Below are 72089 nucleotides of genomic sequence, written 5' to 3' on the forward strand. Positions count from 1 at the left end.
AGGAATTTAATTTTTTTTATCAAAGCAAATATATATATATAAAAAAAAATGTCCACTGATTTGCAGCACACACAAACGCCCTCTTTCATGTTTTCTCTTGTGTTCTTGTAAAGAAACAGAGGTATCCGTCTGTATGTGGGTGTGTGTGTGTAAAGTATGGAAGTACGTGTGCTTGCATGTGAAATGTTGAGTGTTCTCTGAATATTTGTATTTATTTATATAACTGTTTATGAGAGTTTGATTTTATAGTATTTTTTACTTTGAGTATCTGTAGAGGCAGATGTAGTGCCACATGCAGGGTGATTTTTTTTTTTTGCTGTATCATTGTTGACCTGATGTTCAATTTTTGGTGACTTGGTAGCAGTAACTGAATATAGCATCAAAAAGAGGCGAAAGTCAAAACTCAATGGATTTTAAAAACAATGTGTTGTAACGTTTGACGGGAAGCAAAAACCATGGATATCCCATTAGGACAACTCGTCCAACTTGCTACATTTTACCAAGCACAAGTATCATGGAAAAATGGTTTAATTACCAGATATTTAAGCAAAAAAAAATGTTTAAAGACAAAACCCACTCGGCTGGAAGCTATATTTCAGCCATGTTCCTTTTAAACACAGCCAGCGCTTACACAACAACAGTTTTTAGTGTCATTCAACATTCTTTACTGCCATTTTGTAGGATAGCAGCCATATTATGTGCTCAGAGTAGACAACCAACAACCAATTTTTAGATTTAACAATCACCAAAGTGGTTACCAAACACAAACTATTTATTTTAGGCACAAATGTAACTTTTAAGCACTTAAAATGTTTCTTAAAGCGCTTAAATTGGCATTGCGCGGTGCCACGCATCACATAATTTTAAAACGAACTGTCGTAGAAACTGCCACCCCTGCCGTGACCTTTGGTCACCAGTAGTGTCACAGATGCTGTAGTGACAATCTGTATGTGTGCCATGTGTGACCGTGCGCATCTTTAATTGCCAAATCTTTTCTACTTCCTCAGTTTGTACTGGCAGATCTCTCATCACGGCAGACTAAACATGATTTGTAATAAATTGACGTTCTAGCAGGGTGTGGTGATATAAGTAAGCGAATAAAGACAGAATATGAAAAACAAAACAAGGCTTAGAGGTGGGCGATATGACCAAAACGTTACATCATGTTACGAGTTATTTTATTTCGCGATAACGATATCACAATATAGCCTTGATTGAAATTTCATAATTCTTGTCGCCATTCATTAAAAAAATGTATACTAGCCTAAGTAAAAAAAAAAAAACAGCAACTCTCAAGCTTACTAAAGACAAGTTAACAGTGACAAAGAAACTAATTACAGGCATATAGGAAAACAAACTAGCTGAAAAACGTCAAGCACTAGAAATAAAAAATTGTAAATAAATTGTATTATTGTAAAAGTAATCAAACGTTAAAAAAAATCAGTGCACAGTCTTCACTGTGTAAATTAGTGCTGGCAAATGATTAAAATATTTAATTGTGATTAATCGCATTAATGTCATACTTAACTCGCGATTAATCGCAATTAATCATTAAAATGGGTTTGAATGGGCCGTTAAAATGGGTTTGCATTAACGCCGTTAATAGCGCGTTTAACTGACAGCCCTAAATTAAATATATATTTTTTTCTTATTAAACTTACAAAAGTTATTCAGCCTTTTTTGTTGTTTGATTAACAATAATAACGACTATAATTATATAGTATAACAATTATAACGATAATAATACTCGTGCGTTTTCTTTCTCAACTGTTCACGTTCACTTAAGACAATGAATAAATGACTGTTTACTTGCAAAGACATCGTCACTTTGACACATAAATATGTGTATTTAACCGTCCAAGCCCAGTTAGTCGGCAAACATCACTTTTTGTCGGGAAAAAACGGCTTTATGTGAGGAACAGCACGCGCATATAGCGAAATGAGTTGTCTTTCGCTGCTCACTGCGCTTTAACGGTTTAACATCACTAGTTTTTAAACAGCAATACTTAAGAATGCATGCAAATGACTGCATAGCACAGCAACGTCACAACCGCGATAGACGACGATAGCCCAAAATCTCCGGTTGACAAATTTCTACCGGTCTACCGGTGTATCGCCCACCCCTAACAAGGCTTATATCTCTCAATCAGGTGTTTTACGCACTTAATGCTCGTGCAAACGGTCAAAATAAGCCGGAAGCTGGTTACAATTAGAGAATGCTTGAAAAATATAACTATTAAAGATTTTGTTTGTCAGTGAACTGTATGTACGCACAACCAATCGTTTGTTAATATAGAACTTATTTGATGTCACCATTTCCAAACAGTCCTGCAGTTTGTAGCCCTCCATATGGTCACATCTCTTAATGTGTCGCTGTTGTTCCCTTCATTGAATAACGTCATATTTGCTGTCGTATGCTGTGAATTACAGTAACTAATCTCAGTGAAGCAGTGACTTATCTCTGTGTACAAGCAGTCCTGGATTTGGTGCACATCATCACTTAGGATTGTGTACTGGTTGCAAGACATATGGGTTTTGTTACAGGGTCTTTTGTATTTCTAAACGTGCTCAATTAGCAACAACCAATCTTGTGTGCAAAAAGAAATCAAAGCAATAAGTGGTAAACATGTTCGCTCTGCCCCCAAATTTTGGGCAAGAAAGCACACTAACCCCCGGTTTCACAGACGAGGCTTAAGCTAGTCACAGACTAAAATGCTGATCTGAAAGCAACTGCTCTCAAAATATGTCAGTGCCACTGTTTTGACTCAAGATGCACTCCAGTAAAGTTCGTTTCCCCAAAGGCTCATTTATAAAAGCTGTCCTAACTGAACTAAGACCTAATCCTGGCTTAATTTAAGCCATGTCTGTGAAACCGGGCCTAAAATGTCCGCTGGCCATATTTGATGAAACAGCAGCTGAAAGAAAACAGGCCAACATCCGTGTACTCTACAAATATACCATAGGTCTTCTGATGCTTTTGTCAGTTTCAGTGTATTACCATAATTTAAATGTGACAGAGAGTTTATCACCTTATCATTGTACTGTGCTGTAGAGATTGTAGATGTTTGTATGTAAATGAATAAATATGTGGAATAATAAAAACAAAAAAGATAAAAAATGTTGAACATGAGAAATAGAGTACTACTGTATGTTGTTCATTTTGTGATTTGTTTTTTTGTACATGAGAATGGAAATGTTGACATTATCGCTGAATATAGATTCCATCCTTACCAAAATGGTTCTGTATTACAGTTTGTGAGAGATTTGCTTTTGTTTTTTTGTTTTGTTTTTTGACTCGTATTCAGGGGGTTGGACTGCGCTTGTGCAGTTAAAACTGTCCCTCGGTGGATTTAAAACGTACATACGAATAATAAACAAATGGTATATTGCTTGAATAGATTATTTGAGTTCTTGATGCACCACATAGACAAACTTTATTTTCTAAACTAAAAATCTGTATTACTCACCCTCATGTCTTTCCAGCCTCGTACAGTAGAACACAAACCTATATGCTTTGCAGAAGTCCATATGAATGAAAATGGACCCTTTTCACTGACTGATGACGTTTTGATAGTCCTCAGCATCGTAAATCCTGCAAAGTTAAAAAAAAATGTATGTACATTTATAACACTATACTTTGTTTTATAGTAAATTTGCAGAAAATTTTTAAAAACGAGTTAACGCTGCTGTTAGGGTGTTTCGATTACTGTACAGTATCTATGAGTGATGGTGAAATTGACATCTTTCTCTTTTCTGACTGCAATTAACAATCTCTTTCTCTCTTTTTGAAAATAGTCAAAACACCATTGTGGAGTTTTTCTTTTGCTATTTGAACAACAACAAAAAATAATAAAAAATGATGTAGCCTAGTCTCTCATTCACCACCAAATAGGTTTACCTCCGCTTTGGAGAAACACGGAAATGTGAAAAAGGTCAATACTTTATTGCCATGCTCAAGTGTGGGAAAGCCACATAAAAGTATGACGTGTCTGTCTTCTAAAAGGTAAATAAACAAAATAATCTGTGTGCATCTGAGACCATTTCACAAGATGTAAACAACACTGGTCCAGAAGCACTTCCTGTTTCAGTTTGTAACTGTTTTCTTTATTTCACATGTAAAGAAAACATCTTAAAGACGTTTGTTTAACTTTTTGATTAAGTTTTAAATGTTCTGTTGGTTGTATTTTATCCCAGCTTTTATGTAGTGTTAAAAAACTGAAACAGGAAGTGCTTCTGGACAGTTCAAACAGTGTTATGTAAACTCAAATTAAAAAAAGATTTTTTCAAGCCAAGCAATTACGTTTTTGTAAATGTAGGCCTACTTCTGAATGGTAAATCTACAATACAGTGATAAGTAATTAGGCTATTTATTTTACGTTTTGCTTATGTGGTTCTGGATGTGGCTCTTTCCGCATCCAGCTTATGTGGTTACTAATATAAACATAAAACTAAAACGGTTTAGTGTGTATACACAGTATATGGATTTTTTTAAAAAAATACAATGGCGTATTTCGTGTGACGTATTGTTAGGCCAGTAGCGCGCTTAACAGCAACAGCCTACATGCATTAAGCTTTGATTGTAACCGTCCGATCCACATTTAACGGAAGCGTTTATGAAAACGGTGTAATGTATGTAAGATTAAACCAAACCTGACCACTTGTTAGTATGACCAAAGACTGGATCTAAAAATATAAATGAGAACAGTGCCATCAAGCGCATGTATTTGACGTAACTCTCTTTATGGCCGCTATGTGGCGGTAGAGTACTTTCTGCCCCCCGCATTCTAAACAAACAGTGAAGGAAGATCTGCATCAGTCGCTTCCGGTCGCTTCCTGTGTGTGGATGTTATGCAAAAACAACACGCAGAACACGAAAGGTGAGTGAAATGATTTTGACCGCGTAATATCTCGGCCACTTGTTACTTGCTTAAATAAACCTGTGCTAGAAAATTCATTTTAAAGAGCAACTGTGTAGGTAAATCTAGAACATATACATGTAACCCATTTCGGCTGGGTGTCTGTGTAATATGAAGCTGCGTGAATTTGCGACATCAGAAACTTTAAACTTTTTCAGAGAGCATGACATTTATTTATGAGATTTGAACGATCAAGAGATTTCAACCACATGCAAATGAGCATAGACATGCAGTGTTTCTCAGTTCTGCTGTTATAATTACAGGTGTTTAAAGAGTTTCAGTTCCCTTTTGTACATAGGTTGACAGCGTTTCAGCAAGTTAGTCCGTTTAGGCACGTGCAAGATTAGGTTACCACATCCACATCAACAGATGGAGTGGTATGACAACTTTAATTTTATTAATTATTAGGTCCCGCTTTATATTAAGTTGACGTACTTGCATCGAAAAATAAGTATAATGTACATGTTGTATTGTAAAACACATTGCTGCTATCGTGGTGTGAAACGGGTAAGGTTAGGGTCAGGTGTGTGTGGTATGGGTAGGTTTAAAGGTGGCAAATTGTGCTTATGTCTCATTGATCCTTCATGTTTTCCTGCAGGTGATCTCCTGTGCCTGATGCTGTCCTGTGCTCTCCGCTGCCTGCGTCCCTCATCCTGCACCCTAGCCTCATCCAGACAGCTGGCCCATCACATGGATCCCAGTTTTCCCCGTCCTGTAGAGACCACCATACGGACCAAACTGACCCAGAACCTCAAACCTGAGCACCTAGAGGTTATAAATGAGAGCCACATGCATGCTGTGCCCCCTGGTTCAGAGTCCCACTTCAGAGTTCTGGTGGTGAGTCCTCAGTTCGAGGGTCTTTCCCTCTTGCAGCGTCATCGGCTTGTGAACGAGTCTCTGCGAGAGGAGCTCAGCACGTGTGTTCATGCCCTCGCCATCCAGGCTAAGACGCCCCAGCAGTGGAGCAGCAACTCCAGCCTGGCCAAAAGCCCCCCCTGCATGGGAGGATCCAAGCATGATGACACCATGACTGAGAAACTGAAGGCAGGGAGAGACTGACTGTGACATGGCATTTCAGAAACAAACACTGTTTGTGGGGTATTATGATATAATCCCATATGAAGTGAGTTATGCATATCTTTCATGAGGAGCTGACAGACACTAATACTCAGTAATACTTCAATACAAATATTAATAAATTCCATTTGTTCTTATCGGCTTGGACTGGTTAAGGACTATAATAAAAAGATAATTTATAATTTACATCAAAAGAAAATGCTTATTTCGTTTTATCACTTTGTTTTTAATTAAAAAAAAAACTCTTATTAAGGATGGTTTCTTATCGAGTTGATACATTATCGGTCAAAAGTTTGAAATATATATACGTATATATATTATGTTTTTGAAAAGTCTGTCTTTCTTTGATCAAAACCGTGAAATATTACATTTTAAAATAACAGTTTTCTATTTGAATGTGTTTTAAAAATGTAGTTTAATCCTGTGACGGGAAAACTTAATTTTCAGCATCATTACTCCAGTCTTCAGTGTCACATGATCCTTCAGAAATCAACAAAAAATCCTCAAAAATGTATCACGGTTTCCAACATTCCAACATGTTATCAACATACTAGCATATTGGAATGATGTTTGAAGGATCATGTGATGCTGAAGACTGCAGTAATGATGCTGAAAATTCAGCTTTGACATCACAGGAATAAATAATATTTTAAAATAGAAAAAACAGTTATTTTTATTTGTTTTTACTGTATTTTGATCAAATAAATGAAGAATTCTTTCAAAAACATAAAAAAATAATGATTCCAAACCTACTGAAATTTGTATTATCTTACTTATAGAGAAGACAGAAACAGAAGACTGGCACTGCTGTGAAAGAAACTGATTGCCTGGATGAGTGGCTCATTATTCAGACATATTTGACTGCTGAACAGTGCTATTGACCAATTAGAATCGAAACTAGAGATTTGCCTAACAAGAGCAGGTCATTTTACCCTTCTGGCTTCTAAAACCACTGAATGATCTCAGATCCATACTTAGCTGGCAGATTTTGTACCAGCAGAGGGCAACAGCAGATCAGACAGCAGCAGTGTACGGATAACGTGATATCTGTGGAGTCAGTGGTGCCTCTTCCACTTGAAAATGATTTCTGGTTATGTAATTGAATATAAGCAAAGCTTAATTGGAAGCACAACAAGCTCGATCTGTCTGACACCTCCAGAATTGGATCTGGCATCTATTTTTGTGGATCCCCCAAGCCACCTTAAACACATCTAAAGAAGTTTATTTCTTTAGGTAAGCAGTGTTAAAATGATTCATTATAGCAACAAATATACTATGTAGGCTCACCATACATATGTCAACTTTCATAATCTAATACTTAATACAAATATCAACTAGTTATGAAGGTGATGGAAATGTGTTAGACACTAATCTGCTTGTAACAGGAAAAAATAAATAAATATAAATATCTAAAGGCAATATGTTTTATATATAGAGTACAGAATCCATATATATACATATATATATATATATTTGGCAAATAACTTTTCCTTCTTTGTTTAATATGTCAACTAATTATTACAGGACTCTTTAGAAAATTCCTGTTGGTCACTTGTGGCATTTCTTTCCTTCCTGTTTTTTTTTATTTATTTATTTATTTATTTGGTAAGTATACATTTAAGTAAGCTCACCCGGTCATTCATTATGGCAAAAATGACTGCTTGGTTTGTAATAATAATGGGCATCCCATAAGTCAATTTTGACAATGAGGGGATTTTTTTTATTTTTTATTAATGTGCATAAAGCAACACCTACAGAATAATCTACAGTACATGTTGGGGAACCAGTATAGTACTAGTTTTTCTCTGCTTTTCAAAATATTGTCGGTACAATTTTTGCTGAGTTTTTGAAAGTTTTGGATGTTTGTCAAGTCGGATTATATTTGAGCAACAATACAGTAAAATCAGTGATATTGTAAATATATATATATACATAAAATAACAGTTCTATTCAAAACAGTGAAATATTATGTTTTAAAATAACAGTTTTCTATTGTAATATATTTTAGAATATAATTTATTCCTGCAATGTAAAGCTGAATTTTCAGCATCATTACTCCAGTCTTCAGTGTCACATGATCCTTCAGAAATCATTCTAATATGCTGATTTGCTGCTCAAGAAACGTTTCTGATTATTATTATCAATGTTGAAAGCATTGTTAATTTTTTTCTTTTTTTTTCTTTTAATTGATTCAATAGGAAGTTCAATAGAACGGCATTTCATTTGAAATACAAACCATTTTAGTATAATAAAGGTCTTGACTATCACTTTTGATCAATTGAATGCATCCTTGCTGAATAAAAATATTAATTTAAAACTTTGTTTTAATTAAAACCCAAACTTTAGCACTGTTTGTAGTTGTTCGCTGAAAATGCTAAAGTAATCTATTACTGAATACAAATTACATGATGAAAATTGCAACATAATCTATTGTTACTCTTTTTTTTTTGTATAATCTGAGCACGTTTGAGCTTCTGCAAGAACCAATGAGGTTCATTCTCGTGTTACACAGCACGTTTTAGCTTCAGCAAGTGGTTCGTTCTCGCATATCAAGCAGTTTTGGTTGAGTGTCTGTTTATCTAATCAATGTTCGCTAATCAACGTTTAAACATGAATAAAAGACTAAATTCAATCTGTTCATCATATAAATCGATCGTGTTTCTTCAGAAGATTCAGACTAAACCGTAACTAGTTTTACGATCTCTTCATGAACTTTTTGAAGTAGTAGCTGTCAATGGAGGGACAGAAAGCTCTCAGATATCATTAAAAAGATCTTCATTTGCGTTCTGAAGATCAACGAAAGTCTTACAGGTTTGGAACGACACGAGGGTGAGTAATGACAGATTTTTCATTTTTGGGGGAAGTATCCCTTTAAGTAATCCCGTAATCAATAAAAAGTAACTACAATTACAAGTATTTTAAAATTGAATACTATATATGTAATCCAGATTACACCCCAGCACTATTCACTAAATTGATTCTGTATTGTATTGTATTATTGACAGTATGGCTTTGCTGTCAGTGTCTGCTGCGTACAGTGGAGGAGGAGTGGACAGATCTGGGCTTCATCACTGGAGTATGAAGTCAGCGGAAGGTAAAATAGGCGTTCCTCCATGCGGAACAGATCACAAAGCCAGTGAGGAATCACAACAACTGGTGTCGTCGTTTGCCTGGAAAAAAAACTGCAACATGATCATTTTATGGCTCTGTCCATTAGAGTCAGCCCTGGGGTGATCCCACACAGGTCAAACCAAAGCGTGTTTAACGTTCGCCGTCTCAGGAGTGCACGGACGTTCCTGAAAGCGTGATTTGTGTGCTTGAGTTCCAGGTGCGGCGGTGCCTGAAAGATACATGATGGTGATGCAAGCCAGAACAGGATGCCCTGAAACGCAGGTGGGGCCCGGGAGGGTTATATGGCCAGCCACAGAATGGCTGAAGGCTGATGTATCCTGAACGGGGTCACGAGGCCTGCCAGGGTGGCATGGTTCAGTGGGAACCGGCCTGGTAGTGCGTCACAGCGGGGAGAGTGATGGTGCCAGGCCTGGCTGGGACCCGGGACGGTGCGCCGTTCCCGCCAGCGCTTGATTTACAGGCTTGTGCTGGATCTGGGCTCCCTGACACAGCTGACCTCTCTAGGTTGAGGGTCAATAGGTTAGGGATGGGAGCACCAAATGGTCGTCTGAAAAAACTCCTATAGGGGCTGGCCGTCTCTATGGAATAGTCGTCTGTGCCATTCCTCGTCTGATGCACTGTTTGTGTACTGTGGGGGGTGACGCGTACACCATTTGCTGGGAAATGTTCACATTTAATGTGAAAACTCTGGTGCTCAAGGTATAATAGATCACCCAACAATTCAAAATTTCATGCTTATGTAGTTCCAACCCAGAAATGAAAAAAAGCACAATAAAACAATTTTAAAAGTAGTCCATATTTGTGCTATATACTCAGAAATTATATATTTAAAAAAATAATAATAATAATAATGGTTCTTTGGTGATAATCTTCACCCTAATCTCAGCATGCATTATACAGCAAATTTCATATATATATATATATACACACACAATGTCTTACTGACCTGAAAAAGTCAAATGCTTTTATTCAGAAAGAACACAGTAAATTAATCAAAAGTGATAATAAGACGTTTATAATATTTAAAATATTTAAAATAAACGATTGTCTTTTGAACTTTCGGTATCCTGAAAAAATGTCCACAAAAAGTATGAAGCAGCACAACTGTTTTCAACAGTTTTCATAATTTTTTTTTTCATTAATTATTTTTTTTTCCATTAATTATATTAATAGTAAGTAATGTTTCTTGAGCAGCAAATCAGCATATTAGAATTATTTCTGAGGGATCATTTGACACTGAAGACTGGAGTAATGATGCTAAAAATTCAGCTTTAATATATATAATTCAGCTTAAAATATATTACAATAGAAAACAGTTTTTTTTTTAAATTGCATTAGCCCTATTATTTCGAAGCATTACTGATTTTTGATTAAATATATTACCAAAATTTTTAACTGTTGTGTATACACACAGGTGTGATATGTACTATATTTTTTTTTGATGTTTTTCTCTCTCTTCATTTTAGAGCTGGACTGTTTAAATCATCATCCACCTTCATTGCATGGCAAATAACAGTTGGGACATCTGCATAACATATAATTTTGTGCTTTACTGAAGAAAGAAATGAGGGTGAGTAAATCATGACAATTTTCATGTTTGGGTGAAATGTTCCTTTAAAAAGAATGCTTAGATCCCATTTTCCCATCATAATCATGTGTATCTTTGCTCAAAGCAAAGCGCGCATAGTTTTCAGATTTCAAACAAAGAGTTGAAACAGTGCATTCAGAGAGGATATACTCTGCAATGACTGTTTATCCGTTTTGGAGGCAAAGTAGACAATTAGATTTAAGATGAGGGTAATAGCTCATTAAGTCTTTTTAATTTGGAGGATCTTTCTTTTTTTTTGTCCGGCTGCTCGGCAAACGAATGAAACTAGTGAAAGAGAGGAAAGACAAAGCTGAAATGGGGAGGACAATATCCTTGTGTGGGAGAATTAGTTACACTCAGTAGTCCAAGTATTCAAAGCAGAGAGGAGATCAGCAGGGATTAAGACAAAGTCTACACAGGTGGGTGATGGGGGTCACATGACAGGACATTACCTCGTTTGGGACATTAGCGAGTAAGACAGGATGATATTTGAGTGTTATTTAATGACATGGCTCATGGTGAAACTCAATCTGAAGCATACCACACTAATAAAAACAACAAAAGACTTGTAAATCTTTCCCTAAAATAGTTAAAATACAATACCTATTTTAAAGCCTACACAATCCATAGGAAGAGTTCATAAAAATGTAAATATGTCTGGAAAAGTAGCTCTCATTTTACTTATTTTATAAATGTGAGTGGTGCTTGCTTCCCACACTTTAAAAAATAATTACGGTAAAAAAAATGCTACAGAAAAACTGTTAATTTGTTAACAGAAAGTTTCTTTTCTATATACGGTAAATAACTGTGATAGATCTAATGGTACATTTACCGTTAAAATACCATTAAATTTACAGTTTTTGAAAGTGAAAAAGAACAACTGTCTAATTTAAAGAAGAAAAAAAATTCCCACAATTCCCTGCATGACACTTCATAGTTTATTTTGAATCAGTTTTATGTTACATTTAATGTTGTTAAATTGTTGTTTATTTCATTTTTTTATTTATTTCATGTGTGTTACCATGATGGTGTTTAATGTTTGTGTGAATGACAGTGTGCCGCTTCTATTTGATTTTTTTTTTTTGTGTGGAAAAGCTGCTTGTGCTGAGCTTTAATTGATCATGTGACTCATCAATACTTGTCAGTATATTATAATGGTACAAATCAGATATAAATACTTCAGTAGTTCAGTAAATTAACAGTATATCAGATAATGAAATACGGTTTATTACTGTAAATTTAAATTTAAGTTTGTAAAATCGTATTTTTGACAGTTCTGACAACCACAGCTGCTGTTTTTTTTTTACCGTAAAAATTACATTTTATTATTTACAGTGCATGCAAAAGTCACATCAGTTAGGGGTAACTTGTTTATTCACTAACCTTAAGTATGAGAAATAGTTTATTAGTTTAATTAGTTAGAACTCTCCACATTGTACGGAGATCCATCTATTTGAACTCTGGGTCAAAGTAACACAGCCTAGTCAAATGCCCTTTAAATACCACCATTTTAACGAAATCCCGTCATACAAGAACACTCGATAAGAACACAAAAGCTAAGCGATGACCCCTATTTGAATAAAGAGCACACAAAACGTGCCCGTCCAGAACCGGCGAAAGAAGAAATTGCAACACGGTAGTGATGGTTTCTAATTCCCCTCATTAACTTTGACCCTAAAGAGCCCGGGATAATGTTCTTCACCTGGAAATCTCCCACTCAGGGTCTAATTGTGTGGACGCAGTCAGCAAAAGACGGACGCCGAGGTCATCTGTGGAAAACAGGCCAGTGAATGGAGGGTTAATCTGCGGCGGTCCAGATGCGTGGCCCGCTGAAAAGAGTCAAAAGCGCCTCGCACCAGCTCAGACAAAAAACGTGATCTATTGTTGTCGTGTCAGCCCCGCGTGATATATTTTATCCTACACGCATGGACAAAACGGATCTGTGATTATACAAGCGCCGCGTTCTCTTCCCCGACAGCGTCCGCTGAAGAAGTTCTGGACACCAGGCCGTTTGACCTCTGGGTCTTCTGGTCTTTGTTCCAGATGCCCTCTGTTTTTCACCCCGCTCTGAACCCAAGGCTCCAGTGTTCCCTCTCAAAATAAAGAGACGGGGGCCCTGCGGTTTATTTTCATTAGTGCTCTAAAACGAGGCCTTTGAGAGCGTAAAAGGCCAAATGAAAGATAGCCTTAATGTGGTGATTAGGGGTTAAATAAAACATTTGAGCAAACAAACCTTGAGGTTGGCCGAGGGTTTACTGCATTTCCTCTCAACCCTTTAAGTTTAACACATGATCTGCTTCTCCGTGCTGGCAGCTGATCTGATGTAGAGATTGCCAAAGTGTTCAATGAGTTTGTGAAGGTGAATAGAGAAGTATAGCACACACACACACATCTCCTGTTTCTCACTTGCCATGCATTAGCGCTGGTTTGGTTGGGAAGAGGTCCGCTCTGGTTACAGCCCTGAGGTGGTTCACACCGAGCTACAACCCCTGACCCTAAGCATTAAACTTTGCCGCAACATTTGTGAATGATACCTCAAATCAAGTAGCCAATTGAGGGTAAGTGTATTTGTACAATTTTCACCATATAGCGTACTTGAGGAAGTAGTTACCTGAGCCATATCTAAAAATAAAGAGATCCTGATATCGTAGAGATTTGAGGATATCAAGCACATAGCAACAATCTAAAGCATCTTAACAACTACATATCTCATGCAACCACAACCCTCTCTATGGTTAAAAAAAAGGGATGTCATACATTCTTAAAAATAAAGTTTCTTTATTGGATTCTGGTTATTTGAAGAACCTTTAACATCCATGCAACAACATGTTCTTCAGTGGAAAAAAAGGTTCTTTGGGTTTTTTTTAAGTGTTAAAAACTCAAAAGGTTCCTAAAGGGGGTTTTCACAACAATGCCATTGAAGAACTATGTTGGGTTCCCCAGTTAACCCTTCAGTGGACAGTGTGAAGAATATAAAAAAAACCTAAAGAACTTTTTTTTCCACTACAAAGAACCTTAATGGAAAGGCTCCATTGATGTTAAAGGAGCTGTTCAATTAAAAAAAAAAAAAAAAAAAACTTTTGCTGATAATTTACTCACCCTCATGTCATCTAAGATGTCCACGTCTCTCTTTCTTTAGAAAAATAAATTAATGTTTTAGATGAAAACTTTCCAGGATTTTCTCCATATAATGGACTTCATTGGGAACCAAACGGTTCAAGGTCCAAATGAGAGTTTCAGTGCAGCTTCAAAGGGCTTTAAACGACACCAGATGTAGAATAAGGGTCTTATCTAGAACCCTTCGAGTCATGACTCGAAAAAAGATTTATTCATTTTGAAGGACGAGTTTGAACAGGAGAGTCACGAACACTCATCACAGAACAGAGCAAGACGAGCATTTGTGCTTATAAAACTTAAACTTTTTAATTAATTTTTTTAAACCCTTATTCATCATCTGGTGTCGTTTAAAGCGCTTTGAAGCTGCACTGAAACTCTCATTTGGACCTTGAACCGTTTGGTTCCCAATGAAGTCCATTAACGTTATATGGAGAAAAATCCTGGAATGTTTTCATCTAAAACCTTAATTTCTTTTCGACTGGAGAAAGAAGGTCATGGATGACATGGGGTGAATAAATTATCAGCAAAAGTTTTTTTTTTAAAAGTGAACTACTCCTTTAAAGCATCTTTATGGAACCATGATGCCAATAAAGAATCTTTATTTGTAAGAAAATATGGTTCTTTTAGGATGTGTTTGCTAAAAGGTTCGTTGGGGCCCTAAAATGGTCCTTCAAGCATCACTGTGAAAATCCCCCTTTTTAACTTTTATTTTTAAGAGTGTAACAGAACCATTTTAGGTCCCCCAAAGAACCTTTCAGTGAACAGTTCTTAAAATAACAATTTTTCTTAACGTGTGAAGAAATGTTTTCCACTATGAAGAACCTTTTGTCCAGTGGAAAGGTTAAAGGTTCTTCATGAAATTTTAGCCTTAGATTTTAGAGTGTGGCAAAAGTAGCATGCGCAAGAACATCAGAAAATGTAATATAGTTTAGTTATCTGTTGCTTTTGTGTTCAGATCACAACTGTGAAGGTTATTGACCGTTTGCAAAACTGACAAACAGCCCTTCTCGGAAACCCTCCACCTCACCCTTTACACAACCTCCCCACATTCATGGCTTTTTGTTTGGACTCGTTTGACCATAAAATATCCTGCATCTACCAGCAGAAATGCATCTTGCTCTTTGACTTGCTCTTAAGTGCATTATCTGTGCAGCTTTCTGACAGCCAGCAATCTTCTGGCCTTATACCTGAGGCTCAACAGCTCAGCAGTCAGCAGTCATGTCTAGGAGCGGTTGAGTTGTTTATTCCAGGTCAGTGATGACGGTATAGAGGACGATGAGACAGATGTTTGGAGGTATTTATTGTTACGGCCCTAGAGACCATATTTGGCGTGAATGAAAATTAAGCTGTTTGGAAAACATACAGATAATGTCTGTCTACTGTTATGATATAAAGTTATTTTTGGAATGTAAACATTCTGAAATTGTTTGAAAATTAAAATGTGAAACTAAACAAAAAGAGTTTATAATGAAAGTTTTATGTATTTCTGAAATGAATGTTCATCCCCATCCCTCCTGCACTTTGATGAGCGCAATAACAAACAGTTGCTTCTTTTTTTTCGCTCAAATTTTTTCAAAAGCAAGAATCAGAAAATAAAGTATTATTCGCTCGCTGACAACACGAAACATATGTGAGCGTGTCCTACAGAATTTCATCTCGCTCTTTTAAGTGGCTTGCTCCGGGGCGACCAAGTAGGTCAAGAGAATTGACATGAGGTGAAGAAGTTCACAAAAGCGTGAGGAGAAGGTCAACCGTAAAAAATCCCCCCCACTTTGGTGTGGAAAAGGGTGGGACAGAGAGACAGGAGACATGGAGGCTGAGTTAGAGCGAACACTCTTGTCAATGTTCTCTGTCGACCCCCAGTCAAAACTACTCACCCCTGTCGCACCCCTGCTCAGCGCCGGCAGCAGTGGGCAGCTTTCTCGCACTTTACTCGCGTCTGCACCCGCTTTCAGAGCGAGTAACTGTGTGAGCCCAGACAACAGGAAGCGTGTCTTCTCATCCCAGCAGAACAGTGGGAAGAACTGACCCATGCTAAATGTCAAATATCAATGGGTGGAATTTACAGAATTATTTTACGGTAAATTACCGTAGTCAGAAATTTACAGTGAAATTAATTACTGTTAATCAACAGCAAAATGATGCGGACATCACAGTAATTTACTGCTCTTTTTTTACTGTGAAGTCTCATTGTAAAGTTGTCTTTAACAATGCCACTGTGAGAAATGATTTTGTTTAGTACTGTAATTGTTAAAGGTGAATAGTGTTCCATTAGCTTGGGATATTATTTATATTTTCTGTGAATGTATGAGACCCACTATTTGTTCAAAATGCCCTCGCCCACTATACACTCTTAGAAGAAATGGTTCTATTTAGAACCAGAAGTGGTTCCATCCCCCGCTATATATATGGAACTCCAAAAATGTTCTATATAGAACCATTTTTTTTTGGTAAAAGGTTCTATTGGCCAAGTATGGAACCCCCGGGTTGTATATAGAACCCAGAGGAACCCTTTTTTTTAAGACTGTATAGAACCTTTTAGGGGTTCCAAATACGTAGCGCTGATAGAACCTTTTAAGGTTCTATATAGAAGAGTGTACGTTCAAAATAAAGTGGATATAATACTATTAAATTTGATATAAATGGATAAATATAATATTAATATAACATGCATTACCCATTGCTTTAATCTAATTATACTTAAAGTTTAAAAATATTTAAATGGTTAAATGCAATTTTGACCAAATTTCTAAATCCATTTTTTCATATTTTCGTTATTATGCCTAAAATCACATGTGGCATTTAAACTAATTGAATACGGAAAACCAAATGGAATTTTTATATGAGCCATTTATTGATTATTGGCCATAACATGAAACCAGCCATAATTTAATATTGGTGCATTTGTAGTAAAGTGTGTAAATCATGCAAATTATTGTTTTCAAACAGGTTTCCCGGACACTCCCCCTATTGGTCGGACAGACAGAAACCCACACCACTGGTCAAGGTAGGTTGCCATTTTTCTCTGCCCAAACAAACAGACTTTTCAGGTGAAGCAACCTACGAATTGCTCATTTATAGATGTGTCTACATATCATAAGTACTGCTCTGAGTTTGGTCATTGCGTTTACAGGACCTCCAGTGAAAACTTGAAATGCCTCGATAGCCCAAAACTGTCACCCAAAGCGATGACAGTGTCATTTACTGTAACGAGCTGTCACATCAGACCCTAAAGTGAGAGCCAGCACTTTTGGGAGGTGTGGAAAGGGGAGGAGATGTGAAAGGAGGTAAAAGAGAAAGGTGGTGGGTTAGCTCCTGCTCCTCCTTTTTGTCAGGGGAAAGAGGATGAAACCTGTCATTAGGAAGGTTAAATGAAGAAAGCCCTCAATGGGGTGGCCATTGTGTTGGAGCAGTGAGGAGGGTTAACTCTTTAGTGCCTCAAATAACGTGGCTTGCAGCTTTGTGGAGGGCTGAAAGAGACAGAGGGGGGCCAAACGGAGGCCCCGGCGCTAGAGAAAAGCCCCGTAGGCCGGGCCACAGTGGGGGTTGATGGGGAGGACAGGGACCTTTGGGGATTTTTTCATCTCTTGTTTTTCTTTCTTTCTTAGCAGCTCATCCAGAACCTGCCGTTTTAGAAACTCCCTGAGATGGTTCATTCTCGGGAGATTCCGCTCCCTTGTGTTGAAAAAAACGCTGCGTGAATGAATGCATAGTTCGCATTTAAGCCTTCCTTCAATGCACGGCTTAGAGATTTGCTCATCCCAGTGTTTAATGCTGTTTGGGGTCAAAAATCTGTTGGATTGTAGAGTGGCGCTATAATGACCTCCTTCACAAACGGCCGAAATCAGACTGAGCTAACGAACGTAAAAATAAATATGCACGCATGCAATTCCGTGGGGTTCGGTGTGCCACGGGTCCATTGTAGTCGCTGTGTGTGTTGTTCTTGAGTGGAATTATGCGACTGACAAGTGGACTGATTTCAGAGGTTAAAAGGAGGAGGTGGCTGTCCATTTTAGCAGAAATAATTATTGATTTGGAAGATGCAATCATGCCAAAAAAAAAAAAAATCACTGTAAAAAAAAAATATTTTCAAGATTTGTTATCACAACATTTTTTTTCTTTTGTCAAGTCAACTTAAATAATTTATTTAGTTCAGATAACTTATTATTTTGAGTTTCTGATGATTAAATCAATCCCCTTCATTGTATTAACACACTTTTTCAAGTTCAATCAACTTAAAATTTTAAGGCAACCAGGTTACTTTTTTTTAAGTTAAACCAACAATATTTTTTTTACAGTGTAGCTTTAGCAGTGGGAAATAAACCATTATCTTAACCTTAGGATTGCTATTACTGTAGCTATTAATTTTATTTTATTAGTAGGCCCACACAGAATCTGCTTTTTTTTTTCTTCGGTTCATGTATTTTTATTGATTTTTGCATACATTTCTTCACACACTTTTCTTTTGTTTGTTAAATGAGTAAATGAAGAGTTCAGATGCAAAAGCCTCTAAATGCCATTTGAAATTTTCTTCTTTAATGATGATTTTTATGAAACATGTATATTTAAGTTCAGTAATTTCACTTAAATAACAATTAATAGGTAATTATCATTGCCATTTAAGTGAAATTACTGAACTTAAATATACAAGTTTGATAAAAATCATCATTAAAGAAGAAAATTTCAAATGGCATTTAGAGGTTTTTGCATCTGAACTCTTCAAATGTAAATGCAAGCCTTTTCTCTACAAGGCTTCATTTAGTTTCCCCTCTTGGCTTCTCAAAGATTTGATTCGCACCCCCTTTTGAAAGACATACTCCGTGATATTTTGGCATATCCACTTTATAACTTGATCCTCTTTCTGACTAAAGTGTTTCATTTTTTCTTTTGTCAAATCAACTTAAATAATTTATTTAGTTCAGATAACATAATTTTGAGTTTCTGATGATTAAATCATTCTCCTTCATTTTATTAACTAACTTTTTCCATTTCAATGAACTTAAAATTTTAAGGCAACCAGGATACTTACTTTTTTAAGTTAAACCAAAAACATTTTTTACAGTGCATAATCTATAATAATGATAAGGCTAAACACAGGTGTGTTTGGCACAAAAGATGGGATTTTTTTCCCTCCAAATCTAATGAGGAGTTGTAAAGGATAATGGTTTTGAGTGTCACACATCAATTGACAGGAGAATAGTTCTGTCCAAACTTTAATTTGCAATGTCTTTCATGCCTCTCAAAGCAGCTGAAACTTGCATTTAGAAGTAAAACTAAGGTAAAAACCTGTCTGTTTACTCGCTCGGACGAGTTTTATTGTTCTGAACGACGTTTGAGTTACATGTGTTAAGTGGTCATTATTAACAGTTTTTGCGATCGGACTCTCCTTATCCTTATTTTACCCTGAGATATATTAATAAAGATGCATCAGGCAGCGCAACAAGAAACGTATCTTTAGTTATAGTACGGTAAGATCCAAAAAATAAACAAAGATAAGTGCTGTTGAAAATTTGCACTAATTTGCAACCACTGATATTTCTTTCGAGTTGAGAATGCACAAGTTAGCCGAAGGGGTTTGATTCGGACTGAAACAAACTTTCGTTAACTTCCTTAACTAGTGCCCGTCTGCTTTGGTTTAACATCTAGGGTCACACTTGCTTATCCTCCCTCTGTACCTATTTGCCTTATAAACCTATTTGGCCAATTAGTGACTCCATTGAATGGCGCTCATTCAGTGCTAGTGCAATCAGTGCTTTAGTAGCTCAATAAAAGCCCAGTTTAGCTTGATCGGGATTTGCTCCTACAGAGAGCAGAAGCTGAGGTCATCAAAAGCCCATTTAAACCATCATGCAGTGCCAGCATTCTCATCATACAAAATAAAGACAGCCGAGTCTTGCAATGCTCTGGTGTTTCTTGTTAATGGCAACCTTTGTGCTCTGTAGATGAATTACCAGAGACAAATTGAGGATCAAGTGGATGCTGGTTAATGAATACTCACTGCAAGACTATGGTGCTTTCCTAGTTAGTCGACACGCCGAAAATGTGAAATGTCAAGTCAAATGTGTTTGATAGGATAGTTTACATTTTATGATGATGCTAGCAAACAAACTATTGAGAGATGCTGTGGTACATATATATTGTCCTACACAAGTACACTGAAGTTGGAAATACTTATATATCCAACTTTATATAAAGAGCCGGGCAATAATAGTTACATTTTGCAACAAAATAAAAAATCAGGTTGTTGAGATTTGCTATATTTTAAATATGGCTTAGCTTTTCATGACTGTACTGTATGTGTATAAAGTTGAATAGGTCTATATCCAACTTCATAGAGCTGTGCGATAATACAGTTTACATATCATACATAGTATATATTGCTTTATGTGAGTATACTATTAGGTAAAGGAGGATATACTACAGTATATATCCAACTTTCATTATACAGTATCTCCTGGTTATAATATGGTTTAAAGTTTTCAGTATGACAATGAAGCACTTGAACTTTTGCTATAAATTACTGACCACTGTATCCAGTAAAAGTTGGATATACTTTTTTATATAATTTATTTATTTCATTAAATCGACCTTAATTTGTCATGTGATATTGAAAATTACGAAACTATTTGATGTGTGACAGGCCTAATTACTATTTGGCAATGTGTATCACTAACATAGTCAAATAACGCATATTTAATGACGGGAAAAAATTCAATTATCACCCGTGCTTACAAATTAAACTAATTAAATAAATTTAAAAACTAAAACTAACCAATTAAATAAATTAAACTACTTTTATGCGAGTACGTTTTACAAGAAAACACTATTTCAGTCTTTCTTGGTCAAAATAAACAAATTTTATTCAAAATTGCAAAAGAGTTTACATCTCTTTCTTTGTAATTAATTGTGTACTATCCGTTCCTGAGTCTGTTTTGTTTCGGTGTGAGCAGTTTAACTGAGGAGTTCATTGAAAGACTCATAGGCTACCTAACACATGTGACAGCACTCTTAGAAGAAATGGTTCTTTTTAGAACCAGAAGTGGTTCCATCCCCCGCTTCACATATGGAACTTTTTTTTTTTTTTTGGTAAAAGGTTCTATTGGCCAAGTATGGAACCCCAGGGTTCTATATAGAACCCAGAGGAACCCTTTTTTTAAGAGTGTACCTTTTAGGGGTTCCAAATCTGCGCTGATAGAACCTTATAAGGTTCTATATAGAACCTTTTCTTCTAAGAGTGAGTATAAGATATCACACTTGTGTATTGTAAGGTGTGTCGTATCTCCATTAATAAGCTTGTACCTTTCCTCGGTGTAGGTTGTTGTTAGTGGCTGGCTGTGAGAGGAGGGTAGCTAATCACTTTCCCTTCTGCCTCTTCAGTGGCTGGAGTGAAAGATCACAGCGCTGGCGGGCCGTCCGGCCCACTGAAGCCCACAGCTCCTCCTCGCCCTATTCTCTGGCTCCTGGGGAGGCTGGTTGAGGCCGCTGAGCTATTGATCGGGTGAATGATGGCTTCATAAGGCAGCCTGTCGCGGGTGGGACTGTCGTGAAGGAATGTCATCCCACTCTCCCTTTAGGCAGGAGACAGATGCGGCGGCTGAGCCGCTTTCCCATGATTCCCTGGGGAGAGCGTTAGGACAGGTTCTGATGCTCCTATTGTGAGTCGTAGTGTTTGTTTCTGTGTTCTTGTGACGCACAGGCGTGTGTAGCCATGTGTCGTTTTGAGTCCGGCTATGGAAAAGATGGGGCGGCTCAAGGGGAAATGCCCTCTGTGATCAGGGATGACCGTAATAAGCATTTTGCGGGATCCTTCTCTTTCTGCCTCCGGGGCTTTTGGGCCGACGCCACACACTGGTTTCCCTCTGGCTCTCCATTCAGGCTGTGGCTCTCTAAGAACAGGCGTAGAAATCGGCTACATTTAATCAGACACGGTGTGGAGGATCAAGAGAGCTTTTCCTTCATTGATTTTCCACAGTTAAGGATCCACCACACTTGGTTACAGGGGTTGAAAGGATTCCTCAAATAACAGAATAAATGAAACCACATGCTGTCTTTACAGATGTTCTACTTCTATTAATCCAAACAGCATAATTAATAGTACATTTTATTTCTCAGCGGTTGCTCTTTCATAGCAGGAGACTTAATGGAGTTCTTACTTATGTTTTATTTAGCGGTCAACTTGGTGTCGGAGATGTTTCTCGTAGGATTCCAAAAAAACACTTGAGAATTCATAAAAGACATGAAATCAAAATATACGTTTTTTTGTTTGTTTTTTTTTTTTTTTTGCTTTTAGTATATGTTAGTCTTACTGTTATCTAAAATCTAGGGTGCTCCAAAACTATAACAAAATTCAAACTTAGAAGACATAAGCATTAAAAACTTAAAGTCTCTCACGTCCGACAATATGGATCAATGATTTTGATGACATCACTCTGCACTTCTCATTAGATTTTGTGTCCAATCAAACGCTCTTTAGAATCCACAGCATCCCGCCCCCTACATTATAAATAGATGGCCGCTCAAGCTGCGGCTAAAATTAGTAATTTGTTCACACATTTATTACTTTCTAAATGGTGAATGGCACTTAGTGCTCTAAATAGGGGATAGGGAACAATTCAGACAGTGTGCTTTCCATTGAGGGAAATGAAGTCTGGTTTCACGTTAGTGCGCAGCGCTCACAGTCTGCTCAGGTTAAACACAATAGTACAGAGCGGATCATTTGTGCGAGTCGGTGAAGAACAGAAAACGTATCGGACCCATATGAATTCTGCACAAAATGCTATATTTTAAAGGAAAATGGAGGAGATTAAAAGGAGTAATGGTTCGAGATTAGGAGGAGATTCTGGCCGAGCTGTGTTGTAAACACTATATTTGCTATTGGCTATTTTTAAAAAGGGGGAGGAGCTAATCAGTGTGTCCCACTCTGTCTTCCTGATTCAGTTGAATTTTTATCAAAACATTGTGTTTCAAGGCACTTTAGTGGGTCTTTAAAGATGAAACCAGTTAAGGATCATCCTATATTAGGTGTACAGTTGACAGGCCATTTTAGTCAAAGAGGACGTGTTAATTGCTCAGAGGTTGCTCGTTCATATAGCTCAAGAAATTTTATGTTCTCAGTTTTGTTTTAATTATATCAACTTCATTAATAAATAAAAATAAACACAATGAGAAGTACAATGAGAGCTATAAGTGAATGTGGATTTTAATTGCCATGGCAATTCTGACTGTTTCCCCATCCTTAAGAGGAAGAGTTTATTACTCAGGTGTTGCCCGTTCTTAGCTCAGGAGATTTATCAGTTATATTTTATGGTTTAATTGCTGACTTTGCCTAATCTGAGCACAGTTTGCTTGACAATGTTGAGACATGATAGTTGATAGTTGTCTCAAACAATGCTCAGATTCAGATTGCACTGTATTTAAAATATCTCATTGGAATCTCAAATATTTTGTATTCAAAATGTATTGATCTGAGCTGCTGTCCAAATTAATTTATTGCTCTATACTTTAACTGTATGAGAACATTGCTCATTTAAGAAGAAACGTCTCACATGACCTAAAACAACTTCAAAAACTGACAACACTATTAAAGGGATAGTTCACCCCCCAAAAAATCTGTCCCTTAATTACTCACCCTCATTTCATTCCAAACCCTTAAAGGGTTAGTTCACCCAAAAATGAAAATTAAGTCATTAATTACTCACCCCCATGCTGTACCAACCCCGTAAGACCTTCGTTCGTCTTCGGAACACAAATAAAGATATTTTTGATTAAATTTGAGAGCTGTATAACTACCACATTGGCTCCTAAGGGACTGCCTCTTGACGGCCCAGAAAGTCAATGAAGAAAATGTTTAAATATCCCAAGTGACTACCGTGGCTCAACTATATGTTTATCAAGCGACGCGAATACTTTTTGTGCGAAAAAACAAACAAAAATAACGAGTTTATTCGACTATTTCTTTTCTTCCTTGTAGGCCAGAACGAGACTTCCTTAGATTTCCACGACGCATGCGCGAGAATTGCGATCTGAAGTAGTGTAAGCTGGTGGTGTGAGCAGATCGCAAATCTTGCGCATGCGTCGTGGAAATCTAAGGAAGTCTCGTTCTGGCCTACAAGGAAGAAAAGAAATAGTCGAATAAACTCGTTATTTTTGTTTGTTTTTTCGCACAAAAAGTATTTGCGTCGCTTGATAAACATATAGTTGAGCCACGGTAGTCACTTGGGATATTTAAACATTTTCTTCATTGACTTTCTGGGCCGTCAAGAGGCAGTCCCTTAGGAGCCAATGTGGTAGTTATACAGCTCTCAAATTTAATCAAAAATATCTTCATTTGTGTTCCGAAGACGAACGAAGGTCTTACGGGGTTGGTACAGCATGGGGGTGAGTAATTAATGACTTAATTTTCATTTTTGGGTGAACTAACCCTTTAAGACTTTCATTCGTCTTCAGAACACACATGAAGATCTTTTTGATGAAACCTGAGAGCTTTCCGTCCCTCCATTGTCCCCTCAAAACGTTCATAAAGAGATCGTAAAACTAATCCATATCAATTAAATTTTCTCAAGAGAAACGATTGCTTTATATGATGAATAGATTCTTGTGTTACGCAGCACGCAGAACCAATGAGGTTTGTTCTCGCACGTCAATCAGGTTCGGTTGAGCTTCGGTTTATGTCCGCTGGTCAATGTTTAAATGTGAACATTCATCACACGAAGTGATCAAGTCTCTTTAGAAAATTTGAAGTAAACTGCTCAATTCATATGGATTAGTTTTCCGACTTCAAAATGGTAGTTGCGTAGCTGTCAGTGGAGGGACAGAAAACTTTTGATTGCATATTTTGGTCCAAAGTTTTAAACATTTAAGCTCTTAAATACAGGTGAAAATATGGGAAACTGGAGATATAATGCTTGTATGTTTTGTTTTGTATTAACTTTGTCTCAGATGTTTCTCCTAAAATAAAAAGAGAAATAAAGATTGAATTGCTGTAGAAGTAAATATGAATAGACCATGTTTCTCAGATAGTAGAATTTAATGAGAGAGTTTAATTTGCACGCTTTGTAATCTAAACTGAACACATTTTGAGATATTGTTAAGATACTCTAATAAAGGTGACACATTATTGTTAGATTTTTTCAGACAAAAGTCTAAGCAGAAGACCAAAAGTCCATTCTCCATCTCAACGCTAGAAGACTGAACTGAGATACCCGATATCTTTTTTTTCCTGTTTTTGACTGCTGACTTGAGTCCCAAAAAGGTTCTATATAAGGAGAAATGTTTGCATTTCATGTTTAACAGGTTATTTCATAGTTTTAAAGTATGTTTACAAGCTGCTTAACACATAAAATGTAACCAAAATAAAACATTTAAATTAAATTCATTACCAATAAATTCATAAAGTGGTACTATGAGGGTATCCCTTCAAAGATTCCCAATATAAGCACCTCCCAGAACCCTTCAAGGTTCAATATATAACCTGTTCCTCAAAGAGTGTACGTGTTTGTCTGTTAGGTATCGACCGCCCAAATTTCAAGTAAAAGGGAAAAGTAACAAAGCGAGATAACCGCTTGACAAAGTGAGGCAGTGTATCAAATGGCACGACACTCACTCAACAGTCAGTTTGTTGTCGTGCACATGAATGGAACTGAAGCTGTGCGCACACACTCGCAAGGCAAGAATTACTCAGACGCAGTAGTACAAGAAGCCTTTTCAGTCAGGCTCAAACACTGATTACATTGTAATGGTGCAATCAAAGAGGAAAATGACAGAGGAGCTCCATAATACACCACTCATAATGGTCAGATGGTCCAGAAAGCATTGTGCAAAGCTTTTAAGTTGCTCTAGTCTGTGGGCAGTTGAACAGGAGAGGGGGAAATCGCACTTTAAAAACGCTCCCTTGAAGTCACAGACTATTAGCCAGATATTATACGTAATTGTGCTCCGTGGATCACAGGAACAAGGGTAGGAGTCCTCCCGAAAGTGTTTCTGTGTGTGTGTGTGTGTGCGAGTGTGTGGGAGGGTTGCAAGAACAGGAGATTTTTTGTGTTGGAGAAAAAGAGCCTTGGACACTTCATCTTCTCTTCTGTGCGCTGCCAAAAAGGCCAGAGGTCAAATGTCAGGGTGAATGAAGAATTCCGAGCTGCATGCCGACAGATCAGGTTTCAGGGCCGGGGGAGGGGAGGGAACAGCCCTAGAGCAATAGGTGCCAGTATATGTGTGAACTTTTCTGAGCAACTTTTATTTAAAACATCTCCAAACCGCCCTTTAGCGCTGAGGCTTTATGATGTTTCACTCAAGGTTGCGCATATTTTCTCCAGACAAGAACATTTTTGCCTCTGAACGCATGATTTCCCAATAACCACTGACCGCTGTGTTACGTGGCGAACTCTGTTAAAACAGCAGAAGTAATTAGTTTAAATGCATGTTTCAGTTTAGCGTTTCATTGAGGGCTAAAAATAGATTTAGAAGTTAAAGTGTAGTTCTTGTATGCGTTTTTATTATTTTCAGAGAGAATGCTGAACATCAGTTTGAAAAAGAATATTATTTTCAATTACTCTGCAAACGCTGTGATTATTTTCTCAAGACATTTAAATGAATGCTAAATGATTATTATTTTTTCTTTCTTCAAATTACGTTTCTGGTTTAGTGGGTTAATTTTTTACCTTTCTGCTTTAAAACATCAAACGGAGGCAAACAAAATCAATCTTGTAACTCAACCTGTCTTTTTGTTTGTCCGAAAGCTTAGTCTTGGGCTCTATAAAGGATAAACAGCTTCAGTCTTCTTTACTAGTTTCTCTATTGTGAACTCTGTAAATGATCATCATCCAACATGTGCTCTGTGTCTCAGGAGTGAGTCCTGTGCCAGAGTACGAGTCTTTTTTTAATGCATATTTGCTACATATTTCTTTGCAATATATGTAATCCATCTATGTGTGTGTGTGCGTCTGTACAAATCATTTTCGGTCAGACTCATTATTTCTGACTATTTATTGATTAATTATTTCATTTAAATTGGTTAACAATAAATAATATTCCATATTGTATTTTCAATTCGCCTTTCACTTTACATATTGTTTCAAAGCAGCTTTATAAAAAAAATGCATGTTTCTACATTACAATTTAGAGTGATCTTTTATCTGAGGTGACTGTGTCCAAGTATTTCAGAAATGTACATATACAAATCATGCCGTTAGCTAACAATCTATTCGTTTAAACAATCTATTAATTGAAGGCAGAAACAATAAGCTCATTGACGTAATGAATACATGTTGTTAACAAATAGAACATTTTGCATTGAAGCATGTTGATTCAGAGTTTGCTTCATCTGAAGTCCTTGCAGGAGTTTGTGTTCTCTCTTTTCAGGTGTTGGTCATCTGAAGTCTTCACAAGCACCGTCCTAAACCATTTAGGGCCTTAAAGGTCAGTAGCAATATTTGATTGATTGATTTAATTGATACAAAACTTAATAGATACACCCTAAAAAACGATTTGTTGGCTGAACAACCATTACTTATAGAAGTAAACACAAAAAAATTAAGTATTCATAACTTTTCCAATATTTGAGTTCACGCAACATATTTTACTTAAAAATATATGCATCACATTACATATATTTTTAACAATGTTGCATGAACTCAAATATTTTAGTACATATAACAAAGGTTTTCTTATTAATTTTAAGTAAAATTATTCTAAGTTTGGATTACTTAAAGTATGATGCAAAAATGGTGCATATATATTTTAAATAAATCCAAAACTTAATTTTTTAGAGTGTAGCCCAGTGAGATGATAAAATTGGGGTTATATGATTTTTTTCTTGACCCAGTAAAAACTCTAGCAGCTGCATTTTGGACTAATTGTAGCTTGTAGCTATCTTATTGAGGATGCATTAAAGTAATAATCTAGAGGTCATGAATGCATGAACTAGCTTTTCTGCGTCAGGAACCGATAACATGTTTAGTGATGTTTCTGAAGTGGAAGGCGGCTGTTTTTTGAACACTCAGGAACACTCAGGTAACACTCAGGTCTTTAACAGTAGAAGATGAAGTGATAGTACATCAGCACAAGAGATTCTGTGTATTTTGGTCCAATAAGTAATACCTCAGTCTTATCAGAATTTAGTAGAAGAAAATTGACCATAATATTCCCAGAATAAATTAGTCATGAACCATTTCATCATCTTTGACTGTTCTTAACCCCACTGCTGTGAGTCATTGCCCTGTATAATGTTTTTTTTTTCTCAACCCCTCTACACTAGAGAGTGTAATGTTATCGTAGAGAGTGACATCGGCTGTGTTCCATAAAACGAGTGAGCTGCCTTGCTGTCTACTGTCTATATACCTTAGTGGAACCTTATAAGTGACTGATTGAGGTAGATTTTTGGATTTGGTTTTTAGTGTGGCAGTATTAGCTACAAAATGCACACATATAAGGTAAAATAGTAGTATATAGATTTTTACACAACAGGTTTCAGGGCAAAAGCAAGCTGATGCCTCAACATGCTGCCTACATAGGGCGCTCACTAGGTTTTGGAACAGGACCGTCCTCTCCACCCCTCGGAGCATTGCATCCTCCACTACTAGTACAAACTGCCAGAATGAATCGCCTATAATGGGGCGTTTTACAGTATCGCATATTTGACCTCTTTCATGGACCACCTGCTCTGCAAATGGCCGTGGATCATGAAGGACCCAAACAAGTTGTTGACGATTCAGACCGAAGTCCAAACAACAGAGACTTGGCTTGACACCCAGCCCTCGAGGGCTTTGAGTTCCATCCCTTCGAAGTCCAGATCTTGGACTAATGGGGCAGTTTGTGGAGTGGAAAAGCTTTGATGCTAGCCTTTTTAACAACATGTCCTTTCTGTGATTGGGGTGAGAATTGGCCAGCAGGGTTCCAGGAGGAAAATGTAAACCATGGATTAGCTGGACTAATGACCCCTTGCCTGTCGTTGATGTTAATTAGCGTTAATTGGGCGCTTTTAGAGGGTTTCGGAAAGAGGAGAGGGGCCATCCTGCACATGGTGGAGCTTTGAAAGGTGAAAGCCGCCCCTTTCGCTTCTAACACCAGGGCAGGAGAACTTGTGCTCTGACGGCGTCTCTCTGTTTGCTCTCGACTCATTGTCAGAGACGATTTGTTTTCGCCACAATGAATCCCATTCACTTTGCTTGATCTTCACGGTTATTCAAGAGGTCAGCTTTTTTTGGGCGGTGGTGGTCGTGAGCTTTGATGCCCCCCATTCCAAATCCAAATCTGAGCTAAGATGCCTAAATTTGCATACTCAATCCTCAATGGATTAGGCAGTAGCAAACTGTTGTTTTGGCTCTGGTTGTCGCACTGCCATGCCTCACGCACCCGGACTGGGTTTCTTCTTAGTGTGAAATGAGGCCCCAATTTGGTTTTTTTTTTTTTTTTTTAAAGGGGGCTAGCTAACACCTGGTATCACTTTATTTACCCTTGTCCATCTCAGGTCTTGAAGGCTCAGGAACAGCGGGGCCTTCGGGGCGGCCCCCGTGGACGTCAGGACTGCCTTTGAAGGGGGGAAATGATGCCCCATATTGGAGCCTCGCCGATGACTTTACCAGTACCGTGACCTTCGTGACCTCATATCCCCCTCCTCACAGCTGCTGGCCCTCATTGGCCTCCGCTGGACTGCAGTGGTGGAGTGAACGGAGAGCATTGGATGGGGGAAGAACGGCGAAAGGTCAACCGGTGGTCAGAAGGTTTTTATTGGGATTGGGAGGCAGAGGGAGAGGGAGAGAGAATGTGTTAAAGACCACCGTCTGAGATTTTAACTGCGGGGAATTTGGCCTCCCTTCTACGTGAAAACCAGGCTGCTTGGACACCGTGTCTGAAGCAAGCGCGGATCCTTTTGGTTTCAATCTGGGATTGCATTTACGTGACATAAATGAAGGCTATGCATTTAATCAGTATGAATTTTCCCTGAATCAAACCCATGACCTTGGCATTGCTAGTGTGCCATGTTGAGCAACAGTATATTTGCATTTATGCATTTGGAAGACACTTACATTGCATTCAAGGGATACATTTGATGCGTTCCCTCGGAACAGAACCCATGACCATGTTTTGCATGTTGAGCTACAATAGATTTACATGTATGCATTGTACATTGCAATATACGTACATTAGATGCATTCCAATTCATTCAGACCCATTGCTACTAAATATAAATGCAAAATTATTATTAAGCTATACTGAAGATGAATCGCACCTCTAACTCTCTTCCACTTCAATCGTAGTCCTACAAGTCTTCGACTCTAATAAGATAGACCAACTGAGTTTGAACTTTTAATCTGCTCCAAGATCAGCAGTGTAATTTTTCACGATTCGGCACACTTCCGCTTATTTCCTGTTTTCGGGGCTCTTTATCTGCTGCTGGACACAAAAATGACACGAACAAAAATGCTCCGCTAAAGATGTATTGACGCTACGTGTCAGCGCTGTTCCACCCAGAGCAGATTTCCAACCTCCATGGGTGGGTAATGTGTGCTTTCCAGGCGGCCGCCATGTCGGAGAAAAACATTGAGAAAACACAAGGTTATCTGCAGATGTGACCCTCCATGTCACGCTCTCTCCGCTAGAGCCGCAGCACAGAGTCACAAGGACTTTCCCTCCAGCGGGCCTGCTTGAGTAATTTATTGCTCCATCGCATGACTGAAGTCCGGGGGTAAAAATGGCCATAAACATCACATTATGGCAGAGAGGTTGGTGGGGGTGTTCAGCAAATCTGCTACAGCCCAGTATTCTGCCTTGTTAAGCTCATTGGTCACAGTCTTCCAGCCTGATAATTTATAATCAAATATCTTTCTCCGGTGACGCGCTTGCCCATGAGCGCCAAGTTTTGTGTTTCAGTGAGTGTAACGTGGTAAGGTCCGAAAGTTCAAAACAAAGTGCAATGAATTTCCCACCATGCATGTTCTCATCTCTCTCTGCAGCCAGTGAATTCAGTTTCTAGACTCTCAATACTTTTATCTAGACTTTACAGAGGAAGCCAAGGCTAGTTGTCACACTTTTACACCATTAAAACAACAAAACTACAAAAAAAAGCCATTTCCACCATTACAGTTCATTTACACAACACAAAATTGGTAAAGTAAGACACAAAAACATTGGTTACACTTAGTTAACGCATTAATGTATCATGCAATAAAAGAAAATTGCAACATTTATTATTCTTGGTTGATACTTTTCATATTAGTTCATAATGTATCAACTAATATGTTAACACGTTACCATAGAAATGGTAGTGTTTTGTTTAATTTGTTACATTTAGCAATACATTCTTACAGAATTTATTAATCTTTGTTAATAAAAATGTTCAAATTAGTTCAGTTCATCTATTAAAGTTAAACAAAACGCTTAATCTTATAAATATATTAATAAATGTTGAGATTAAGATTAATAAATGGTGCAGAAAAATTTAGTTAACCAATGTTAACAAATGAAACCTTATTGTAAAGTGACATCACTAATATTGTTTCCACTTTTAATGTTAAAATATATCATAAATGTAAAAGATTACCAATATTACATAAGTGTTGTTCATTCAAAGATATTTATTTTGTATTTTGCATGATTTGTAATCACAACATTTTTTTCTTTTGTCAAATCAACTTAGATAATTTATGTAGTTCAGATAACATAATTATTTGAGTTTCTGGTGATTAAATTAATCTCCTTCATTGTATTAACTCAATTTTTCCATTTCAATGAACTTAAATTTTAAGGCAACCAGGTTACTTATTTGTTTTAAGTTAAACCAACAATATTTTTTACAGTGTAGAAAAACTTGACCTGACCTATGAATATATGAAAAATACCCTTGTCTTGAGAACAGTTTAACCTTTTAATTAAAATGTATTTCTTTCTAGGCTACCTTTATTGTGTTGTCTTGTTCACTCCAACAACTAGTTTGGAAGACAGAATTCAAAACAACTAAGAAACACGTCTGAACAAACTCTCATTACTGAAACAGCACTTATGCAAATCTCCCTGTGTGACAACTAGCCCCGGTCTCCCGTCCTCACAGTCCACAAACACTCTTTTATATCTCCATTATCTCTCTGTTCACTTTTGGCTGCTTTTTCCTTCTCTATAGGCATCTTTTTATGGAAGTGACATTCCAGTCTAAAACAGAAGCTCTTGTTTAAGGAGTCACCCTCCTAACCAATCCCTTTTTTCATCTTCCTAGGTTTGAAGCCGGGGAGCAAAGGTCAAGACCCCTTCCAGCTTCAGAGGCATGTCAGGTCATGCTAGCCACATACTGTTGCTCTCCCCGTTCAGCCCAGAAAACTCCAACAAGAAATGTGTGAGTAGACAAGTGCCTGTTTTGGTGTTGCTAAAATGAATTTTTTGAAAGACAGAACCGCTTTTTGCTCATTAAACCCAGAAATTAAGAACTAATAAACCTTCTCAAGACCTTCTTGAATGGAAATATAGTTTAGTATCATGCTTAAAGGAAAATAGCTAAAATATTTTGGTTTAAATGCTGGAGGTTACGTCTTAGTATAGAGTCGGTACAATGCAGAAGGTTGTGCTTCAGGCGGGTGTCCGGGTCATGAGGGTCATCAGTGCCTTTGCCCGTATTTTTGACTGTATCAGCACATGGCAAGAGCTTCATATTGCTTCCACTGTGAAAAATGAGACTTGGATGCATAAACAGGAAAAAAAAAATTAGGGAGACATGCAAGACTCCTCAGAATAGATAAACAAATAACCAAATAAATCTAGAGGACATTGGGGTGAGGGCAGGCAACCCCATAAGGGTCAGTACAGGAACAGATAAATCTCAGTTAAAGACGCCATGCTTCACAAAGTCTAACCTCTTAATCAACTCTAATCGGACAGAGGAAGGAGGGCACTGTCCGAACAAAACGCAATATGAAGCACAAATGTAAAGGCACTCATCCAAAATGTATTTTCATAAATTGGACGTTTTCATAGACAATACTTTCTTATTTTTATAGACAAATGCCTATGTATGCTAAAAATATATATATGAACAGAAATTTTTTTTTTGTAACAATATACACCACTGTTCAAAAGTTTGGGGTCATTATTATTATTATTATTTTTTGAAAGACGTTCAGTTAATTTGATAAAAAGTGATTGAAAATATTTACACTTTTAGAAAAGATTTCTATTTTGAATAAATGCTGCCCTTTTTAACTTTTTATTCATTAATGAATCCTGAAAAAAGTATTGCAGGTTCAGGATCATGTGACACTGAAGGATCTGAGGATCATGTGACACTGGAGACTAAAGTAACAGTTGATGAAAATGTAGGTTTGCATTACATTTTCTGAAATAAATAAGTTATATTTTAAGTATATTAAAATAGAAAAAAACATTATTTTAATTTGTAATAATATTTCACAAATTTTACAATGTTTTCTGTATTTTTATCTATATATATATATATATATATATATATATATATATCAACATTATGGTTGATGCTTTCAAGTTTCAAAACATTTATTTTTGTCGTTGTCTGAGGTTATAATTGATCTATGAATAGGTGAATAGATGACGACTGATGATTCACTACTTGGGAAAGTGGACGTTCAGACCATATTTTGCTTCACACTCATGTTACTTAAGCGATTGTTCATGGGTACATTTTTGGACTGGGCTGTCTTTCACGTCAGAAACAGGGGCACTGAATCATCACAAACTGCCAGAGCTTCCATAAATTAACCTGCAAACCAGTGGCCTTTGCATTTCCTAGGCCATGCGATGTGGTCATGTTTACTCCCTGACCTCAAACTGGGAGTCACTGTGCCAGTTGCTGCAGTCATCAGTCACCTTAGACCAGTGCATTCATCTTCACAATCCATCAGAGCCAGAGATGCATCTGACACATGGATGATTGTTCTCGGGATGAGCATATAGCTCCATTCAATTCAAGAGATACCTTATCTGGTGGCACTTTACAGATTCAGTATTGCTCAATAAAGGGATTTTTCTATTCACTATTTATTCTCCCCCATGTTGTTTCAAACCCATATGTTGTTATTTATTCACAATCAGATTCAAGTGTTCACTTATGTCAAGTCAAGATCGCGATTTTTACACTCTAAAAATTGCTGGGTTGTTTGTTTTTACCCAACTTTGGGTCAAATATGGACAAACCCAGCCATTGGGTTAATTTTTTTAATTACATTTTTAACCCAACATTTGGGTTTGTCCATATTTGACCCAAAGTTGGGTTAAAACAACCCAGCCATTTTTAGAGTGTAACTTTTGGTTCCTCATACAAAGCAATTTTATGACCACTAAAGACACAAGTTGATTAAATGTGGAGTATGTTTTTGTTCTTTTGGAGCTTGACAGAAATGTTGACTATAAACTACACTCTAAAAAATGCTGGGTTGTTTCAACCCAAATTTGGGTCAAATATGGACAAACCCAAATGTTGGGTTAAAAATGCAATAAAAAAAAATTCAAAAGATGAAAGTGAAAGTTGAAGTTGGATTAAAATTTTAAATTACATTTTTAAACCAACATTTGGGTTTGTCCATATTTGACCCAAATTTGGGTTGAAACAACCCAGCATTGCTTAATGATGATCCTTCAAAAATCCCCTTTTTTGTTCCACAGAAAAAAAACAGCATACGCGTTTGAAACAACATGAGGGCGAGTAAATATTGAAATTATTTTTGCTTTAGAAGTTCTTCAATTGAACCTCTAATTTAATTGAAAGATATTAGAAAACCATTCATTTTTAAATGCCATCACTGTATAGAATTACACATAATCACCATCCCCACCGAATAACGCCCTTGGTCAGTATGCCACAGAATGATCTAATAGCCAGTCAAAAGGCTAATTGGGGGACAGGTAGGGTTACATGTGACAACAATTAAGCTAAGCTAAAGGCCAACTTTATGGCCTCTAGCGCTAGAAGTGCTGTGCTAAACAGGGACAACAATAACATTGAGCTCTTTCATTTGCATGCTGCTAAATTGGGGACCATATGTTTCGTGAGCATATCTAAATAATTCATTTTCGTTCATTTACATTTATTTACTATACGTTTCATATTTAAACATGTTTTAATTCATTGTAAATAATGCTGGCAGTGTTTTGATTGTTTTATTGCTATTGTTTTGCTAAGGCATCAACACAAAGAGGAATGTTTACTTTGCATGTAGCGTTGGACAGAGAGGGAGGCATAAGTGTTTAAACTGGTTAATGGAGTACTGCACTTACTCAATGGAGGAAATGTCCCACAGTGACTTTGGAAGATTTTGACGGAGGTGAGAATGCTCTTACGTATTCAGTGTGGGGGAAAGTTATAATGGGCTAATATTGCGTTACTCCCTAAAAATTGCATTACTTTGTTACTTTTTATGGAAAGTAATGCGTTGCATCATGCGTATAACCTTTGCCATTCTGGACTTTAGAAGAATAGGAAGTTCAACACTCTTTGAAGTTTACATTTTTGCTTATTTTAACACTTGAACATGGATCATCGAAGGTCAACAGCAAAGACATTGGTTAATAAAGTGAGATTAAAGCGTTAGTTCACCCAAAAATTAAAATTATGTCATTTCATCCCAAGCCCGTATAAGACCTCCATTCATATTCTGAAAACAGTTTAAGATATTTTAGATTTAGTCCGAGAGCTTTCTGTCCCTCCATTGAAAATGTTTGTACGGTATACTGTCCTTGTCCAGAAAGGAAATAAAGACATCATCAAAGTAGTCCATGTGACATCAGTGGGTTAGTTACAATGTTTTGAAGCATTAAAAATACATTTTGGTCCAAAAATAACAAAAACTACGACTTTAATCAGCATTGTATTGTCTTCCGGTTGTGTTGTGGATCCGCGTTCAGTGACGCTGCTGACGTGTATTCGGGTTCAAATAAATATGGCTGGGCAAAAAAATACAAGTCTTCTTCTGTGTGGAAATCCTTAGACATGTTTGTGAAGATTGCTTTGGTTACGGCGAAGGTCAGACACACGACAGCAGCGTCACTGAATGTGGATCCACAACAGAACCAGAAGACAATGCAGAATAAAGTCATAGTTTTGTTATTTTTGGTTATTCTTACGGGCTTGAAACGACATGAGGAGGAGTCATAATGACATAATGTTCATTTTTGGGTGAACTAACCCTTTAAGTACATAAAGTATATTTTGTGTTATTTTACATATTTAATTATTGCAGGTTTGCGTAATATTCTGAGTTTGCATTTCACTGTTTTTATTTTTTTGAGGAATACTGAATCTGTTTTTTTTGCAAGTGAGATGAGTAAATGCCTGTTTAGTAAATGTCGGTCCCGGAGAGCCACTGTCTTGCAGAGTTCAGCTCCAACTCTCCTGCCTGGAGGTCTATAGTGTACTTAAGACCTTGATTATCTGCCTCAGGTGTGTTTATTCAGGGTTGATGCTGAACTATGCAGGATATTGACCTTTCAGGAGCAGGATTGGACACCCCTGTGCTATAACTACAATAACCATAACCATACCAACGCCTCTGCACTCACGACTTCTTTCAACAGGGTCAGTCAATAAATGGGAAATCAAAGTAACATGTGTTACTTATTTGAAAAAATAACTCAAGTTACTTAAAAAGTAATCTGATTACTTGCGTTACTTGTAATGCACTAACCAACAATGGACATATTAAAACAAAATATCCTACTAACAAAGCAGTCGTATTAGTACTTGTTGCTTTGTGATTACTTTAAACATTTACGTTACCTCTATTTGACCTCTTAATTTGCTTATCCAAATCATGTCCTGTATTAGGAATGACTCAAAAAAAAAAAAAAAAAATCTGTTGAACGAACTTAATCAAATTAAGGAAAGGTTTTCCACGAAATTGAATTACATTTTTCCAACAAATTCAAATTAGTTTGAAATAATTTGTTGTAATCTTGTTGTATGAATTTAAATTAAGTTAGTCATTCCTACTAGATAAAGTTTTGTCAAGTTAACTACATTTAGTTTTTGTCCTGCCTTAATTCACCAACATTATAATTTTAGTTATTTTGACTCTATGGCCACTTCTAATGACTGACACCTCAAGTGTTCAATTGACATTACACCATTTTTACATACCGTAATAATATGATATTACTTTTACAGAACTACTAGTGAAGTTTACACATAGTGCCCACAGCCTGAACAGGAGGTTTAAAGCACATATAGTATAATATTGAGTCTGAACACAATACTGACCTAAACACAGTCACCACTCTTCTGCATAATGGTAACCACAAAATTCAAAAACATTACAGAAAGTACTCTAAGTTTCTAACATAACTAAACATTAAACTCTAACATTAACTTACAACATCTTTGCATTTACTGAAAAACTAATAAATAACTAATAAATAAAATAACACCGTTTCCATAAAGTGACCCTCTTAATGCAGTCCCTTGCAAAGCATGCTGGGAACTACAGATCAACTGCCCAGTTAGATGTCAACAACAATGATTCATGTAGATTTCACACAAATGAATTAGGTTGATTGGACACAATTAAATTAAGTTGCTGCAATATTAAACAATTATGTTACTTTTGCTTATTTTAATTAATTATTTTAACAAGAGTCCAAAATTCATTTTTTGAGTGACATCCATTTAAGACGAACGAAAAATATTCATGTTGACTCAATTAAAAAAAAGATTACATTGATTACGTTTAATGAAATTAAGCTGGAATCATTTCTATGAAGGATTGTGTCGTATGTGCTCATTTTAATTAATGAAATTGAACAAAGAGCTAAAATCATTTTTTTGAGTTTACAGTTAAATGTTTTTCCTAGCTACACTTAAAAAGAAAGTTTATTTATTGGCATCTGTGGTTCCTTTAAGAACTTTTAAGATCCATGAAACCTTTCCATTAAACAAAATATTTTTTTATATATTATTAAAATGTTCTTCACACTAAAAAAAGAAAGGGTTGGTTCTTTGGGGAACCTGTGAAGGTCTCTCTTTTGGAAGCGTATTCGTAAGAGAGAATGAGTTTCCTCATAAATATAATTCCCATGATATGACAAAGTGCTGGCAAAAAGAAGAGCATTTAACCTTCTCTGTCTGAAAATAGTTGGATTCATTACAAACACTAATAAAAAGGTTGTACGTTGTAAAAAGCAAATGCAATGTTTTAATTAATTAAGCAGGAAAGTCAGGCCAAACTTTATTTAACACAACCACAGCTGATCCAAAGTGCATTGCAATAAGGAGGAATTACAGATGCCTAAAATAATTCTAATCCAGTCCACATTTCAGTCACGTCTAATTTTTAAGACAATCCTAATTTATTCTTGTTGAAGTAACGCTGACCATCTACAACAGATGCACATTTTACGTGCATATAAACAAGGCTTAAAATAGTAATCATGACATCAGTTAGTTCAATGTCTTTAACTTTTCCACTTCCTCAGCTTTAAGGTGTAATGGTAAAAACCCAGTGCATGTCACTGTAATTTACACTGACCTTTTGTGCTTTAACAGAATCCCAATATGCTCATTACAAGACTAAACTAACAGAAGTGAAGTGTCCTGCGAGGAGCCTTTGTCAAATGGTGTAAACCCCAACACCTCAACGAGACGCTTATAAAAACAAGAGCTAACAAATAATCCCATCATTTCTTTTCTCTCTTTAAGGTAAACATCAATGTACAATTATTTTTGCTCGAATTTATTTGCTTGTTTAGCATTACACTCTAGAAAATGCTGGGTTGTTTTAACCCAATTTTGGGTAAAATATGGACAAACCCAGCCATTCGGTTAAAAATTTAATTTAAAAATGTAACCCAATGGCTGGGTTTGTCCATATTTTACCCAAAATTGGGTTAAAATAACCCAGCATTTTTTAGAGTGTATATGTCATGACTGACAGTGTTTATAAATTAAAAGTGCACAAAGCAAACATGTATTGGATTGAAATCAAATGAAATCTGAATCTGTTATGAAGTATCAAACTGAATGCACACAATTTGTTAATATTATTAGGCTATTTAATTGTAACATACAGTAAATGATGCTTGCTAACAATATTTTTTGGGTGATGGACTGTTTTGATGAAAGTAATTGTGCAAATGGGCATATTTTTTTGAAAATATCAAAACAGTTTATTTACATAAAGGCCTATCTAAATGAATCGTTTAATGCAAATATATATAATTCATTGGTAGATATAAGAATAAAACTGAGGAATTCCGGTACCTCTTTTTGTCCCGGCAAATGTTGATAATGAAAAATAATCAGTGTTAATGTCTTTTTGTCAAGATCTCTTGAGTTTCTCTCTGCTTGAGATTGTTAAACAATCCACATTAATTGTGCAAGAGCAGCGCCTTTGTCCAATTGGACAAAGACTTTTTTTCTAGCACCTCCACTGACCAGTTGAGGAGCTTAGCGTATCCAAGCCCCGCCCCATGTGAAGACGTCACGCACGAATATGGTCACTATGTCCTTATATGCACCGTGGTGGGCGGAGCTTCAGGAACCACGGCTGTTTAGTGTCACTTTCACCGAATTCTTAACTACGCTTCTCAGAGATGAATCGGACAGCTGGCGGGTCAAACGCAGTGAATCTCCTCCTCTAAACAACATACAAGTTTTGACGGATTATTTAGGGACTTTCCTGCTACAAAAAAATTGTGTCATACGGAAAGAACTCACAGCGTTTATTCATTTTCATTTTATTTACACGTTTTTTCACAATAGTATTTCGCATGCTGTCTTGTTCAGACGAAGATTACGACTAGGTATGGTGTCAGTATGAGTATTGGAAAACGCTTTCTTTTATAGTTTAAATAGCCTACCTAATAATAATAGGGCCTAATTGTCACAATCTCACATTAAACTTCACTCGTGGGATTTCGAGAAGATCGTGAAGTTTCAAACACGGATGGTCCGTGACGCGACGTACGCGCTCGGACATTCTCGCGCAAAACTGACCGTATTCGGAGCGACTGAAACTTGAACATGTTTTGGGGATTTCTCACGCAATAATTATGCCACCCTCTCGTTTACCTTGTCAATATTCCAAGAACTGTTGTGAGTAGAGAAGTTAAGTTTTTGTCGCAGAAAGATCTCTGCGGTGGAAAGCGCCGCGCGCCTCGTCTAGACCTCCTCCTCCCCGCTTGAAAGGAGACGTATTGTATCGGTCGTTACCACAGAAAGTGTTGCGGGATAGCATGGCAATGGTAGTAAATCAGTGGCAAGAGAACATTTCGACTGATCCCGGGTCCCAGCTGCAAATGTGCAGTCAGGAGCCCGGTGGGACACCGGGAACTCCCTCAGGTTCGACCCCGGGCAACGACGCGCTCTCCGGGGACAAAATTCCCAATGTGGACTGCATGGTGTGCGGGGACAAGTCCAGCGGCAAACACTACGGCCAGTTTACGTGCGAGGGGTGCAAGAGCTTCTTCAAGCGCTCGGTGAGACGGAACCTGAGTTACACCTGCCGGGGAAACCGCGACTGTCCCATTGACCAGCACCATCGGAACCAGTGCCAGTATTGTCGGCTGAAGAAGTGCTTGAAAGTCGGAATGAGGAGAGAGGGTAAGATAATCTCACAGTGTTTAAATGCGGCGTGCAATTGACAAATACGAATGTGAAAGATGTAGTTGATTCAAATGCTATAGTTAAAACTGGGAGACTTCCAGTATCAGACCAATCCTTTGTACTTCGAAATAATGGTTATAGTGGTTCTTATGTTCAGCTCTTCCAATCAAGATTGATTTGGCTGTATAGGGTTCTTGAGTTGTTGCTCAAGATTAAAAAAGTTCGTGATTACAGAAAGTTGATATTGACATTAGATTCTTCCAATCAGTTTTGTTATAATTAAGCACCAGTGGTTTTCCAAAGAACAAGAAAAAAAACAAACAAACAAAAAACAACAACCACCATCGTATTATACATTTTCGTTCTAATTAGAAATCATAAAAAAATGTGAATGTCATTTTAACAGAAGTGGTGATGACTTCATTGCACCTTTTTTTTTTTTAACTTACCACTGAGGAAGGGTTAGAAACCCTAACTCTAAAATCTGATCAAAACTTAAAGTTCCTCAAATAACTTTTTATTCCACAGTAAATATCTATTTCTGTTTTAAGAACCCAAAAACATATTCTAACCTGAATAACCTGCAATGTAACATCAAACACTTTTTTAATCTCCAAAGAACAAAATAGCAGCTCAAGAAAAGGATCTTATAAGAATGATGAACATAAGTGTAGAATTTACTAATGGATGGATTTGTTTTTTTCTTTCAGTCACTGTTTTTAAAAGCTCATTGCAGCACCAATTTAATTTAATTATATTTAATAATGTGTGTGTTTTTTTTAGATATAAAACAGACTAATCTTGACTATTTAGATGTTTAATTGTGCAAATAACATTCAACTGCAAGATATTTTTTTTCATACAAATCAAACAACAAATTTCCTTGTTTGCGGATTAAGATGAGACTTCTGGAGTCTAAATAGTAATTTGTGGCATGATCAGTTTGTAAAGTCAGGTTTAATTCAATTGTAGTTAGTGTTTTTATGTATAATTGTGGTGGATAAGTCGCCCACTCTGCAGATGATTGTGAAAACTCCTAATTAGTTTGGGTTATGAAAATCACTGCAGGGAAAATTCATCTCATGCCTTCATAGTTCAGACTGAAAGAACATTTTCAGTCTCCTGATTCTCTTGTCTGTTGACCTTTGATGTGACGTATAAGAAGACTGTTTCAATGATGAATATGCCAATTATTCTGTAGCATCTTATAATATTGCATTTCTGTCAAAGTAGACACTAGCCATCTCTAACACCTCAACTCAGTCATTATTGTATTGGCTCTTTCATAGATTTCCCGATCATTCTGTTGAGTTTTCTAACGCATAGAGGAGACTGGGTCTATTTGTCACAAAGGAAAGTTGTGAAAATTACCCAGTGGTTTTGTTTGTTGGTTTAAGTATTTGTATAATGCTTATTGTCTCTCATAATTGTTTTACTCTTTAATGTTAATGAACTGCCTATGATAGCAGATTCCACAGTGACAACTTACCCCCAAGAGTGTGATGAATCTATTTGAAACTAAAATGTCTAAAAACATGAAAGCATTGAAATCATTTGAGTGACAGTGCCTTAGTTTGTGTAGCTCTGAAAACATCACTTAAAACATGTTAAGACATTGGTTAGTTTTACCTGTCTGCATGCATTCTTTTAAATCAACAATATGCATTTTTTTTCTTCCCTTGCCTGTTAGATTGCACTTTTTTAAATCTAAAAAAACAAACAAAATTTGACTCAAATCTTTATAGTAGAAAAACTGAAATAGTATTTTTTTTATTCTCTAATAATCTTTGGTTTATTTACAACTTGAAGATACTTTATACAGTGTGTGTTGCATTTGTACAGACAAAATAGATGTAGACTGGAACACATGCAGCCTCGCTTCTTTTCATTCATAAATGATATCTCCTCTGAATTATGCAATTCAGTCACTCACGAAGAGAAGCACCTTGTACTGAGCCATTGCAGTCATAACACAATTTGACCCAAACAAACAAAACACTTGGCTCATATACTGTGGTCATTGTGCATGAGATTTATGATTAACATTCACATTTCTATATGACCTTACAGATTCCAATCCAGATTCAAACTAGATCTTTAGATGCTCAGTCTTTGTTAAATACATATTTAGATAAATGAATAAACTATACAGTGTGACACAACTTCCACTTTAGTGTCGCCTCTTGGATTCTCAACATTGTATTTTACGTGAAAACGTCTTTTAGCAGTTTCTGTAACTCACAGAACCGTCTTTTCTTCTAGTTGAATCCTGGGAATTACAGGTTGATGTAATCCTTCTAATAGTCTCTCACAAATTCATGTAATCTATGAGTGTGATTTTGCGTGCTGTCTATGATGGACAGGCTCAAGCACAGGACTTGAGATCTTAGAATATGTTCACACTTTTCATGTTTGGTTTGATTAAAACGAACCTTGGTCGATTGCTCAGTTAGTGCGGATAAGTGTGAACGCTGCCATCTGAACCCTGGTGCACCAAACAAGAGGAGCGAGAGGCTGTAAAGATGGGTCTCGCTCCGCTTCCAAATGAACTCTGGTGCGGTTCGACTGAAATATGAATGCAACACGGACCAAAGGCATGTAAACGAATAAATAACGGGACATAATTTAACAAGATGTGACCCTAAAAAAAGGACGGAATGCTCAAGCACACCCGTTTTTTTTCTCGTCATAAATGCAATGTTTCCCATCGCAGCAGATCATTTGTGTGTGAGAGGGATTCCTGATGCTGTTTTGACTCCTTTACACATTTTAGAAACTCTTCATGACTTCTCAGCTGGTCAAAATACCATCATATGTCAACCGAATCACACTAAATGCGTCTTTATAGCACGCGTGTGTGTTGTCGTGTAATTTATACGCTAAAGTGAGTTTTTACGTGCATATGATACGTATTGGTTGGTTAGGGTAGGTTTAGGTGTGGGGTGCGTGTGTATTATACGTTTGGGTAGAATTAGTGGTGTGGTGTGCGTGTGTATTACACGCAAATGAACTGCGTACCAAATGCACGCCAAAAACTGCGTCTCATATGCACGTAAAAACCTACCCTATCTCATGACCAATTCGTACGAATTCGACGAATGGTTAAAAAGTGGCTAATTCGTACGACCTCACTCGTACGACCTCGACCTCTGTCTAAACCCACGTGATGGTTAGGTTTAGGGGCGGTGTAAGGGGTAGGTCATTCGTACGAATTCATACGAATTGGCCAATTCGTAAAATATGTACGATTTAGCAAAATCATACTAATTCGTACGAGTGAGGTCGTATGAATTGTTACGAATTAGCCAACCTCGTAAAATTCGTACGAGATCGGGCTGTAAAAACTCATTTTCGCGTATAAATTACACAACAATACACGATGCATAGGGCTTTCAAACGATTAATCGTGATTAATCGCATCCAAAATAAAAGTTTGTGTTTAAATAATATATGTGAATGCACTGTGTATAATTATTTTATATATATATATATATATATATATATATATACACTCTTGTATATATTTAATAAATAAATATATATATATATATATATATGAATATTTTAGATATAAATAATGTTTTTTTCTTAAATATACATGCATGTGTGTGTATTTATATATATATATATATATATATATATATATATATATATACAAAATAATTATACACAGTGCACCCACATATATTATGTAAACACAAACTTTTATTTTAGATACTATTAATCGTTTGACAGCCCTAACGATGCATGTTATAGAGACGCATTTACGTGAGAACAGGCTGCATATGTAGGCTATGCACAAACAACGAGTGCATTCAGCTCAGCACACGGCATTGTTTTGGATGTTCTGTAAGTTCCATCTCGAAATATAGCCTATGTTATAAAAGCCGACCAATCAGGTTGTGAACATATCCATATGACTTGAGGTTCTGTGTTAAAATGTGGACGCTGAGTGGATCAGGTCTACTTTACAAGTGTGAACACATCCTAAGATACAGTACTGCACTAGTTGATTAAAGAAAGATAGCAGTAATAATGCTTAGAGAAGTTAACAGATTATATATGTATTAGGATTAAGAATAAATGTGGAGTTGGGAAAGAAGAAAGAATAGAATTGAGGAAAGCAGATGCTTATATATCCTTGGAATATAATCGAAAGGATTAGATGAACAAGCCAGACTGAACTTATGTTTAGAACTTTTCAAAAAAAAGTAAATGGTTCAGGTATCCGTCAGATAATGTCTTTGATATAGAGTATAGATCATTTGTAGCCTTGAAACTCTTGAACTTTTGCATAGCTTATACTCGTTATGGATGAGGTCATACGCATTTCGCTCTAAGGTTCTTTGTTTTCCGCAGCACTCAGAAATCCCACTCTCTCCTCCTACGAGTTCATCACATGCGTTTACTAATGAATGGGTCAGAATCACGCTGGTGTTTCCACTCGCATGCACATGTACTTTTTCGCGGATATTTCAGACAACAGAATGTGACGACGTCTCTTATGAAAAAAAATAGATGGTTTTGCCGCCTGATTAAACATGAGACATCCTTCTGGGGATGTTCTGTGGAAAATTCAAAGAACCCAGAAGTGCATCAATTTTGATGTGAAACATCTGTCATAGTTATTTACTCATCTTCAGGTTGTTCCAAACCCATTTCTTGCAACACAAAGGAACACTTCTGAAACACCTTCATGGAGCGTGAATGTGAATAACAGAATCGGTTATCAACACATACTGTAAATCTGAAGAACCTGTAATGTAGCAGCTCAAAACCTAGCGCGCGTTCAGAGATGATCTTCCTCCTAGCACTGCTCATCTTCGATCGCTCTACCTGTTTTTACACCTTACGGCTGCTCTTGACATGACTGACATTCCAGCCTGACAAAGGGCGCCTCTGATTGAAAGAAAGCAGCTTGATTGCCTTGTCAGTTCCACAGGCTTCTGCAAGTACGTGCATCTGCTGGAATGTTCCTTGTGCAAGGCCGTGACCTTTGTCAAAACTAGAAAACGGCCACAGACTTAAAGTCTGACATTCACATGCAAAAAAAATCTCACAGACTTGCATTGAAAGAGGAATTTGAGCAATGTATTCGAATATTACATTTCTTGTGTAATATAGCTGTGTGTGAAAAATGTTTGCAATGTTTTAAAGATCAGAGTGCATGGCAAATAAATTTATCATCTCCTACTAAAAGAAATAATCGATTCTGAACTCCTGAAATGAGTCGTAAGCATTTCCAGGCTTACTTCCTGTTACGTAGGTTGGAATCAAATTTGCATAATACTAGCCTATGGTCTTCATTGGGCGCCCGCAAACAATGTTTACTTTGCCCCACACTCAAACACTGTAGTTTTCGCTGAGGCCTGGAAGAGTTTGGTTCGTGTTGTCAACATGTCAAGAACATGCGGTTTTCTGCAATGCAAATCCACTTTAAAGGAGTAGTTCACTTTTTCAAAAGCTTTTGCTGATAATTTACTCACCCCCATGTCATCCAAGATGTCCACGACTTTCTGAAATTAAGGTTTTTGATGAAAACTTTCCAGGAATTTTCTCCATATAATGGACTTCATTGGGAACCAAACGGTTCAAGGTCCAAAAGACAGTTTCAGTGCAAACTGTTCAAAGTGCTTTAAACGATTCCAGGGTCTTATCGAGCGAAACGATCGCTCATTAAAAAAAAATAATAATAACAAAGTTGAAGTTTTATAAGCTCAAATGGTCGCGTTGCTCTGTTCTGTGATGCGCGTTCGTGACTCTCCTGTTTAAACTCGTTCATCAAAATGAACAAATCCTTTTTGAGTCATGACTCAAAGGGTCCTAGATAAGACCCTCATTCATCGTCTGGTGTCGTTTAAAGCCCTTTGAACAGTTTGCACTGAAACTCTCTTTTGGACCGTTTGGTTCCCATTGAAGTCCATTATATGGAGAAAAACCTTAATTTCTTTTCGACTGGAGAAAGAAAGACATGGATATCTTGGATGACATGGGGGTGAGTAAATTATCAGCAAAAGTTTTTTTTAAAAGTGAACTACTCCTTTAAAAGCACTTCCAAAGGCACTGAAATTGATATGGTAAAACATTGTTACTGTTCGTATCACTGTATTAAGCCCTAAAGCATCCAGAGCTGAAATTCAGATATGGATTTAGTGCATTTAGTTTCTGACGCACGTTCTAAGTGGTCGACCAATCAAACTGAGCCATCTCACTAATCAGAGCACAGTACGCTGTCGGAAAGGAGGGGTTTAGAGAGACAGAATCTTCGAATTAACTGCAATATGAGAATATGAGAAAATTAAAGCTTTTTTGACCTTGGGTGAATGTTAACCTGTTGTAGGCGTCCTCCAAAACAAAACTAAGAACTTTCAAAATAGCATAATATGGTGTACATTAAAAACACTAAAACACAACACAATTACAAGACTTAACTAAAATTAAAATGAAATATTTATACTATTAATAATAAATAATAACAAATATTGTTGGTTTAACTTAAAAGATATAAGTAACCTGGTTGCCTTAAAATTTTAATTTCATTGAAATGGAAAAAAATGAGTTAACACAATGAAGAAGATTAATTTAATCACCAGAAACTCAAAATATTATGTTATCTGAACTACATATATAGTTGATTTAACAAAAGTCTAAATCTTTAGACTGATCAAAAGTAAAAAATCTAAGTTGATTTGACAAAAGAAAAAATGTTGTGATTACAAATCATGAAAATATATATTTTTTTACAGTAAAATAACACTTGTAAGCAGCCACCTAGTAACCAATTTCATGCAGAATAGCCTGAGAAATGTCACATTGTAAGAGGCTTGGATGTTGGCTGCAGGCATGCAGATGTACAGTAGTTAACAGTGCATGTCCGCCATGTGCTGCCGTTGCCGAGCATTTCAGGAAACATGCTGAAACTGTGACTTCATCCCATGACCTGTAAGTCACTCGCTTCCCATGTGCAGGGTGAAATATAGGTCAATGGAAAGTAAACATTAATAATAGACAGGATCATCGCAAAGTCCAAATGTGACGGCTCTCTGTGGGGTTTGGGTAAATATCACCCTGCCACCTGGTCGATTGGCTAATCCTGCTGTTCAACCCATTTGAACAGGTGACCTCCGCCAGAGGAGACTCTGATTTGCCGTGTAACACATAATGCTTTATGAGTCTTCAAATACAGCAGTGGCAAAGAGTCTGAGAGGCTTAGATTTTCTTTTCTTTTTTGAATGAATTTTAAGTTTTAGGGTTTTGAAAAAGACGCTTAAATTTAGCATTTTGTGTCCAACTCAAAAAACTGAGGTATAACAAAAATAGTTTTATTCTATTGTTATGCTGATGACTTGTTGTTATACTAAAACTATATAATTTTTAAAAAAGAAATGTACTATACAAAATGACAAACAAAAATTAAATATTAATTTAAAAAAGTAAATTGAAGCTATTAAAGTATGTAAAAAATCAAGAAATAATAAGAAAAGTAATGAAACATGAAAATATAAAAATAAAGGCTAATTCAAAATATGAATAAAACATAATAAACATGGCGATGCACTGATAACGCTGATAAATGAAATGTAAGTTTAAGAATGCTGTAAAATTCAGACATTTACTTTTCATATTCTGTCACACTTCAAGTGTGACTTGCTCCTAATTCAAAATGATTCAAGCAATGGATTCGCACACCTGAGTGACGTTAAATGTTTGTGCAGAAATGTGGTCGAACACCTCAATGTCACACATTTTTGCTCCGCAAATATTGTGCACCTGCCCCCGCCCTCCTCGTCTTATGGCATGCCGGAGCTCCATCACAGTTTCAGGAGAGAACGACAAACAGTGAGAGAACGCAAACGAGGAACTGGAAAGTCCAGCTTTGCTAACTTTTGACCTCTAAGTTTAAGTGGTGTGTTAATTCCATTATACAAGTGAAGCACGTTCATGATTCATAAGAATGCAGATCAACTGTGGCTCTGACTAAATAATGCTGCTAGCGGGCCTGAGTTTGCTCTTAAAAATATATATAAATGCAGAGAGAGATAATGCGAGATTTAAATTCCCAACCCTTCAAAATCCGGTCCTTGATTTTCTTTTGGACTAACAGGTAGTCCTGTCCTCAAACTCAAAGTTCTTATATCAAACTCAGTCTGGCTGCTCAAACAAACTGATTGCAAGTCTGTTTGATGTCAATACTGGTGTAGAAATGACCCACCTCAACTTTAATTTAACATGCCATTGTTTGGCTTTTATCTGAACTGGAACACTGCTGTTTAAAATCCGGGGGTCAGGAAGAAATTTCTTGAAAGATATTATGTTTATTCAGCAAGGATGCTTTCAATTACTCAAAAGTGACTAAAGACATTTTTTTTTAATTAAAAATTTGAATTTTTTTAAAATTAAAATTTAAAAAAAAAATGTTTTAATTAAAAAAAATCTATTTAAAATAAATGCTGTTCTTTTGAATGTCCTATTCATCAGGGTTTCCAAAAAATATTCATTACTTGGTAAATTATACACATTATTATATAAGCGTTAGGTTTCTAAGCATTAGGTAAATGTAGTTTCTATGACAAAACTCTCTGAATCCTTACCATTCTGTTCCTCCACTTTCTCTTCCTTCCTAAAGGAAACTCTGATTGTATTTCATATCATAATGAGAGCATTGTTTGCTACGGTTCCTTCCTTTTATGTCTATTGTGATATATATATATATATATATATATATATATATACTAATAACAATTATAATTGTACAGGCATTTCAAAATATATCAGAAAATATATGAAGAGTTCAGATGCAAAAGCCTCTAAATGCCATTTTAAATTTTCTTCTAAAATGATCATTTTTATCAAGCGTGTATATTTAAGTTCAGTAATTTCACTTAAATGGCAATGAAGATTACCTATTAATTGTCATTTAAGTGAAATCACTGAACTTAAATATACAAGCTTGATAAAAATGGTCATTTTAGAAGAAAATTTCAAATGGCATTTAGAGGCTTTTGCATCTGAACTCTTCATATTCTACTCAAATTATAATAAACCTATAATGATACATCCAGGTCCAGTTCTATCATTTATGAGAAACAACTAAGATAAAGTTGGTACTTACATGAAACTCTATTATGTCTAAGAAACATAAAGCAATAACATTTTCCTATGGGTTTTTGTCACTCTTTCATTCCGTGTTCATTTCATGCTCCCTCTGGTTTGTAGTAAATGGAGTTATTGGCCAGACAGCAGGAGAGTTAAACAGGTGTTTCCCAAATGGGCACTGAGCTGCGCCGTTGCAGGAATGGCCTCTGTTTTGCCCTTCGCCTCTGGCTGAACCATTTGTTTGAGGAAGTGTAAAAAAACCCCATTCCACCCATTGTTACTCATTACTGATATATAGGAAAGGGGTCGGCATCTCTCTGATGGGTTTCACAGATGCATTCACTTAGACATTAGAAAGCAGAAGGAGACTTGGCTTGATCTATTCTTGTGAATGGATCTGGTTGTGTTTGCAAGTAAACACATTAATATCCACTTCTAATGGCTCTTTGCTTTTTATTTTCATTTCCTCAGCTGTCCAAAGGGGTCGTATGTCCAACTCGCAGTCCAGTCCAGGACAGTACCTGAGCAACGGGAGTGACCCATATAACGGGCAGCCGTACCTTTCGGGCTTCATCTCTCTGCTTCTACGGGCCGAGCCGTACCCCACCTCACGCTATGGAGCCCAGTGTATGCAATCCAACAATCTAATGGGCATCGAGAACATCTGTGAACTGGCCGCCCGTTTACTCTTCAGTGCCGTGGAGTGGGCAAAGAACATCCCTTTCTTTCCTGACCTACAGCTCATGGACCAGGTAAAGCAAATTTGGCAGCATATTCAAGCTTGGTTCATATATACAGGTGGAAATCATGTACTGGGGGTTAGTGGGCTGGTTTATTGCTATAACAATGGTGAGAGCAATGTCAACATGACATCATGACTTTGGGTAAACATACGAAGAGTTCAGATGCAAAAGCCTCCAAGTGCAATTGGAAATTTTCTTCTAAAATGATCATTTTTATCAAGCTTATATATTCAAGTTCAGTAATTTCACTTAAATGACAATTAATAGGTAATCCTCATTGCAATTTAAGTGAAATTACTGAACTTAAATATACAAGCTTGATAAAAATGATCATTCTAGAAGAAAATTTCAAATGGCACTTGGAGGCTTTTGCATCTGAACTCTTCATACACACCTTTTTCAAGTCAAGTGGTGGGTTATCTATACGTATTTTGAGCTATCCACGTGTATGTCTACACGGTTAAATGTCCGAGTGGTTCCGCTTGTATGTACACCGTTAAATGTCCGAGTGAAACAAAGCAAAATGTAGATCTACATCTGGGGAGTGATATTTTTTTCCCTAGGATGGCAGGGTAAGACTCATAAATGGTATTAACCCCAGTGACAGGTAGGTTTAGGGATGGGGTTGGGGTAGGTTATATATTTTTATATACAGTAATGTAACGTTAACTCAACAGTGTTCATAAACACGCTGAAAAGCCATTATGGGTGTTGATAGCACGCCAAAAATGGAAATATGAATTGTCGTGTCATACATGCGCCATTTCATGAGATTAGTCTGTCAATGTAATAAAAGACAGCAACGTTCAATTTAAAATGTAATTATATAATTAATAATTGTATTATATTCTTGTTTAGGTGGCGCTCTTACGCATGTCGTGGAGTGAGCTGTTTGTCCTGAATGCTGCTCAGTGCTCTATGCCGCTACATGTTGCGCCCCTGCTGGCCGCTGCTGGTCTACACGCCTCTCCCATGTCAGCTGAGCGAGTGGTGGCCTTCATGGACCACATACGCGTCTTCCAAGAGCAGGTGGAGAAACTAAAAGCCCTTCAGGTAGACACGGCCGAGTACTCCTGCCTGAAGTCCATCGTACTCTTCACCTCTGGTAAGAATAACTTAACTTTAGACTACGTTTGATTATTTACTATAAGTCAATTGTGAGTCCATTTTAGGAGCACAGAGTAAACCTCAATAATACCATTTAAGAGGGTTAGGGGTGTAACAATATATCGTAGATCGTATATACGTATCGTAGATAGTGACAATATGTATCGTGGATGGTTCTCCCAAAATAAAAATTACTGTGTGAGAAAAAAATTCAGAGTTTTAGTGTAAGTACTACATTAAACTACTATAATGTTGATTATAATGTATAATAATGCAATGGGGGCATATTTGTGGGTCCTGATAATGCCAAATGTCTGATGTTACCAGTAAAAAGTGTCTGACATTATTTTAAATATTTCTAGACGGTGAAAGCGTGCAAGCATATTCATCTACAATAAGTAATTTCAGCTTCAGAATCATGTCCATTGTCCTTGGGTTACAATCACCAAGTCCAAGCCTATTCATTTAAACCTGTAATGCATTAGCATTTCGATCAACATTACATTTTTTGTTAACCTTTTACCACATATATAATATCGTATCGTGAGTTCAGTGTCGTGATATGTATCGAATCGTGACATGAGGGTATTGTTACACCCCTACTGTTTGTCTAGTTGTCTATTGTCAGGTTTTTCGTGAGTTGTGTTTTTTGGTAAATTAATGAAATAAATCAAAAAGAAACAAAGAAAAGTTACCTGGTTATAAAGTGTTAAAAACAACAAAAAAAGTGGCAAACACCAATCGCTTTGGCACATAGCTTCAGATTCAGAGATGTCTTGCCCACTGGCTTAGATTATTTCTGATTCCCTGCTCTACCTGTCAGAAATCCTTTTCCTGCCCAGACCTACACTTTTCCAAATGGATGGCTGAACCCACCGCTCTCGATTCTTTTTTTTTTTTTTTTTTTTTTAATCACTCAATCCTTCATGCTTCCATCTATTATTGAAACCAGGCAAGGAGCCCCCCCACCCCAACTCAACTTCCACCAACATGGCTGAATTATGCATGCTGAGTTGCGGAAAGAAAGATTCGCTTCAGTCTGGTTGTGACCTACATAACCTCTGTAGCCCAGGGCATCAATGTGATCCATCCTGCAATTCCAGCCAAAGCCCCCTCCACCCCCTGCCGAGACCTGCCGGCATGAGCTAACAGGGACAGACAAACTCTTGTGGCCCGTAACCTCAGCCCAATCCTCCTATCACCTCACATAGCTCGACAGGCCTCTAATGCCAGCCAGTCGCCCCGATTGCCCGACGCGGTGCGGTGGCAGCTCCCAGCGTGTGTTCACACTGTGAAACACAAAGAGAGAGGGGGATGCCTTTGCCGTGTAACGCCAGCGTAAGGGGGACTGGCGCAGGAGCACGCAAGGCTTGTCAGCGCTGACATTACGCCAGGGATTGACACATCAGTGCCCCCCTACAGTAACTGTAGATGTCTTTATCTGGACTCATGGGACATAGACAGAAGTGGCGGTTGTGTCCTGCTCAGCGGGTATCCTCGCCCTCATAGAAATATGAAGCAATTAATCCTTTGTTATCAAAACTGAAGCTCAGCGGGATCAAGTGTACGCGTACACCAATGATGAGTAGCATAACAGAGAGAAAGGCTGGTTAAATTGGTTAAAACCCTGCATTTTTTTTACACTTGAGTATTTCAGCTGTGTCTTTTTCAGTAAGCAGTAAGCACCCACAATCCAGTTGAAGCAGGAGTGCTTAACCGCTGTGCTTAATTTTAATGTGGATGGATGGATGGATGGATAGACAGAATGCATTACCATATCTTTAATTTCAATTCCAGTTAACATTTGGTGTGGCCAAATTTCAATGAAACAGCTGCAAAAGAAACACACATTGGAAGTACAGTCTTTCTTAATTTTCCCATCTGCTTGTACTTTCTATTTTAGATGCCATGGGTCTGTCTGATGTGGCCCATGTGGAGAGCATCCAGGAAAAGTCCCAGTGTGCTCTTGAAGAGTACGTGCGAAACCAATACCCCAATCAACCCAACCGATTCGGCCGGCTGTTGCTACGGCTACCCTCCCTGCGCATCGTTTCTTCTCCTGTTATCGAACAGCTGTTCTTTGTGCGGCTCGTTGGTAAAACACCCATTGAAACCCTGCTGCGGGACATGCTCCTTTCTGGATCCAGCTACAACTGGCCTTACATGCCCGTCCAGAGAGACCGGCCCATCTCAATCCATTACAACGAGAACGGGCCCTGATCCCGCCCTCATAATCCATATCACACCCCCACCTCCACGGGGTCATGGCTGATGCAGGGAATCTGTCAGCAAGCCACGCCCCTTTCTGCCACATCATCACCACTCACTTATCTGAAGCACCAGCCGTTTGTTCCGTCAATGGGAATGGACCACAGCGTTCAAACAGACACCGAACTGTTTCCCACAGAGGTTTTCTATGAACAAGGACTGTTTGGCCCAAAGTGCAATGTCCATTCCTGATTTTGACTCAACCAGAAGCCATTAAAGCTGATGCCAAAACTTTACCAGAAAAGCTATTAACTGTAGAAACTACACCACTTGTATTAACGGGAGAGTCTAGATTCTGTCCGTATGTGTGTGGTGAAGTAAAAACTGAAACTAAGATCCCAGCAGCTGAATTTGGGGTGGTTCATCCCCAGTAAAACCGAGAGAAAGGTGGGACTCTTGCAGGACTCATTGGAGAGAAAGCCATTGCCAAAGTAGGACCGGCATCTGAACTCTCGGGAGTATTTTGTGGAACCGACGACTGAGGTGAAATTTCGTTTGTCTAGTTGATTTTTGCATTTAGGTCTGATGAAGTGGAAGGACTTGAAAGAGGCACTTGAAACCAGCCAGATAACCCTCACTTTCCGTGCTTTTCTCAGCTACATCCAAATATTCAGCACATCCAGACAGAATGTTGCCGTATCGAGCACGTGCGTCTTGTTAAATACAGGTGTTTATCTCCTGTAGCATCAAGAAAAACAATAGGGTAAAATAAGGTATTCTGAAACATTGGGGAATGTCAGGACAGCTCTGATGTTTCCAAGCTAACGTTACCATATTCTAGTCTCATTTGATCATAGAGTGTTGAGGTGACAGGCCAATTACCCTAATTCACTCGATAAACTCAAAACCTCAATTATGCCAATAGTCTGCCTTTGATGACCAGGTATTTTGTGTAGCATACTGTAGGTTTCATCAAGTTTTTTGTTACTTTCTCACTCGTCTGAATATGTTTAAACCCCGCTGTCACATTTTTGTTTTTTTTTAACATGGCACTACAGCTTTTAAGGCAGCATTTGGATATAAAAGCCATTGGGACCTTTGAAAGCAGGACCTGTTGTATTAGTTCACAGAATATTTCTATCAAAGTATGTTTTTCTGTATTTTAGGTTTGGAGAAATGAATCAATGAAATAAAATCTGTCATTCACAGAATTGCTGCTTTTGGCATTTTTTTGGTTCTGGTTTGGGCCATAATTTTTTAAAAGGGATAGTTCACCCCAAAATGAAAATAAGTAAATAAGTCAGTAATTATTCACCCTCATGTTGTTCCAACCCTGTTCATGTTCAGAACACAAATGAAGATATTTTTTTATTAAATCTGAGAGCTGGATCACTCCTCCATAGGCTTCTTAAGGGATCGAAACTGGCCGGCCCAAAAGTTATCAAAGACATCATTAAAAATAGTGCGAGTGACAACAGTGGCTCAACCTTAAGTTTATCAAGCGACAAGAATACTTTTTGTGCGCAAAAAACAAACAAAAATAACGACTTTATTCAACTATACATTTCCTTCTCTGTGGGCCTCGAGAGTTCACGTAGTTTAACAGCGCAGCGCTTCTGTGTTGTAGGTCACACGTAGGCTCACTATTGGCCGACGCTGGTCATGTGTGTGATGCGTGTGACGTACAACCTAGAAATTTACGTAGATTTCACTACATGAAATCTCTATCCCTTTAAACCACTCCTTTGTGGTTGTTTGTGGAATGTGTTTTGATCCCTTTTGCAAGTATAAATGGATTTGAACCCAAAATGAAGATGTATGTGGCTGACTAAAATAGGTTTTCCTCATGATGTTCCCACCACCACAATGGATGGTTAGGACCATTTTACCAGGACGTTTGGTTGCATTTGCTTTCTATCAGCTCAAATAGGTCAACTTTGATCTGATCAAACCACGAAATGTTTCAGGTTTTGTCTCATGACTTTATGTTGGCCATTCACTAAAATATTTACTTGCAGTGTTTGATTCTTTGTCATTTTCATGAAAAATGTTCTTGAGCTTTTTTAAAAAAAATGTTTTTTTTTTAATGTTTTTCCCAAAATGTTCTTCAGCTATTTTCTGTTTCTCGTTTCACAATGGTTCCCTATGATGTGAATATTTTTTATCTAAAACATTAATTAAGGCACAAAAGCCTTGATCCATTAACATAGGGACACTGGTGATTTGATTTTCAGCAAGTGAATCTAGTGAGCAGCTGTGTTTGGTTTGTTTTTTCTTTTTTTTAATGGTGCATTATGGGAATTTATAGGGTGTGATTAAAAACTAAAGCCACTGTGATCTTTCAAGATCACTGAATACATTAAATCAATTTGGTTTTGGGGGCAACAAATATGAATTAAATAACTTAAAGATTATTTATATTATATAATTATATTGTAAATGCAGATTATTTAATTCATTATTTATATTATGTAACTATTTATATTATATTATTTTTAAGGCAACTAAAGACCTTGATTTTAAGATAATAGAATATGCTTTTAAAAAAATTAAACCATTTTTTAAAGAAAATATTCAGTAATGCATCACGTTTAGACAGGGTTATAAGTCATACTTTTATAAGCTAGTATGAAAATTACTCCTACCTTAATTTCAAAACTGTCACCCCAGCTCAACAGTGACCTCTTCACCTCTACATCATGCAATATTACCTCACGGTGAATATAAAATGTGCCCCGGGGGTAAGTTAAATGTCTAAATGTAGATGCATGTTGGTTTTTATCATCTCATAAATATTTCAAGCAACTATAAGGATTTTTTATGAATTTGACATCTATGGATTGCTTAAAATTCAGTTTCAATTTTACCATTGTTTAGACCGTGACATGTTTTAATAGTCATGTGATGTCTCAGCTTGTGGTTTTAAATGACAAATCTGGATTCATGCCCCATAAATCATTCAGACGTGGCAGTGATTGTTCTCTACTATAGCAAACAAATGGGGTGTTGTTGAGAAGTGCTTCAGTCACACGCGTTTAACCTCTAACTGATGTGACAATCTCAATTTAACAAGAGGCCTGGATGAACTATAGCAATACACATATCGAATGTTAAGAATGAAATCCCCCGCAGCTATAGCGCTTAAACTTGAACATTGGCCACAAGGGCAAACGGTCTGACTCTGGGAGGTTCGGCCAGCTAGATCAATAGTTGAGACGTCGAACTGAATTGAGGTCAGTCTTTGTGCATACGAGGTCTCTCATTTTTGGCTCGCTGTCAGGAAGGCAGCTGCTGAAGCAGAGCTCTTTCCCTGTGGCTGTTTTAGGGAGCACACAAAGCCATACTGGAGAAATTTGGGACAATTGCTTATCAGGAATGCTGAAATCAAAACCCCATTTACTTAGGAGTTTTTCATTTGAAATGAAATCAATTTCGTTTTCCAAAGCACCCTTCCTGGAAGCAATCCCAATCCCATAAAACTAATGACTGTGACTAAAAGAAATTCTTCCAGCACAGTCACTGGGACTAAAACTTCCTCAGCATTTTAACAAAGTCGTCTACCCTTTCTGTAGCTGTTATAAATCCTTAAAGAGGGCCTGACGAGGATATATGGCAATGGCATCAATATTGATGTGGGAGAAAGTCCCTCCAAAAACCCAGTTAAGCCACAGGGCATCAATATTAATGCCGTTGCATTGCCTCCCAACTGCCCCAGGGCAACTCTCAAATAGTGATTACCAAAGTGCAAGAGTTTCATTAGTACACACCCTAAATAAAGATAAGCATAATCTTCTATTTAGAGACTTGTAAATCTCCCTCCCAATTTTACATTTTTTGATTCTCAAATGTGTATACAAGAGTGGCCTGTATGTTTCTCATTCACTTATTTATGTAATATGTGAATTATTCAAAACTATGAAAGCCTATATTATAGTTTTTATTAGCCTGTGAGAACAAGGCAGCTCTTAAAGGAACAGTTCACCCAAAAATTCACAGACAAGGCTTAACTCTAGACTAAAATGCATGTTTGAGAGATGAGAGTAAGTAAATGACTTGCATGGTTGAATGTTATTATTTTAAGTTGCAAATGTTTTAGGTTATTGATGTGCCATAAAATACAAAATTGAGTTTGAAATCGCCTGCATATTTTAAATTTACCAGTAAGAATTTTGAAAGAAGTATCTTATGCTCACCAAGGTTATGTTTACACGGAAACGATTCTGAAGAGAAAACGCAAAAGTGGCGGTGCGTTATCACTTTTTATTCTGTGTTTAGATGAGCGTTTTGGGTGGGAAATCTGCGTGCATATGGTGATGCAAAAGTGTGTGAAATTCTATGTAGTATGCACTCCAGGCGGCTAGGTGGCAATGTGGAGCACTGCCACACAATAACACCAAGTCTGCGCGCCTGCGTACAACCTTCACTGACAAGCAGACTTTTGCGTTTTTACCGTTTACGCGGGAACGCGGCGGTGGAGCATTTTTAAGATTTCCGTTCTGGAGGGTGGTTTCACTTTTTTGCGTTTTTAAGCCCCAAAAATGCCATCGCTGTGTAAACGAAAGGCACATTCGATAACATTTTTTTATGTTTTATGTTTTTTTTTTTGTGTTTTCATTTGATCAAAAATACAGTAAAATCATGAAATATTCTTACAAATTAAAATATCTGTTTTTAGTTTGAATATATTTTAAAATGTAATCTATTCCTGTGATGCAAAGCTGAACTTTCAGCATCATTACTCCAGTCTTCAGTGTCACATGATCCTTCAGAAATCACTCTAATGTGCTAATTTGGTGCTCAAGAAACGTTTCTTATTTATATTATTACTTTAGTATTAATGTTGAAAACAGTTTAGCTGTGTAATATGTTTTTTTTTTCAGGATTCTCTGATGAATAAGAATATTTATTCACGGAAAATAAAAAAAATTGAGTTTCTTGAAATGCACCATTTTCTGTTCATCCATTAGCTCAGTTGTTGTTTTCCCTAGTTCACGAGGGCTCTATGAGTCACGAACTGAACTGATGCCCAGTGACACACATTGCCCTAAAAGTTCACTGATTCTAGACAAATCTATATGAGTGGACAGAGCGATTAAAGCGTCCCGGATTCACGGGATTTTTCTTGGCTACATGTTTGGAGGCGAATTTCCCCGGGGGTTTCTTCTTCCTGTTTCATTATGATTTCCATACTCCACATTAATGATATCATACTCTCACTGTTGCCGACCCCTCTGCTGGAGCACAGATATGATTACAGTGATGCAGTTTCTGGGTCAGTAAGTTAAATATTTCAGATGGTTTATTTTTAGGCACGTCTGTTTCCACTTTGTGCGTGCTCTCCCCCTGTTTTGCTTCCCCTCCGTCTCTCTCTCCACCCCTCCTTTCTGGCTGTCTTGGCTTTAGGCACCATTTGACCTAGAAAGTCATCATCACATGGCCTAAAGGCCTGTCAATGTTACCCAGAATCGGTATGTGCCATTAGCAGAAAGCTGAGTGGTGTGGTGAAGTTATAAGCATTTTCATCTTAGTCCAAAGGTACTCATTTGTGCATGAAAATCCTTCTATTTGTCTTTTTTTAAATACGTTTTATTAATTACGTAATGCATTATTAGCATAATTTAAATAAAGAAGTTAAACTGAAAAATTTATTCATTTCATAATTCATTAATATTTGACGTGTTCATTTTTGCTTTGATGACAGCGGCACTCAACTTGACATGAACAAAAGCTGATGATCTGTGTACAAAGGGTTAACATGACCACACATATTTTCTTATTTTTGATTAAAATGATGTTTTGCTATGCTGGTATTTCGATAGCAATCACTATGTTAAGCGGTCTAAATGTATTCTTATAAATATTTATTGTCTGTGGAAGGCGTTCCGTAAAATGTTAGTTCGATGATACAAAGTCCTACCTGCCTGTCTGTCAACGTATGTGTCTGCATTTCCATACCTCAGCGCACCCTGCTCGGGCAGACATCATGTTTCACGTACACTGTATGTTGTGTCTTCGCATACATGTACAAATAAAGCTGAAAAACAGTGCATTCATTCCTTTATGTCAACAACAGGCCAACTTCTGAACTGGAGTCACTTGACAGTAACATACTGTACTTATGTATGCAAGCAAGCGCAATGTACTGTAAAGTTTTCTCACCAGTGAATGACACGTGATCTAATCCAATAATGTTGCTTCTGGTCTGTGCGCGTTCACGTGTTTCGGAGGAAGTGTGGCTTTGGACGGCGGGATCGTATGCTTTCAATCCTTTTAATATTATACATCAATTATACATTAATACATTTAAATTATGTATGTTACAAAAAATACCTAAATTATTATTCAATTTTATATGAAATAAATATGGTAAATATAAATAAATAAAATATTTTATTATCATGTTCAAATAAATGATTACTGAATTATTTTAAATTTAATTATTTAATTATTATACAAGTGATACTAAAAGGCAGCTGGTTTCTTAAATTTAAATTAGTATTAAATAAGTATTAAATTTATATAACATACATTTATATAACAAATTATATAAATTATAAATTTAATTTAGTATGAAATCTCATAAATATGATTAAAAAATATTTCATTATGTTCAAATAAATTAAATAAATTATTTAAAATAGTCATTTAGTTTTATTATATACTAATAGTTTCTTTGTTTCAAACTTAATATTAAATTGATTATGTAAATTATTATAACATTTAGGTTTAGTAAATCTAAACCAATTAGACTACTGGTTTCCTTGTTTTAAATTTACTAGTGCAATGCCCATGCAAAACCATTTTTTTTAGTAGTTGTTGGTTTGGTATGTTTGAGTTGCTGAACAGCCTATAGGCTACTATTTCACAGGAACCTAAACTCTTTACTTTTTCGAAAATGAATCGCTACTTTTTCAAAAAGAAATTGCTACTTTCTCAAAAGTGAATTGCTACTTTTTCGAAAAGAATTGATCATTTTTAAAAAGAATCAACACTTTTTCAAAAAGAATTGGGGTGGTGATGGCGCAGTGGATAAGACACATGCCTTTGGTGTGAGAGACCCGGGTTTGAATCCACTGTGAGACACCGATGTGTCCCTGAGCAAGACACTTAACCCCTAGTTTCTCCAGAGGCGTACGACCTCTGACATACTGTATATAGCAATTGTGAGTCGCTTTGGATTAAAGCGTCAGCTAAATGAATAAATGGAAATTGCCACTTTTTCAAAAGTGAATCGAGACTTTTTCAAATATGAATCAACGCTTTTTCAAAAAAGAATCGCTACTTTTTCAAAAAGAATCGCTACTTTTTTAAAAGTGAATTGCTACTTTTTCGAAAAGAATCGATACTTTTTTAAAAAATTGCTACTTTTTCAGAAAAGAATCGCTACTTTTTCAGAAGTAAATTGCGACTTATTTTACTGTAATGTATAACTACATTGTAATAAATGTATAATTAGATTGTAATAAACGTATAATTACATTGTAATGTATAAAAACAACATTGAATAGAATCGCTACATTTCTCAAAAAGAAATGCTACTTTTGAACTTCAGAAGTAAACAGTGTAGCTGACTTAATGTTTAGCTGACAGAATGTTTATTTTTAAACCACAATTTTTTAACCACAACCCTCTCCAATGTCAGAATTTTTATTTTTAAACCACAACTTCAATGTGTGCTTCTTTTACCGAAATATTTAACAAAACCTTTTGCATTTCTAATCTAAACAACGTCAAACTCGGCACTGCACTTCCTCGTGCCCGTAGCAAGACACCTGTCAGGTTGGGAATCCATCAGACTAACGGTTTGAGAGATATTCGATTAACAAACAGGCACACGTTCCTGTAATTTATAGATAGGTAGATAGATATTAACAATTATCAAAATTATTACTACATTTTATGATAATTATTTTTATTTCTTATTTATTTTATGCCATAATGTTTAAGTACTAAATCTAAATAATTTAGTACTAAATTAGTATTTATTTTAATAATAATAATAATAATAATAATAATTTATTATTACTAGTAATACTAATTAATATAATTAGTGGCCAACTGGTTTCTTTGTTTTAAAATGTATATTATTGAACAAATTATTGTTCAATTTTAATTTTAAATGAATGTTTCAAAATATTTGTATTCCTTATTTTGTGTCAATATATTTCTTTGTTTTACATACTTATATAATATTTTGAATCACAGATTTTCAGTGGACAGTGGAATGGCAGAGAATGTAAAGAACTTAGTAAATTATGGTTGTTTTACTTAACCTTTGCTGAGTTTTGCATGCACAGATTGTGTACAGACTTGTACTCCACTGACAAACTGTATATGCCCTTTGCAGATTGATTCCTGATTTCTATGAACTCCTCAGCAATGACATCAGCACTGATGGATCTACTTCATTAGATCACAGTCAAATTCTATCGAATCATTCGGGACAGTATGGGCAGGCTAATTGTTGCAGGGATGTCATGCCATTGAACTGTTAACAGAAAGGGAACGAGTTGAGATGAGATACAGCGTTCAGTCCTCGTGGCCTTTAGGCAAATTTCCTATCATGTGGTCTCCACACTTCACTCTGACAATTGATCACATCTGCCACTATATGCTGTGTTTGCCTGAGCAGTTAGTATCCTAATATGTTTGCTTAACCGATTTTTAAACCACAAAAAAAAACCCTCCATAAAACAGTCCATATTACTATTTTCAGTCAGCTACAACACAGAGAAACCAATAATGTTTGGTGGTAATCATTGTTTTGATGTACCAATGAACCATTTTTTAAGTTGATGAAAACACAAATGAAAATTTAGTGGTTTGCTGTATAACAAATATTTTGATCTACTAGTTATTGTGCGACTTTTTGCAACGTTCTGACAACTTTGACAACGTTCTGAGCACTCAAACACTGTAGTTGTAGCTGAAGCCTGGAAGAGTTTAGTACATGTTGTCGACATGTCAAGAAGACTCTGAAGGAGGAGGACTCTACCTTGAATTGATCCGAAGTGAAAACCGAAACTATTGTTACTGCTCATATCTCTGTGTATTAAGTGTTGAGGAAGACTGCGGAGCTAAAATTCAGTTATAGTAATGGCCATTTCTTACATGTGCTGGAAGCGGTCGACCAATCCCAACAGACTGGGCCATTTGACAAATCAGAGCAGAGTAACTCTCGAAAAAGAGGAGTTTAGAGAAACTGAATCTTTGAACAAACCGTTTTCAGACTCTTTGGTCCTGTGTACACCTGGTATTAAGATGTGTTTGGAGTCTCTAGACCCTTCCAGAGCTGAGATATTGAGATACTTATAACAGTATAAACACTACGTGGTATCTCAAAATCTCAGCTCTGGAAGGGTCTAGAGCTTCCATTTTTGCACTCATGTCCAAGTCCCATGGCCCTCTATCAGAATCCAGAGTTTCAAGAAGATTGGAGAAACTTATTTTTTCGCACAAAAAAAAACGACAGGGGTAACACTGTCGTTTTTATTTCTGAGTCGAAATTTTGAGTTTCTCTGATTTTCTTGAAACTCTGGATTCTGATAGAGGGCCATGGGACTTAGACCTGAGTGCAAAAATGGAGGCTCTAGACCCTTCCAAAGCTGAGATATTGAGATATTTATAACGGCATAAAAGCTACGTGGGATCTCAATATCTCAGCTCTGGAGGGGTCTAGAGCATCCATTTTTGCACTCAGGTCTAAGTCCTCTATCAGAATCCAGAGTTTCAAGAAAATCAGAGAAACTCAAAATTTCGACCCAAGAAAAAAACGACAGTGTTACCCCTGTCGTTTTTTTTTTTGTGTGAAAAATAAGTTTCTCCATTCTTCTTGAAACTCTAGATGCTGATAGAGGGCCATGCGACTTAGACCTGAGTGCAAAAATGGAGGCTCTAGACCCTTCCAGACCTGAGATATTGAGATATTTATAATGGCATAAACGCTACGTGGTATCTCAATATCTCAGCTCTGGAAGGGTCTAGAGCATCCATTTTTGCAATCAGGTCTAAGTCTCACGGCCCTCTATCAGAATCCAGAGTTTTGAGAAGATTGGAGAACCTTAATTTTTCGCCCGAAAAAAAAAAACGAAAGGGGTACCACTGTCGTTTTTTTTTCGGGTCGAATATTTGAGTTTCGATATCTCAGCTCTAGAAGGGTCTAGAGCCTCCATTTTTGCACTCAGGTCTAAGTCTCACGGCCCTCTATCAGAATCCAGAGTTTTGAGAAGATTGGAGAACCTTAATTTTTCGCCCGGAAAAAAAAAAACGAAAGGGGTACCACTGTCGTTTTTTTTCGGGTTGAATTTTTGAGTTTCGATATCTCAGCTCTGGAAGGGTCTAGAGCCTCCATTTTTGCACTCAGGTCTAAGTCTCATGGCCCTCTATCAGAATCCAGAGTTGTGAGAAGATTGGAGAAACTTTATTTTTCGCCCGAAAAAACAAAACAAAACAAAAGCGGTACCACTGTTTTTTTTTGCGGGTCGAAGTTTTGAGTTTCGATATCTCAGCTCTGGAAGGGTCTAGAGCCTCCATTTTTGCACTCAGGTCTAAGTCTCACGGCCCTCTATCAGAATCCAGAGTTTTGAGAAGATTGGAGAACCTTAATTTTTCGCCCCCAAAAAAAAAACGAAAGGGGTACCACTGTCGTTTTTTTTCGGCTCAAATTTTGAGTTTCGATATCTCAGCTCTGGAAGGGTCTAGAGCCTCCATTTTTGCACTCAGGTCTAAGTCTCACGACCCTCTATCAGAATCCAGAGTTTTGAGAAGATTGGAGAACTTTAATTTTTTGCCCGAAAAAAAAACGAAAGGGGTACGACTGTCGTTTTTTTTTTCGGGTCGAATTTTTGAGTATCGATATTTCAGCTCTGGAAGGGTCTAGAGCCTCCATTATTGTACTCAGGTTTAAGTCTCATGGCCCTCTATCAGAATCCAGAGTTTTGAGAAGATTGGAGAAACTTAATTTTTCGCCCCGAAAAAAAAACCCGAAAGGGGTACCACTGTCGGTTTTTTTGGGTCAAAATTTTGAGTTTCTCTGATCTTGAAACTCTGGATTCTGATAGATGGCAACGAGACTTAGACCTGAGTGCCAAAATGGGGGCTCTAGACCCTTCCTGAGCTGAGATATTGAGATATTTATAATGGCATTAATGCTACGTGGGATCTCAATATCTCAGCTCTGGAAGGGTATAGAGCCTCCATTTTTGCAATCAGGTCTAAGTCTCACGGCCCTCTATCAGAAACCAGAGTTTTGAGAAGATTGGAGAACCTTAATTTTTCGCCCGAAACAAAAACGAAAGGGGTACCACTGTCGTTTTTTTTCGGGTCGAATTTTTGATTTTCGATATCTCAGCTCTGGAAGGGTCTAGAGCCTCCATTATTGTACTCAGGTTTAAGTCTCATGGCCCTCTATCAGAATCCAGAGTTTTGAGAAGATTGGAGAAACTTAATTTTTCGCCCCGAAAAAAAAAACCGAAAGGGGTACCACTGTCGGTTTTTTTGGGTCAAAATTTTGAGTTTCTCTGATCTTGAAACTCTGGATTCTGATAGATGGCAATGAGACTTAGACCTGAGTGCCAAAATGGGGGCTCTAGACCCTTCCTGAGCTGAGATATTGAGATATTTATAATGGCATTAATGCTACGTGGGATCTCAATATCTCAGCTCTGGAAGGGTATAGAGCCTCCATTTTTGCAATCAGGTCTAAGTCTCACGGCCCTCTATCAGAATCCAGAGTTTTGAGAAGATTGGAGAACCTTAATTTTTCGCCCGAAAAAAAAAAACGAAAGGGGTACCACTGTCGTTTTTTTTCGGGTCGAATTTTTGAGTTTCGATATCTCAGCTCTGGAAGGGTCTAGAGCCTCCATTTTTGCACTCAGGTCTAAGTCTCACGGCCCTCTATCAGAATCCAGAGTTTTGAGAAGATTGGAGAAACTAGATTTTTCGCTCGAAAAAAAAAACGAAAGGGGTACCACTGTCGTTTTTTTTTTGGGTCGAATTTTTGAGTTTCGATATCTCAGCTCTGGAAGGGTCTAGAGCCTCCATTTTTGCACTCAGGTCTAAGTCTCACGGCCCTCTATCAGAATCCAGAGTTTTGAGAAGATTGGAGAACTTTAATTTTTCGCCCCGAAAAAAACCCGAAAGGGGTACCACTGTCGGTTTTTTTTGGGTCAAATTTTTGAGTTTCTCTAATCTTCTCGACACTATGGATTCTGATAGAGGGCCATGAGACTTAGACCTGAGTGCCAAAATGGAGGCTCTAGAGCCTTCCAGAGCTGAGATATGGAGAGCCCACTTAGCATTTATGCCATTATAAATATCCAACACTTTCCCTACAAAAAAAGGGGGGGCCAACGTGTTACATAAATCCCATGAAACTGCCTGAAGATCAGTTATAACGGTACACAACACACATTTAGAGGCTTAAATAACTGGGAATGTTAAAGGATGTATAGGCCAAACCAGGTGTTATCAGAATCCCGATATTGACACGGATCCATCACAACATGTCTTCATATTAGGGACTGAAGTGAGTGTTGGCAGTCAGGTGCTGGAGGAGTGGAGCAACGGATGTGAAGAGGACACAATCAGCGCCAACACGCACTCATCCACATAAACACTGCTGGGCTTATTACACGCAGCACTGATCTGGCATTGCACAACTGTGTACTAGACCAGACAGCAGGTGCACACGCACACACACCGCAGTCAGTGTGTGAATCTCATCAAAACCAGACCCTGGTCACACTTCACCCCAAAATATAAAGCAGGAAATATAAAGACTTAGTCCTGAGTGCCAAAATGGAGGCTCTAGACCCTTCCAGAGCTGAGAAATTGAGATATTTATAATGGCACAAATGCTACGTGGAATCTCAATATCTCAGCTCTGGAAGGGTCTAGAGCCTCCATTTTTGCACTCAGGACTAAGTCTCATGACCCTCTATCAGAATCCAGAGTTTTGAGAAGATTGAAGAAACGTAATTTTTCGCCCGAAAAAAAAATCAAAAGGGGTACCACTGTCGTTTTTTTTTCGGGTCGAATTTTTGAGTTTCGATATCTCAGCTCTGGAAGGGTCTAGAGCCTCCATTTTTGCACTCAGGTCTAAGTCTCATGGCCCTCTATCAGAATCCAGAGTTTTGAGAAGATAAGAGAAACTTAATTTTTCGCCCGAAAAAAAAAACCAAAGGGGTACCACTGTCGTTTTTTTGGGGGGGGGTCGAATTTTTGAGTTTCTCTAATCTTCTCAAATCTCTGGATTCTAATAGAGGGCCATTAGACTTAGACCTGAGTGCAAAAATGGAGGCTCTAGACCCTTCCAGAGCTGAGATATCGAAACTCAAAAATTCGACCTGAAAAAAAAAAACGACAGTGGTACCCCTTTTGATTTTTTATTCGGGCGAAAAATTAAGTTTCTCCAATCTTCTCAAAACTCTGTATTCTGATAGAGGGCTATGAGACTTACACCTGAGTGCCAAAATGGAGGCTCTAGACCCTTCCAGAGCTGAGATATTTAGATCCCACTTAGCATTTATGCCATTATAAATATCCAACACTTTCCCTACAAAAAAAAGGGGGGGGGGGCAACGTGTTACATAAATCCCATGAAACTGCCTGAAGATTGGTTATAACGGTACACAACACACACATTTAGAGGCTTAAATAACTGGGAATGTTAAAGGATGTATAGGCCAAACCAGGTGTTATCAGAATCCCCATAATGACACGGATCCATCACAACATGTCTTCATATTAGGGACTGAAGTGAGTGTTGGCAGTCAGGTGCTGGAGGAGTGGAGCAACGGATGTGAAGAGGACACAATCAGCGCCAACACGCACTCATCCACATAAACACTGCTGGGCTTATTACACACAGCACTGATCTGCCACTGCACTACTGTGTACTAGACCAGACAGAAGGTGCACACGCACACACAGCGCAGTCAGTGTGTGAATCTCATCAAAACCAGATCCTGGTCACACTTCACCCCAAAATATAAAGCAGGAAATATAAAGACTTAGTCCTGAGTGCCAAAATGGAGGCTCTAGACCCTTCCAGAGCTGAGAAATTGAGATATTTATAATGGCATAAATGCTACGTGGGATCTCAATATCTCAGCTATGGAAGGGTCTAGAGCCTCCATTTTTGCACTCAGGTCTAAGTCTCATGCCCCTCTATCAGAATCCAGAGTTTTGAGAAGATTGGGGATACTTAATTTTTCGCCCGAAAAAAAAAAACGTAAGGGGTAACACTGTCGTTTTTTTTTTTGGGTCGAAATTTTGAGTTTCGATATCTAAGCTCTAGAAGGGTCTAGAGCCTCCATTGTTGCACTCAGGTCTAAGTCTCATGGCCCTCTATCAGAATCCAGAGTTTCAAGAAGATTGGGGATACTTAATTTTTCGGCCAAAAAAAAAAAAACGTAAGGGGTAACACTGTCGTTTTTTTTTCTGGTCGAAATTTTGAGTTTCGATATCTCAGCTCTGGAAGGGTCTAGAGCCTCCATTTTTGCGCTCAGGTCAAAGTCTCGCGGCCCTCTATCATAATCCAGAGTTTTGAGAAGATTGGAGAAACTTGATTTTTCGCCCGAAAACGCAAAAAAACGTAAGGGGTAACACTGTCGTTTTTTTTTCGGGTCGAAATTTTGAGTTTCGATATCTCAGCTCTGGAAGGGTCTAGAGCCTCCATTTTTGCGCTGAGGTCAAAGTCTCGCGGCCCTCTATCATAATCCGGAGTTTTGAGAAGATTGGAGAAACTTTATTTTCGCCCGAAAACGCAAAAAAACGTAAGGGGTAACACTGTCGTTTTTTTTTTCGGGTCGAAATTTTGAGTTTCGATATCTCAGCTCTGGAAGGGTCTAGAGCCTCCATTTTTGCGCTCAGGTCAAAGTCTCGCGGCCCTCTATCATAATCCAGAGTTTTGAGAAGATTGGAGAAACTTGATTTTTCGCCCGAAAACGCAAAAAAACGTAAGGGGTAACACTGTCGTTTTTTTTTTCGGGTCGAAATTTTGAGTTTCGATATCTCAGCTCTGGAAGGGTCTAGAGCCTCCATTTTTGCGCTCAGGTCAAAGTCTCGCAGCCCTCTATCATAATCCGGAGTTTTGAGAAGATTGGAGAAACTTGATTTTTAGCCCGAAAACGCAAAAAAACGTAAGGGGTAACACTGTCGTTTTTTTTTCGGGTCGAAATTTTGAGTTTCGATATCTCAGCTCTGGAAGGGTCTAGAGCCTCCATTTTTGCGCTCAGGTCAAAGTCTCGCGGCCCTCTATCATAATCCAGAGTTTTGAGAAGATTGGAGAAACTTGATTTTTCGCCCGAAAACGCAAAAAAACGTAAGGGGTAACACTGTCGTTTTTTTTTCGGGTCGAAATTTTGAGTTTCGATATCTCAGCTCTGGAAGGGTCTAGAGCCTCCATTTTTGCGCTCAGGTCAAATTCTCACGGCCCTCTATCATAATCCAGAGTTTTGAGAAGATTGGAGAAACTTGATTATTCGCCCGAAAACGCAAAAAAACGTAAGGGGTAACACTGTCGTTTTTTTTTCGGGTCGAAATTTTGAGTTTCGATATCTCAGCTCTGGAAGGGTCTAGAGCCTCCATTTTTGCGCTCAGGTCAAAGTCTCGCGGCCCTCTATCATAATCCGGAGTTTTGAGAAGATTGGAGAAACTTGATTTTTAGCCCGAAAACGCAAAAAAACGTAAGGGGTAACACTGTCGTTTTTTTTTCGGGTCGAAATTTTGAGTTTCGATATCTCAGCTCTGGAAGGGTCTAGAGCCTCCATTTTTGCGCTCAGGTCAAAGTCTCGCGGCCCTCTATCATAATCCAGAGTTTTGAGAAGATTGGAGAAACTTTATTTTCGCCCGAAAACGCAAAAAAACGTAAGGGGTAACACTGTCGTTTTTTTTTTCGGGTCGAAATTTTGAGTTTCGATATCTCAGCTCTGGAAGGGTCTAGAGCCTCCATTTTTGCGCTCAGGTCAAAGTCTCGCGGCCCTCTATCATAATCCAGAGTTTTGAGAAGATTGGAGAAACTTGATTTTTCGCCCGAAAACGCAAAAAAACGTAAGGGGTAACACTGTCGTTTTTTTTTTCGGGTCGAAATTTTGAGTTTCGATATCTCAGCTCTGGAAGGGTCTAGAGCCTCCATTTTTGCGCTCAGGTCAAAGTCTCGCGGCCCTCTATCATAATCCAGAGTTTTGAGAAGATTGGAGAAACTTGATTTTTAGCCCGAAAACGCAAAAAAACGTAAGGGGTAACACTGTCGTTTTTTTTCGGGTCGAAATTTTGAGTTTCGATATCTCAGCTCTGGAAGGGTCTAGAGCCTCCATTTTTGCGCTCAGGGCAAAGTCTCGTGGCCCTCTATCATAATCCAGAGTTTTGAGAAGATTGGAGAAACTTGATTTTTTGCCCGAAAACGCAAAAAAAACGTAAGGGGTAACACTGTCGTTTTTTTTTCGGGTCGAAATTTTGAGTTTCGATATCTCAGCTCTGGAAGGGTCTAGAGCCTCCATTTTTGCGCTCAGGTCAAAGTCTTGCGGCCCTCTATCATAATCCAGAGTTTTGAGAAGATTGGAGAAAGTTGATTTTTCGCCCGAAAACGCAAAAAAACGTAAGGGGTAACACTGTCGTTTTTTTTTCGGGTCGAAATTTTGAGTTTCGATATCTCAGCTCTGGAAGGGTCTAGAGCCTCCATTTTTGCGCTCAGGTCAAAGTCTCGCGGCCCTCTATCATAATCCGGAGTTTTGAGAAGATTGGAGAAACTTGATTTTTCGCCCGAAAACGCAAAAAAACGTAAGGGGTAACACTGTCGTTTTTTTTTTCGGGTCGAAATTTTGAGTTTCGATATCTCAGCTCTGGAAGGGTCTAGAGCCTCCATTTTTGCGCTCAGGTCAAAGTCTCGCGGCCCTCTATCATAATCCGGAGTTTTGAGAAGATTGGAGAAACTTGATTTTTAGCCCGAAAACGCAAAAAAACGTAAGGGGTAACACTGTCGTTTTTTTTTTCGGGTCGAAATTTTGAGTTTCGATATCTCAGCTCTGGAAGGGTCTAGAGCCTCCATTTTTGCGCTCAGGTCAAAGTCTCGCGGCCCTCTATCATAATCCAGAGTTTTGAGAAGATTGGAGAAACTTGATTTTTCGCCCGAAAACGCAAAAAAACGTAAGGGGTAACACTGTCGTTTTTTTTTCGGGTCGAAATTTTGAGTTTCGATATCTCAGCTCTGGAAGGGTCTAGAGCCTCCATTTTTGCGCTCAGGTCAAATTCTCACGGCCCTCTATCATAATCCAGAGTTTTGAGAAGATTGGAGAAACTTGATTTTTCGCCCGAAAACGCAAAAAAACGTAAGGGGTAACACTGTCGTTTTTTTTTTCGGGTCGAAATTTTGAGTTTCGATATCTCAGCTCTGGAAGGGTCTAGAGCCTCCATTTTTGCGCTCAGGTCAAAGTCTCGCGGCCCTCTATCATAATCCAGAGTTTTGAGAAGATTGGAGAAACTTGATTTTTCGCCCGAAAACGCAAAAAAATGTAAGGGGTAACACTGTCGGTTTTTTTTCGGGTCGAAATTTTGAGTTTCGATATCTCAGCTCTGGAAGGGTCTAGAGCCTCCATTTTTGCGCTCAGGCCAAAGTCTCGCGGTCCTCTATCATAATCCAGAGTTTTGAGAAGATTGGAGAAACTTGATTTTTTGCCCGAAAACGCAAAAAAACGTAAGGGGTAACACTGTCGTTTTTTTTTCGGGTCGAAATTTTGAGTTTCGATATCTCAGCTCTGGAAGGGTCTAGAGCCTCCATTTTTGCGCTCAGGTCAAAGTCTCGCGGCCCTCTATCATAATCCGGAGTTTTAAGAAGATTGGAGAAACTTGATTTTTAGCACGAAAACGCAAAAAAACGTAAGGGGTAACACTGTCGTTTTTTTTTCGGGTCGAAATTTTGAGTTTCGATATCTCAGCTCTGGAAGGGTCTAGAGCCTCCATTTTTGCGCTCAGGTCAAAGTCTCGCGGCCCTCTATCATAATCCGGAGTTTTGAGAAGATTGGAGAAACTTGATTTTTAGCCCGAAAACGCAAAAAAACGTAAGGAGTAACACTGTCGTTTTTTTTTCGGGTCGAAATTTTGAGTTTCGATATCTCAGCTCTGGAAGGGTCTAGAGCCTCCATTTTTGCGCTCAGGTCAAAGTCTCGCGGCCCTCTATCATAATCCGGAGTTTTAAGAAGATTGGAGAAACTTGATTTTTAGCACGAAAACGCAAAAAAACGTAAGGGGTAACACTGTCGTTTTTTTTTCGGGTCGAAATTTTGAGTTTCGATATCTCAGCTCTGGAAGGGTCTAGAGCCTCCATTTTTGCGCTCAGGTCAAAGTCTTGCGGCCCTCTATCATAATCCAGAGTTTTGAGAAGATTGGAGAAAGTTGATTTTTCGCCCGAAAACGCAAAAAAAACGTAAGGGTAACACTGTCGTTTTTTTTTCGGGTTGAAATTTTGAGTTTCGATATCTCAGCTCTGGAAGGGTCTAGAGCCTCCATTTTTGCGCTCAGGTCAAAGTCTCGCGGCCCTCTATCATAATCCGGAGTTTTGA

The 72089-nt window shown here is 37.6% G+C and overlaps 2 protein-coding genes and 1 long non-coding RNA gene across 5 annotated transcripts; all 3 read left to right on the forward strand.

Annotated features, from left to right (window-relative positions):
- Positions 1-4744: 4744 nt before the first annotated feature.
- bola1 (bolA family member 1) lies at positions 4745-6172 on the forward strand. 2 transcript variants are annotated; one of them, XM_089118004.1, is made up of 2 exons: positions 4745-4877; positions 5515-6172. In XM_089118004.1, exons 1-2 carry the CDS (start codon positions 4844-4846, stop codon positions 5973-5975), a joined length of 495 nt encoding a protein of 164 aa, XP_088974130.1. In that variant the 5' UTR covers positions 4745-4843; the 3' UTR covers positions 5976-6172. The 2 variants fall into 2 exon arrangements, with proteins under 2 accessions (XP_088974130.1, XP_088974131.1); XM_089118005.1 differs by lacking the exon at positions 4745-4877 and adding an exon at positions 5161-5293.
- A 4204-nt stretch (positions 6173-10376) lies between these two features.
- On the forward strand, positions 10377-33095 carry LOC148977054 (uncharacterized). Of its 2 annotated transcripts, none has more exons than XR_016145793.1 (4): positions 10377-10695; positions 16780-16837; positions 27187-27243; positions 32036-33095. It is a non-coding gene; the product is annotated as an uncharacterized LOC148977054 (long non-coding RNA). The 2 variants fall into 2 exon arrangements; XR_016145794.1 differs by lacking the exon at positions 32036-33095 and adding an exon at positions 29294-31135.
- A 5988-nt stretch (positions 33096-39083) lies between these two features.
- nr2f5 (nuclear receptor subfamily 2, group F, member 5) lies at positions 39084-54740 on the forward strand. Its single transcript, XM_039665605.2, has 4 exons — positions 39084-40372; positions 49943-50223; positions 51073-51319; positions 53225-54740. Exons 1-4 carry the CDS (start codon positions 40006-40008, stop codon positions 53539-53541), a joined length of 1212 nt encoding a protein of 403 aa, XP_039521539.1. The 5' UTR covers positions 39084-40005; the 3' UTR covers positions 53542-54740.
- Positions 54741-72089: the final 17349 nt, after the last annotated feature.

This window comes from Pimephales promelas, chromosome 12, assembly GCF_988280905.1.
Source record: "Pimephales promelas chromosome 12, fPimPro1.hap1.1, whole genome shotgun sequence".
Lineage (NCBI taxonomy): Eukaryota > Metazoa > Chordata > Actinopteri > Cypriniformes > Leuciscidae > Pimephales > Pimephales promelas.

What these genes read in the sequence shown, in the direction of transcription:
- bola1 (XM_089118004.1), top strand. Translation starts at nt 4,844, where the DNA reads ATGTTATGCAAAAACAACACGCAGAACACGAAAG. An exon ending in CAACACGCAGAACACGAAAG is followed by an intron (nt 4,878 to 5,514) that starts GTGAGTGAAATG and finishes GTTTTCCTGCAG; the next exon opens with GTGATCTCCTGTGCCTGATG.
- nr2f5 (XM_039665605.2), top strand. Translation starts at nt 40,006, where the DNA reads ATGGCAATGGTAGTAAATCAGTGGCAAGAGAACATTTCGACTGATCCC. An exon ending in ACCTACAGCTCATGGACCAG is followed by an intron (nt 50,224 to 51,072) that starts GTAAAGCAAATT and finishes ATTCTTGTTTAG; the next exon opens with GTGGCGCTCTTACGCATGTC. An exon ending in CATCGTACTCTTCACCTCTG is followed by an intron (nt 51,320 to 53,224) that starts GTAAGAATAACT and finishes TTTCTATTTTAG; the next exon opens with ATGCCATGGGTCTGTCTGAT.